Below are 72,089 nucleotides of genomic sequence, written 5' to 3'. Positions count from 1 at the left end.
ATGTAAAAAATTCCATACTAGGGCCATCACACTCTTGCGCTCCAAACATTTCATTCTAAAAGTCCATTGCAAGTGTCCGCATCTCTTTTGGATCAGACATCAAAGTTCCATTAGTTCGTTTCAGATGTAGCATCTGTTTTCTCTCTCATTCTTTTCTTTCTAGATTAAAAAAGAAAGAACTAGGAGCATCCATGTCCTGCAACGAGGAAAAACGGTCTCTGATTAAAGCTCCTTTTGCATGTTCATGAAGAAGAGAACCTAAAGCATTCTTTTTTTTCTTTAACATTACCACTTTTGCTAAATTATTGTTACTTGCACTCATTTCAAGTTGTTCAATGTCTCTTTCAAGTTCTCTAATAGTTTTTTTTAAACAAACTATTATTGTGAGCAGTATAATTTTGACAGAACATTCTTATTTGGGTTTTCCCCACCTCCCACCATTGAACAATATCATCATATTCACTTTTCTGTTCTCTCCATTCATGCCACAATAAAACAAACTTTTCACAAAAAACTACATGCAATAATTGAACATTAAAATGCCAATAAAAACTAGAGCGTTAAAACTTATTTCAAATAAACACAAATGATGATCTGAAAAACCATTTGGAGAAATAATAGATTTTAAAACACTGTTATTTTTTTTCTACTAATATAAAACCTATCTAACCTAGCTGAACTAATATGTGCATTAGACGCCTTAACCGAGGTGTATTGTCTTGCCTTTGGATGCTGTTCTATCCATACGTCAAATAAATCATAATCTCTAATAATATTACTTAAAACATTTACTGAGGGAGGGCAGGGTTCCTCTCCATTTCAATCTAAAGTAAAAATCTAGGGTACAATTCCAGTCACCACCTAAAATTAAAAAAGCATTCTTATCAAATTGCCTTAAACCATCATGTACTTTATTAAAAAACCTAGTTCTCTCTGCTCCATTATTTGGAGCATATATATTAACAAATACAAACAATTGGCCCATTATATCAACTTGAACAGTTAAACATCGTCTTCATTCTATTTCACAAGAAGAAACAACAGTCATCTTTACATTTTTCCCAAATGAAAGAGCAACACCCCCGCTTACATTAGTGTCATGACTAAAAAAGATATTTCCTTCCCACAACATTTTCCAGTCTATTTCATTTGTCATGTCACTATGAGTTTCTTGTAAAAAATGTATATTGATGTTCTTAGTCTGAATATATTCTGATAAGACTGCCCTTTCATTTCGATGCCTCCTAATTTTAAGCTCTCCATGAAAAGAGGGAAAAGAAAAAGTACAAGAAAGGAGAAGGAAAACAATCTAAGACAAGACAGAAGATTCACCCCTTGTGACATTAACATGGTTTGGTTAGTCTTTTGGTTGAGGTTTTCCCTCTCTGTAAGTTTGTGACAATTTTCTTCAATCTAAACCTTTTCCTTCTACTAAGCTCCTCAAAACCCACAAACTTCTGTATTTTTCCCACTGAAATCAAAAATGTATTGATGTCTGGGAAAAACTTTCGCACTTCAACTGTTCTGCCAAATGTTTCATCTAAGAAATCATTAATTTATTTTACAGTGTACAGCTCTTCATCTCCACACTGAGAACGGATTTCTGACATTTCAGAAATATTGTCATCATCCCCTATCTCCTCCATACCATCACTAGTTCCTGCCTCCATCTGTGAAAGAGAAGACTGTTCTGCACTTGTATTACCCCACTAACAGTTTCCAGAGTACAAATAACTTCAAATTCAACACAAGCAGCCTCTATCAAGTCAAGTCAAGTCAAGTGTTTTTTTATTGTCGTTTCAACCATATTCAGTTAGTACAGTACACAGAAAAATGAGACAACGTTCTTCCAGGACCATGGTGCTACATAAAACAACATAGGACAAACACAGAACCACGTGAGACTACACAGCTAAATAAAATACTTATATAAAATACCTATATATACCTATATAAAGTGCTCATGCAAACATGTGCAAAAAGTACGTGACAGTACAAGAAATTTCTAACAATGAACAGGACAATATGCACAGTGAGAGACAGTGCAGCGCTGACCAGTACACAGTAGTGCAAAAAGATGACAGTTTCTAAAAACGTAAACATAACATACTATGAGATAGTGTTCTATGCACATAGCAGTTATTGAGGTAGCAGACAGTTATAAAGTGACAGTAATTAAAGTGCAACTCAAGACACGTGTGTGTGTGTGTGTGTGTGCGTGCGTGCGTGCGTGTGTGTGTGTGTGCGTGTGTGTGTGTGTGCGTGTGATTTACGAGGACAATTTTGTAAGTTACAAATTAGTAATTACAAGGGTATTATGCTATAAATGTGATTTATGAGGACATTTCTAGTGTCCCCATAATTCAAATCGCTTAAAAATCATACTAAACAATGTTTTATTGAAAATGTAAAAATGCAGAAGGTTTTCTGTGAGGGTTAGGTTTAGGGGTTGTGTTAGGTTTAGAGGATAGAATCTATAGTTTGTACAGTATAAAAGTCATTATGTCTATGGAAAGTCCTCATAATGATAGGTAGACCAACGTGTGTGTGTGTGTGTGTGTGTGTGTGTCAAACCAGTCTCTGAGTATTGAGAAGTCTGATGGCTTGGGGGAAGAAGCTGTTACACAGTCTGGCCGTGAGGGCCCGAATGCTTCGGTACCTCTTGCCAGACGGCAGGATGGTAAAGAGTTTGTGTGAGGGGTGTGTGGGGTCGTCCACAATGCTGGTTACTTTGCGGATACAGTGTTTTTTGTAAATGTCTTTGATGGAGGGAAGAGGGACCCCGATGATCTTCTCAGCTGTCCTCACTATCCTCTGCAGGGCTTTGCGGTCCGAAACGGTGCAAGTCCCAAACCAGGCAGTGATGCAGCTGCTCAGGATGCTCTCAATAGTCCCTGTATAGAATATAGTGAGGATGGGAGGTGGGAGATATGCTTTCCTCAGCCTTCGAAGAAAGTTGAGACACTGCTGGGCTTTCTTGGTGATACAGCTGGTGTTGAGGGACCAGGTGAGGTTCTCCGCCACGTGAACACCAAGGAATTTAGTGCTCTTGACGATCTCCACAGAGGAGCCGTCAATGTTCAGTGGAGAGTGTTCACCTTGTGCTCTCCTAAAGTCAACAACCATCTCTTTTGTTTTGTCGACATTCAGGGACAGGTTGTTGGCTCTACACCAGTCCGTTAGCCGTTGCACCTCCTCTCTGTATGCTGACTCGTCGTTCTTGCTGATGAGACCCACCACGGTCGTTTCATCTGCAAACTTGACGATGTGGTTCGAGCTGTGCATTGCTGCACAGTCGTGAGTCAGCAGAGTGAACAGCAGTTGACTGAGCACACAGCCCTGGGGGGGCCCCAGTGCTCAGTGTGGTGGAGATGCTGTTCCCGATCTGGACTGACTGAGGTCTCCCAGTCAGGAAGTCCAGGATCCAGTTGCAGAGGGAGGTGTCCAGGCCCAGCAGGTTCAGCTTTCCAATCAGGTGCTGAGGAATTATTGTGTTAAATGCTGAGCTGAAATCTATGAACAGCATTCAAATGTATGAGTCCTTTTTGTCAAGGTGGATGAGGGCCAGATGGAGGGTTGTGGCGATGGCATCGTCCGTTGAACAGTTTGGACGATATGCAAACTGCAGTGGGTCTAGTTCAGCTGGTGTAGTCCACCACTACACCAGCTGAACATTCCACACTTTCCTGCACAACCACACCTTGTACATTCTCATTTTTGGTTACATTTTGATCTTCCCCTGCTTCAACCCTTTGTTCCTCTGCACTACAGTTACAGTCACATTTTTCTCAGTCTGGGTTTTGTGTGGACAAGCAAATTTCTTGTGTCCAATATCTCCACACTCAAAACATTTCAGACTGCCAATACTCGCATAAATCATGTAGGATTTCCCTTCATGCTGAACGCGGAAAGAGATATCTAGAGATTGAGATTCCATAAACATAAACACCTGGCATCTAAATGAAAACACATGCTTTAACGCTTGATTTTTACAACCGAGTGGAATCATTTTTATTCCACTAGCAAGTTTTCCAAATCTCAGCAATTCACATTCAATATTACTGTTAGATATGAACGGGGGACATTGGAAATGGTAACCCTTGTTGAGAGTGAGACCAGCGGTGAAATTGCACTTACCCACACTCCACTCTCAATCAGCCGACCAACCAAACTGTGCTCCTTCAAAAAGATCACGACGGCCTTGTTCATTCTTGAGGCCAAGATGATATTCTCAAAGCCAATCTGTTCACCCACAGCCACGAGCACATCTTCCACTGACATGCCGGCATCAGGCATACACCTGACTCCATGATGGAGTGAAAGAGAGGAATCCCACTCACTCGGTTGAGCTTCCATCTCTACATCCAGCCACGAGGTCAGAAAGCAAACAAATAAGCAACAAACAAACACACACACAACAATAAAACAAAACAAAAAAACACAATGCAGAAGAGAAAGAGCAACAACAAACAAACAAAAAAACAGTTGCTCTTCTCACCAGCAAAACGCTTACATGCTCACACACCCAACAATCCCAACATGCAAAGCAAGAGAGATAGAGAGAGAGAGATGGAGCTTGTGTGATCACCTGTCTCTGTTGCCACTCCCAATTAGAGATGCTATAGTGTGTTAGTCAGCTTTCTGAAGATAATGTCATTTTTGCCACATGCATCCTCTTTTCTCTGTGAAAAAATAGCTGTCCAAGCAGGGCATTCCTCCCTATTTCACAGTAGCCGATGCACAAGAGTCATTCACTATAGAAACCGCAATCTCCTCCGCCATTTTGCACAGTATTTCTTCTCCAATGTGGGAACTCCGGTAAGAGGTAAGCCGCTTGAGTTTAAGTAATTAATCACTGTTGTGTCGCTTAGCTGTGGTGAGCCTTAATGCTGAATTTGTTAGTTTAAAAATGTTTCAAGTTATTTCCTAGCTTTAGCAATGTAGTCGTAATCTGAGAAATCACAGAATACCGATTAATGAAATTACTGACTGACTGGTGAAACACGTTACCTCAGCTGACACATTTACACACAAAAATGGCTCATTGCTGCCACCTGCTGGCTAAAATCTGCAATGTCACAAAAATAAATGTAAAGACATGCATTTAGCTTTTTACACATTTGCACTGCTCTTACACTTCAGTTTAGAACGGCATGAACACAAGCGGAGTGATACAAACAGTGAAGCGTCCAAGAGCTGATGTTCTGAGACATCATTTCTCATGGTACATCTCTCGTCCAGTCAGATTCTAGGAGCAGAACTAACTGTTGTATATATATTTATGCTGTATGTATATACACTATTTCACAATCAACGTTATTTTTAAAAGATTGTTTGTGCTGCTCGAGACAAACATTAATGGAATAGTTCACCCAAAAATTTAAATTCTCTCAATATTATCTCACTCTCATGCCATTTCAGATGTGTATGACTTTATTTCTTCTGCAGAATACAAATAAAGATTTTAGAAGAATATTTCTGCTCTGTTGTTCCATACAATGTGAGTAAATGGGTGCCAAAATTCCTCCACTCCAGTGGATGTCAGATGCTGAGATATTCATTTATGAATCTTCATTTGTGTTCTGCAGAAGAAAGAAACTCATTTGCATCTTTGATGCAAGGAAGGTGAGTAAATAATAAAATAATTAACATTTTTGGTTGAACTAACCCTTTAACTGACTGCATCACAAACATTTTAATAAAAAAATAAAAAATAAAAGTTACATACACCTCCCAGCACACACACACAGATACACCATTGGTCTTGGTGACTGTCTTTCGCAATCACGTGTCTGCAACCTTTTCTAAATATCCTACAGTATTGGTCATTCTGCGCAAGGGATTTTAGCTTAATTATTCCATTCTAAATAAACCTTGACAAGGCCTTGAAGTCTAAACCTGGCAAGAGCTGACAAACCTGGCAGCCTGGTTTTCTCACTCTGTCTCATTTTCTTGTAAGTCACTGCCTTGTGGCGATCACTATCTTCCAAATGACACTATGCTTCTGTATCTAATGGCTAAAGTGTCATAATAAATGTGCATCACTGTTATAGAAAAAACTGAGAGGAAAAAGACTTGAGGTAATTTGTGAATGTCTGTAATAAGGTAACGTCTGAAGCAATTTTCTGTCTTCCAGTCAGGAACAAATTCCACTTTGCAGAGCCGATCCATACAACTGGTATACAATTAGATGAGAGATAATGAGTGTATAGATGGCCAGACTAATCAGAATTCATTTGAAAATTGGAGATGAAATTAATGATTAAGAAATACTTTGAAATCCCACTGATTTTGTTGACACTTTGAAGTGGTGTGTTCTTCAAATGCCGTGTTTCATCATGTTTCAAATAAGGAGTGTTTCAAAAGACAACCAGAACAACCCAGAAATCCATCTAGTAAGAGTACGGCACAAGAGAGAGCCATCTTCCTCTCACTCTTCCTCTTCAGATAATGTAACAGAATCAATACTTTTTCAAATAAACAAGTTTCATTTGAAGATATGGTCAAAGATGATAAGTCCTCTCATATGCAAGCTCTTCTTGCACGGATCCATTTCAATAAATAAAACTACTAGTTCTTATATACAAAGATTTTCTTTCCTCAAAATGTTGAATCAATACACTGATTCCAAGTATTGGTTTTTGCTGTTGTTGTTTTCATTAAAATACTTCTGAAATTTACTGCAGCACACATGAACAGATTTAAGATGCCTTTTCCACATTCAAAGGTTATGTTGATGTACTTTAGCTTTGAACATGCTATTTGCAAGTAACATGAGTCAGTGAATGTAATATGTAAATAATTAATGAAGCTGCTTGTGCATACAGCACACTTTGTTAGTTTTATAGCTATTGTAAATAATTATATTAACATGAACATTGTAATTAATATTATTCTGTAACATCATTGGAAAACCACAATTTCTTCCCTTACATAAAATCTAAACTAGCCGCAAACTTGCCGCTCATAATTTATTTGAGTTTGTGATTCACCGCAAAGGTTTGCCAGATGTTTGGAGCTCTTGAACCTCCGGCAAGCCTTTGGCAACAATGGACAATTTGCTGCAAGTTTGCCGCAAAGCTCATTTGCATGAGAAAATTATCAAAAGAGAAATTATGCAGCAATTTTGTGGCAAATTTGCCATGAACTCTCAATTTTTGTAAGGATTAATAGCAGTGAAACAACAAAGATTATTAAAAATCTTATAATGATATAGGCATATTTGAGTTGTGTTTATCTTTGGATAAATTGCTTGAATTATTCTCATTTGCAAGTTGCTTAGTGTTAGAGTTTAGTGTCTGCTAAATGAATACATGTAAATGCATATGGCACCAGCAGCCACAACACAAAACCAAACTTTGCAAATACAAAAGACATGTTGAAAACATGACAGAAATAACGCACAACACAACAACATTATGGCTGCTCTTTCCTGCTTCTTTCCACTTCGAGACTTAAGGACAAATAAGTTCTACGTTTTTATAATATAAATTATTTTTTTTAGATAATTTTGTGGTTTTGTTGCTTAATTTCATTGTTTATTTGGCTTCATTTTGTAGTGGCTTATTTCTGTTGTGTTGTGGCTTTTATTGTTGTATTGTTGAATATTCTAGGTTCAATACAAGTTAAGATAAATCAACAGCATTTGTGGCATAATGTAGATTACCACAAAAAATTATTTAGATGTGTTTCACACTCTGTGTGTGTGTCTCTCTCTCTCTCTCTCTCTCTCTCTCTCTCTCTCTCTCTCTCTCTCGCATCCCCGGCTCCTCTTATCTCTCTCCCACTGATTGTGCTACTGGATCTACCCTCACAGCCCGGACACATATTGCAAATCTGAACCGACTTGTATACATAAATGTATATGTAATTGATGTCGGCTGTTCAAACACACGCCAAAACACATTTTTACAGGCTTACACTCAAACAGATGAAATAAGTCATAGTGACAGTAAAAGAGTTTTAAAGTTGCCAGTTCAGAAAATGTTGCCTTTATGAAGTACTTTTGCAACAAGTTTAAATATTCTGTCCCATCATACATTACTGTTCTAACAAACTCTAGTCCGCTGTCAAACGCAACTCCTCACATGCCCACAAAATGACGATTCGTCACACTTGTCGCAAAAACTTTAGGTCAGGGAACCAATATCAAACAGGGTTATGTCAGAAATATCCATAGATAGTCGTTAACATTAGTTAATGAATTGAATACAACAGGCATACTGTTTTACTCGCAGACTAAAAACTGTTCATTTGTATGCTGCATAGAGTTACAAAGCATAGAGATGCATATTTCCTGATCTGGAGTGTGTCTGACATGTGTGCGGCTGAATGGAAGTCAGACAACTGCTCATGGGTCTTAGTGCCTGCCGAATATTCTTCGTCAGTGCGACTTATACAGAGGCGGGACTTATCTGTATTTTTTTTCCTCACTCAACAACGCCATTTTGGCCAGGTGCGACTTTTTCAGGTGTGACTTTATTTCTGTAAAATACGGTATTTCCATTGTGCTGTTGCTTTTACTGTTGCTTTTTGTTGTGGAGTAATTTCTATTGTGTTTTCTGCTTTAATTTACTTTGCTAATTTTGTTGTATTGTGCACCCCTGAGACACCGTGTTATGAAACGTCTGCATATTCACCTTTTGCAGCAAACAAAAAACAAAAACAGGGAAGCACGGTAGTCGTTACATTGAGTTTAGCTTGCGCCTTGGTCACATTTTAGCCTATATTCCTCAAAATATTTTAAGCACATGAGAGGCTGCATATAGCTCTAGCCTATAGCTAGAAAAAATATGCTTAAAAAAGAAAGAAAATTACACTATATATAAATAAAATACTTGGGGTTGTGACCCCCAAGGTTGACAGCCTCTGGATTAGTCTGTTATGTACACGTGGTGAACAACATAACACAAAACATGAAGTAGTTTAATTTGATTAAATCATTAAGGGAACAGTGTGAATAATTATAACAGCATCAATTGTATCTTTATATCCTACCAATGGGATGAACAAACCCCCAAATGAAAGCACTCGGGGCTAGGACTAAAGGCCCAGCATATGGTAGCAACATCTGGAAAGATCAATATTCCCAAGATTAGGGGAAATCTTCCACAAATTGTGGCTGCCGATTTATAAGAGAAGGATGCAGGGTTCAATCTCGATTAAAGCTTTAAGAATAGTGACAGACATGTTGAGTTTTCTTACATGGTTAAAGCCCATAGCAATCGCCCACTCACAGCGCTTGGTTAGAAACTGATTGCTATTCAGCGTGGAAAGATGACATTTTCTTTACCCCTGCTAAATTTCAATCATCAGATCCTGCTTGATAGCGTGGAATGAAATATTCCTGCATCAGAAGTTTACCTAAAGGCTCATCTCCATCAAGATAATGGTACTTTAAATACGTGGGCTCTTTAGATCTAAACCACACTGACCTTTGAAAGGGGATGACAGTGTAATGGAGAGTCCTTTGGTCTGAATTGATGAATGTCTGCATATTTAATAGACTTGATCCCATCAGTTCTCCACACATATAGCATCAGAGTCTCATTGTCATGGATATCTGAGAATAGCGATGACATTAAGCAGAAATATGGTGGCTTAAGCTGCAGAAGACATTTGTGGGTTTAAGGCATGGCCTTGGCATCGCATTTTATGATCTGGTCAATTGAGCTCATCATCACTTTGGATGCAAAGATCTCTGCAGGAGGAAATCATAGGATCTGTTGGGAGCTACTAGAGATGGTCCATAAGGAGGAGTACAAGATTTTGAGAAGAGATTTTTGGGTGTTGTTCTTGCATTAAATCAGCGAGACAAAGTGCAATGAGGTTTGAACAGAAAGCACTTCATATGCATATTGCTTATATAAAGACATGTGTAAAGTAACTGTGTAGAGTTGGGTGTAGCGAAATTGTAATTCACAGCAATACTTAAAGGGACACTGTTAAAAGGAATATCCTTTAGATGAGCACATATGTGGAGGTGTGTTTACACACACACAAAGTGGAGGTCTGCATTCCTGCGGGACCTGCGAGACCTGATCAGATTTCTTGCAGCGTGGGATTAGATTTCAGATTTGAAGACAGTAGTGGACGTTACATCCATGTGTGTTGTGCGGGAGCAGGCGGTCAGAAGAGCCTGAAAAATCTGATGTGGATATCTATTTTTATATTATTGATTTATGAATGCAATATATATATATATATATATATATATATATATATATATATATATATATATTGTCACAATTACATTTTTGCAATAACAGAAAAATATAACTTGTGTAATCATTTGTGTCCACTTGTTGTCTGTTTGTATGTATTTGGAAAACAATGCAGTATTGTAGGAACGAGAGTGGTCAGGAAGAAAATCACTGCGAGCAGAGAGCAGGTGAACATGGAGTAAAATTCAATGGAAGCACTCAGGTGCGAGATAGAAACTTGCATTAGCGGAATGGAGAAAAAAAAAGTTCAGTGAAGACCTCTCCAAGGGTTCATTTTATCTAGACCTCCAAAGTACAAATTAAAAATTTTTTCATGAAGTTATCGTGACTTAAATCTTTCCTTTCTTTGTCCTTCTTGCTGAGCTTTCAATTATTTCAAATTACACTCCTGGCTGAACATTTACAGCCACCGACATCCATTTCAACTATAATAAGTAATTAATCTTGGTGAAGAGACTTCTCATCAGTCACCAAAACACAGTATTTGACCTAAAGCACTATGTTTTCATTATAGCATACAACTTGAGATGGACACACTTGACCCAAGTGTGAACACGGGTGATGATCGGTCTATAAACAACAAAATGCAAATGTCAAACAAATATAAAAACAGCTGCTGCTGAATTTAAAGTTTAACCATTTTAGTTGACAGGTTTCAAAAGTTTCACTTTATACTCAAATCATTTTAAGATTTACACATTTCATAAAATTCCATTAAATTGAGTAATCTTTAACAAAATCAGTCAATAAAAGTTTTATGAATTTAATTTGGTTACAAATTTCATAATTAAATTGATGGGATTTAAAAAATATATATTTTTTAAAGGGTATAAAATAAGAGTCTCCTAGAGATAGCCACAACATTTAGAAAATCATGAGCAAACAGACTCCTTTACAGAGCTTGCACATCAAATGTACTTTAATAAGAAAATCTCTTCTGTTTCATGATTTCTTCAGACCATTACTCATGCTAAGAATAAAACTTTTTTAATTGAAATTTTTGTCATTTCTCCCCAATTTGGAAAGCCCAATTCCTAATGTGCTCTAAGTCCTCGTGGTGGTGTAGTGACTCGCCTCTATCTGGGTGGCGGAGGACGAATCTCAGTTGCCTCCGTGTCTGAGACCGTCAGCAGGCATCTTATCATGTGGCTTGTTGAGTGCCTTACTGCGGAGACATAGCGTGTTTGGAGGCTTCACACTTCGTGCATCCACACACAACTCACCATGTGCCCCACCAAGAGCGAACCACATTATAGCGACCATGAGGAGGGTAACCCATGTACTCTACCCTCCCTAGCAACTGCTTAGGAGACCTGGCTGGAGTCACTCAGCACGCCCTGGATTCGAACTTGCGACGAAAAGTTAACTTTTTACTTTTTAAATACTTTACCAAGTTTAAAGTGATAGTTCAATCCAAAATGAAAATTCTCTCATGATTTACTCACTCTCATTCACCCACATTTACTAAAGAATGTGAATCACCAAAAACATAAGGAGAAATTACTTATATATTTATCTGTTTCTCACGCACACCTATCATATATCTTCAGAAGACATGGATTTAACCACCAGAGTCGTCTGGAGTATTTTTGTGTTGGAGCATCAAAATATTTGCACCCATTCACTTGCATTGTATGGACAGTATTCCTCTAAAAATCTTCGTTTGTGTTTAGCAGATGAAAGAAAATCATACACATCTGGGATAGAGTAAATTATGAGATAATTTTCAGTTTTGGGTGAACTAACTTTTTAATACTTTACTTTCACTGAAGTACGTTTTGGGCTAAATTCTACACACACTTTAAGCATCATCACAAGTAGGCCTATAATTTATGGTGTCATCTTAAGTTAAAGGGTTAGTTCACTCCAAAATTTTAAATCAGTCATTATTTACTCACCCCATTTGACTATCTTTTTTTTTCTTAACACAAAGGGAGAAATAATGCTGAGCTCAGTGATGTCATACAATGACAGTTTATAGATAAATAAATATATCTTCAAATACATCTAAATATAAATGTTAAAATCTGACAAACACAAGCATTTTTACTTTTATTTCCTTATTTATGAATAATTGCATGTTTTTCCACATTCATTTCCACATTTATTTATTCTCTTATTTATTTCTCCATTTATTGTTTTTAAATGTATTTCTACATTTATTTATTTCCATATTTTACAATTTCCACTTTATATATTTACACATTCATTTATTTCAAAATGTCTGTGTCTCTATGGTAATGAGGGGGGTGTGTTTTATCCCTGAGGCATAGCAATCAAGCTAAGAGAAGTCTAGAGTGGAGCTTGGAGGCCACAGTGACATCTGTGGTTGACAAAAATGGAATACAATTGAAACATAGTCACAGATGTGTGTGGGCGTACATTAAGAGATTGTAAATTGTACCATGGCTGTGAGTTGAGCGAGTTTAATAGGAAATACATTTTCTGTATTGAAAGAATGACGTAGAGGCCTCATCTCAAAATCGTCTCGGTTACTGACGTAACCTCCAGGGAACGAGGCGTTGTGTTTATGAGTTGACACTAGGGGTTGCTCCTGCAGAGCCTAGGTGGAATGCAACACACGGTCTTTACCGGTTAGGAGCGGAAGCACATCGTGCAGAGCGGCGTCGTGGTAGATCCTACCCAAGGGGGGAGGAGTTACTACAAACACGGTGACCAAGGACAGAGGGCCCTCTGCCCAAGGAAGACCCGGTTTACCGGTAGGGAAACCATTTAGCAGAATACACATCACACGGGGATGCCTGGAGGGACAACCAGCACACGTGGAGCACTTACCTCAGTACGGGGGCCTGGTGACGCCGGTACTGGGGTGACAGCGAGCCTCTCCAAAGACTCGACGGCCGCTAGGCTAGGGAGGAAGAACGTCCAGGGTTCACACTTTTTGTGAATGCAACTGGGGAAAGAACGCAACTGGGGAAAGAGTGCCAGTGTCCCTTTAAGAACTCGCCCTGAGCCGAGCCGGCAGACACGTCGTGAACTCGCTGGGGCAAACGAGCGTGCTGGGGAATGGGAGATCCGTGGGGGATTTCCTGGCGGAGAAGCTCCCATTGAACACCCCAAATTGCACCCAGTGCTAACCGACCACGCCTCATACCCATGTGTTGGCAGCTTCAATCCTTTTATACCCTTTAGTCCGGGGGAGTGGCATGCAAATTTCACATGCCAATTTCCATTGGTCTTTTCTCAAGATCAGAGATGTCTGGGCTACGCAGGAGCGACCCCTAGTGTCAACTCATCGACACAACATCGAGTGAGTGACAGATAGGGAACTTATGTCACTACTGCTTAACAAAATGTATATCTCAGTACTGACTCTGCTGGAATTTCTAAAATGTCTGGGACTCTGCTGAAAATGTTGGCCGGCAATCTGAACAGAAACTCCAAAGGATCTGATAATAGACACTTTGACATTGTCGATAGAAGGGTGTGCACTTGAAAACATCCAGTATCATATTTAATGCAAACGTGTGGATGTTTATGATAGGACCTTTTTGAATAGATATAGCCAAACTAGGCAGCTCAGTTCAGTGAGGGTAGTAAAAGGGCAGGGGAGAGAGAGAGAGAGAGAGAGAGAGAGAGAGAGATGTCACACGGCTATTCATAAAGTAACCAAACTACTCTCCTTCATCTATCTGCCCTATCCCTCCTTTCTACAGTAGGCTATGTGTCCACTGGCTCGGAAGAGAAAATCAGCTCAATGCCCACAGCTGCTTTGAGGCATGTCTCTAACATGAACAGCAAGCATTACTGTCAACCAGATTGCTTTTTGGATTGTCAATACAGTCAATAAAATCATCACATATATGTACATCACCATGGGAAGTGGGGTGCTGGCAATGCAGCACGCCCTATGAAAAGCTGTTAAGACATATACAAATATATTACAAAAAATAAAGTACATTTACGAGAATTTATGTTATTTAAAAGAGTGATTAAACCAATACGCAAGTAGTATTTTTTAGGATTATATATTTCTTATCTAGTACTTCACTCCATGTGACTCATCCCAGCTAGTCCAACGTCACTGATTGGACAATCGTTGATGACGTATGTGTGTGTCTATCTGAAGGTTTACCACTCAGAACGGTAAAATGCAAAATGGCTCAGATATGTATTCGAAGCCACAACAAAATAAAAAGTGTTGCAGCAGCGAAGTGGCACAATCTTGACTTAGTCTGACTCCGAGCACCTCAGAGACAAGTATTGCACTGTCGTCAGAGTTTAATGAGGAGCGCTTGAACAGCAGGTTAGAATGTCAGGAAGATAACACCACAGGTGCAAATGCTGACTTCGCAATGTCTAGCCCAACCTTAACTTTAACAAAGAGAGCGCATCAACCAACCAGCTACAATTTTTCGGGATGGCTGTGTGGCAAAGAAACATTTAGTCATTCATTCAGTGTAAGCTGGTTAAAAAATGGTGGCTGCATTACATCGAGAGTAATGATCGTGTTATTTGTTTCAGCTGTGCAAAAGCAGCGCAAAACTGCCTAATTCATGAGGATAGCGTATGGCTAGACAACTGTTTTGTTAAGAGAGGCTTTAACAATTGGTGGAAGACAACAGAAAAATTAAATGAGCATGAAAGTTCGAAGTTTCCTAGTGATGCTATTTAGAAGATTTTAGCTCTCGGGAACACCCCTATTAATACTCTTCTGTCTGACGCTACCAGCCGAACTCAGATGACAGCATGGCATGTACTAGAATTGATGTTCAGAATTCTTTCTCGGGAAGAAAGGGGCAGCTTTTCAGGGTGATAGCAGCCGTGACAGCATTTTGTATGAACTTATGCTAGAGCGTTGTTACAACCTCCTAAAAGAAAAATAATGGATTCTTCAGAGAGATAACTGGTTCTCTCTAACTGGCACAATTCGGAATGATATCATTCAACAATAGGCCTTAGCCATTCAGAGTGAGATTGTATCTTGTGCTTTAAACAAGCACAATGGAACAATTTTCATTAATGCTGCAGTATATGGATGAGAATATGAATATGAAGAAATCATTCTGATTTCCTAACATCCTGACAGTAGTGGTGGACAGTTCAAAAGCATCAAAGATGTTCTGTTCAGACTAAACCTTCCTATTGAACTGCTTTAGGACCACTGTTTTGATTGCGCTAATAATATGTCCAGCCAGTTTTCTGGAGTTCAGGTGCAAATATACACTGAATCTCTATTTGTGAACTATGTCAACCATTCTTTGGACTTAGTTGTTCAAGAGGTTGCCCATGAGGTGGGCCTTGTTGCTGAGTCAATGATCATTGATCAGGGCATAGCTGTTGCGATACATGAGCCATCCAAATGCAAGGAGCACTACAAGTCAGTGTTTGCCTATTATGAAGTTGTTGCCATACTAGCCATGTGTCCAATGAGATGGTGCATTAGGACATTATCTATCAAACAAGTTTGTTGCAGAGAAATCCTTGGAACTTTGGAACAGCTAAAGGATGAAAAAAGTGTGAGGAGAGATGCCATAGCAAAGATCGGAGGCCTATTTAAACAAGCTCAGAAGTCAAGAAAACATTTTGGCCTTCTGTGTTGTGAAGCAATTTTTAAGCCCTGTGAGTCGGTAGCCAGGATTTTATAGAATACTAAAGCCAGTGCACTGGGTGCCTTGGAATGTACTGAATTGCTTAGAATGCACATTGAAGCACTTCATAATGATGCAGTGGTTGAGAACATACTGCACAGCGTCTCTACAGCAAGACTGAAAGTTCCAGATGATGGTGGGTTGCACCGGATGAGTAAAAACCCAGTTCATTACAGGCACTCAGCAGAACGTCATGGTTACTGTTGTTACCTCCATTCCCCGATGGAAGGAACGAGATGTTGTGTCGATTGTAGTGACACAAGGGGTCTCTTCTGAGAGCCTCGCGTACCTCTGAACTTGAGAAAAGGCCAATGTCAAGTTGGCAGACAGATTTTGCATGCTCCGCCCCCGGATATACGGGTATAAAGGGGAGTGAATGTCAGACAGGTTTTCACTGAGGAGCCGAGAATATGATTACGACAGACAATGGTAGGGATAATGATGTGGCAAGGGGAACACAATGTCTCGTTCCTTCCATTGGGGAAAAGAGGTTACAACAGTAACCATGACGTTCCCCTTCTGTTACTCACTTGACGTTGTGTCGATTGTAATGACACAGGGGGTCCCACTTCAAAACGCCATGCAGTACCCGTGTTACGTGACTGCCGAACCAGGTGCAAGCAGGCTGCTGCGTGCTAGAAGCAGCTGGGTTGGCTGCACTTAACCCTCCCCAAATCACGGCGTGCCCCAGCGCCATGCCCATCTCTGTACTTAAGTCTGAAGCCAGTGCTGAAGCGGTCTCATATGCATCAACCTGAGCGGCGTGACCACGGCCAAGGATGCCATATGCCCCAGGAGTCTCTGTAACTGTTTGAGAGGGACCGCTGTGCCTGGCTTGAAGTGAGCGTCGTACGCGAGCCGTAGGGAGGGTCGATGCAGAGGCAGAATGGAGACATGAAGTACGCGTCCTTCAGGTCTACTGCTGCGAACCAATCTAATGCAAACGCAGGTTATAATTTGTTTCTGTGTGAGCATTCTAAACGGGAGTTTGTGTAAAGTCCGGTTGAGAACTCGCAGATCCAAGATTGGCCGCAACCCACCGTGGGTACAATGAAGTAAGGGCTGTAGAGACCCTTCTCCATCTCGGTTGAAGGGACCGGCTCTATCGCATCTCTGTTGCGTCACCATCCACAGTTAGCCTGATAAAGTGCCGGGTGTGTAGAATCACGACCTGGCCCCACCCACCACCCTGTCACATTGTCTCACCTGTCCTGCTTGATAACCTATTTGATTTCCTTGCCTATTTTTGTCTAGAGTCATGTGTGCTGTCTAGTGCCAGATCGTGTTCTGGTGTCCATGTCAGGGTTGCGTTGTTCTCATTTCCAGTTGGTTCCAGTCGGTCAGTCCTGTGTTTTGCTCTGTTATCCAGGCCAGCTAATTTTTGTCATTACCAACCAGTACCTGGTTTTTCACCTTCAGGGTAGTTTTTGTTTTGCCTTTTTGTTTATTTTTGTATTAATACAATCTTTATTGTTTTTACTCTGTGTTTGGGTCCCGCTTCTGATTCTCTACTCAACCTGTGACAAGTTTATTAATTTATCTGTTTTCTGCTTGTGAATGTCCTATAACGTGTTCGCCATAATGAGTCAAACATACACAAGGTGAACAATGTTAAAACATTAATTCATTCCTCAAACAGTTTTTTATTTTAATTTCAGGGACAAACCTTGTGGTATTTTCTGCACTAATGTTCATAGAGGTCCAAATGAGCATGGCAAAGGTAGACGTCTTAAGTTTTCTTTATAAAATTGCAATTGTATGTCTCACAACAATATAACATACATTTAAATACTTTGTCATCTATAAATTGTGTTGGGAAGCAATTGACATCATGTGTTTTACCTAAAGGATTAAATATGATGATTTTATGTTGATGATTAGTAGTAGGACTGTTAATAATACTGCTTAATAATGCCACTTGTACATATTTTTCTATTTCAGAGAGACGTTCAGTGCCTCACCAATGTTTAATTTTCTTCAGAAGGTAATAGTTTTGTTTTAGTTTTTGCATTGTTACAACTTTTCAGCTGATTTTATTTATTTATTTGTTTGAGGGATTTTCTTTGCAGTAAATCCACCCCAAAGAGACTAAAATACAGAAGACAGTGGTTTTCTTTTTGAGTATTGTATTGCAAAGACAATATATGTTTGATATACTGTATTGTGGAGTTAAAATAAAATAACCTGTTATTTATTTATAATTCTAGAATTTACGTTCATAAGACTTGAGTTTATCATGGAATGACCCACTGTTGAAATGCAGTTTCACTGTGATTGATGCCTTTTCTTTTACCTTTACAGAGGAAATCCTCAACAGAGCCATACCACAGCACATCACTGAATGGTGTTTCTCATTATTTATCACAATTTTCCACCTTTGCAAGATTACATGGTGCAGACAAAAAAAAAAACATGTGTTATGAAGGCAGGTGAAGGCAGACGAGGGGTGAGGATCTAAATGCAGTTTATTGGCAAAATTACTAGACAAACAACACTGGAACAAATAAAACGTCCACAATGGGAAAATAAAACTAAAACACGAAAGACATCCAAGGGGTACAAAGGCGAGAGAAACATCCACGGAGGGCAAAGGTAACATGACACATGAACAAACACATCCAAACATCTACTTTCAACGATCGACCATGACTGGAGAACAAACAGGGTTTAAATACACAAGCACAATAATGACTAAATGACATGCAGGTGAGAACAATGAAGTGCATGGGCAGTGCTGAGGGCAGGGAATTATGGAAAGTGTAGTTTATGACAGTTGACAGGTGAAACACGGGGCAGACAACAGGGGATCGTGACAATATGTCAATGGAAATAAATGTTGCCCGTACACTTACAGATGCACATGAATTACTCCAGAAAAAAAGTGCTTATATTTTGTAAGCCTGTTGATCACTAACCCCTAAATTTTGTAACATTATAATTTTTTTTAAAACATTTAGTTTTTTTTTTCTTCAACATACGAGACGTTTTTCAACGTATTTTTATGCATCAAGTGTAAGTGAATTTCTGCGAAAAGATCAATATTTAAATCTAAACAATCGCTTTCGGTCAGCAGCCGTATACGCATTCGCGAACACTACGTAAACGTCTCTCATGTGACGAATTTGCATTGGCAAAATCCATGAAGCTTCTGAACAGCGTTCCTCCTACTCTGCTATAAACAGCACAGTTCTTCTGTGTGTATTACACATGCGTCAGATCTCACGTGAACATACCAATGTGATTACGTCACATGCACATACTGCTGCTGACTGAAAGCAATGATTTAGAGTTAAGAAGTATTTACATATTTATATTTTTTGCACCAAAAGCAATTTTGTCACTTTAGAAGACATTAATTTAACCACTAGACTGGATGATGTTTATGCTACCGGTCTGTGGTTTTTGGAGCTTCAAAAGATCACCATTCACTTGCATTATAAGGACCTACAGAGCTAAAATATTTGACTATATTTCTTCAAATGTGTTCTGCAGAAAGAAAGTCATACACATCTGGAATGGCATTTCATGGATTTCATTTTTGGGTGAACTAACCCTTTTATTATTGCTCCCTCGCAATAAATTAAGCATGGTTTTACTTTAGTAAACTTGTAAGTAAACATGACTTTAGTAACCATGGTAAATCTTGTAGTAATTTCATTAAAAAAAAACATGGTTAAACAATGGTTTCTGTAGCAAAACAAGGTTTCGTATTCATAATGGTTTAATGTGTTGTTTTTTTTTTTTTCAGCAGTAACAAGTTTTAATTATGTAGTAAAACCAGAGGAACCACAGAATTCAAATTTTATTACCATACTTTTCATTGTCCTGTGTTATTATAATGGCTTCACACAACTATCAAAGTTAAAATATAGTTACTAATAAAACCATGGTACGTTTTATGGTTATGGTTTTACTACAGATGCCACTGTTCAACTATGGTTACTGTACTAAAACCACTTTTCTTTTCTTTATTTTTTTCATGAGGAAATGCAAGATATTTCACAGGGGGGAAATCCTCCCTCTCTGTTCTCTTAAGGGGCTTTGTATGTTCCAAACCTGTATGTTATTCCTTTGTGAAACACAAAAGAAGATATTGCTCTATTGAATTTCACTCAACCACTCACTTTTATAGAATAGGAAGATGTAATGAAAGAAAATGGTGACTGAGAATATCAGTCCCTAATGTTCTGTCTTATCTCCTTTTGTGTTTCACAGAATAAAAATGTGTAATATTCAGAACAACAAGAGGGTGTGTATATGATGACCGCATTTATATTTTATGGATGAACCAACTTTCATTATCTGTAAAACACTACCTTTAAATTAGCCTGTAATTTGCTATCCATTTGTGAATGCAACATTATGAGGGCATTTTTTCGATATTTGAATGTTAAGTATTAAAGATGTATATACTTAAGAAAAAGTTAACTCCAAAGAATAATGTATTTGTAAATTAATATTTTGTATAAATAAAACAACCAGTAACTTCTAGGTTACGTATGTAACCTCCGTTCCCTTATGGAGGGAACGAGACATTATGTCGAAGAAGCGACACTAGGGGTCTCTCTCTCTCGAATATACCTCTGATCTATGAAAAAAGGCCAATGAGAAGTTGGCGGGCAGAATTTGCATGTCCCGCCCCCGGACATACGGGTATAAAGGCGGGGAAATGCGTCTGTTTCGTTCAGGATTTTCTGAGGAGCCGGAAATGGTCCGGCCACAACAGTGGCTCGGCTCAGCGACGTGGCCGGGAGGACACAACGTCTCGTTCCCTCCATCAGGGAATGGAGGTTACATATGTAACCTAGACGTTCCCCCGTCTGTCGCTCACTTCAATGTTGTGTCGAAGAAGCGACACTAGGGGTCCAATTTAAATCACGCCATGTGCTGAACCGTGTACTGCTGACACAGGTACTTGATGTGCCAAAACGACCAGCTGTATCAGACTGCATGTACCCTTCCCCAATGCCCCATAAATTTGTCGCAATCCTTATAGTTACCCTAGGCAGGGGAACAAGGCGACGCTTGCCAACCTGGGAATGGGCCGAGCCTAGCTGGGCCTCTTTTGTTTCTCGCATATAGCAAAACAGCTGGGGCACTTACACGCATCATGGGAAAGGGGGTCTTACCCAGTTTCCTATTCTTTCAGGGGGAAAAGATCCTGCGGAGACCACACCTGCCCAGAGAGGGGGAGGTAAAATTGGTGATATACACCACATGGTCTTTTAGGTCACATGTGTGAAGTGGCGTGGTGGTAGATCCCGCCTCTTTCGAGGGAGGAGTTGCTACAGACACGGCGACCGGGGGGCAGAGGGAACTGCCCAAGGGAGACACGGGTCAGCTTGTGAGGGAACCGTACCGTGGAAAATACACACGGGGGGAAGTCCACATAGGAGCCCTGACCTGTGGAGCACCTATTCCAGAACAGGGTAGATTAATCAAATCAAATCACTTTATTGTCACACTACCATGTACACAAGTGCAACAGTAGGTGAAATTCTTGTGTGCAGTTCCGAGCAACATAGCAGTCATGACAGTGACGAGACATATACCAATTACAGTAAACAACATAATTACACAACACAATTTACATATCAAATGTACACATACTTACACAACACAATAATTATATACAATGCACAGTAAACAATACACACAATATAGAATACACAATATACAATAAGTGGGAGTATATGAAATATATATATAAGTAGTTGAATTGAGGAGAATATGTTGACAGTCTAGTGTGAGATTATAGGTTAATAAAGTGCAGTACTAATTATTGATCCTGATAGATCAAGTGTTCAACAGTCTGACTGCTTGGGGGAAGAAGCTGTCATGTAGTCGGCTGGTGCGGGTCCTGATGCTGCGATACCGCCTGCCTGATGGTAGCAGTGAGAACAGACCATGACTCGGGTGGCTGGAGTCTCTGATGATCCTCCGAGCTTTTTTCACACACTGCCTTGTGTATATGTCCTGGAGGGAGGGAAGCTCACCTCCGATGATGTTCCTGGCAGTTCGCACCACCCTTTGCAGGTACCCGCAGTGGATTGGGTCGGCGAATTCCTCCGCTGAACCTTGCCTGGTAGAAAGGGCTCTGGCTTGGTCAATTATGTCTACGTCCAGGGGCCAGACGTGGAGGTTCCAGAGGTCTGGGTGCGGATGCCAGAGTGTTCCCCGTCTCTGAGAAAGAAGGTATCCCAGAATTTGCCAGGGAGGGGCTGTCGCGAGGAGTATGAGGTCCGAGAACCAAGCCCGGGTACACTACAGTCTTCAAAGACAAAGGACAACTGGCTCTAACAAGGACAGAAAGAGATGTGGAATGCCCAGATGTACAACTAGACAAGGTTATAAGTATATCAGAGTCTCTAGTTTGAGAAATAGAAGCCTCACATGTCCTCAGCTGACAGCTTCATTGAATTCTACCCGCTCAACACCAGTTTCATGTACAACAGTAAAGAGAAGATGAGTTGACAAAGTCTTGGAGGGCACCTTTTACTGCCCGAAACTGACTTCCTCGCTCGTCCGCTCTCATTACCCTTGACGGCTGGGTGGTCCACGGATACATGGAACTCCCCCAGATGGATAAGGCTGTTGCAGTGCACCTATGCCTGCAAAATGCCTTATGGGAAAAATTGTAAAGAAAAAGCCACTTTTGAAACAAAAAAAACAACAAAAAAAGAAAAAGAAAAGAAAAGGTTAGAGTGGGCAAAGAAACACAGACATTGGACAACAGATAATTGGAAAAGAGTGTTATGGATCTTAACCCCATTGAGCTTTTTGGGGATCAGCTAGACTGGTAAGGTGCATGAGAAGTGCCGCACAAGACAGCCACATCTATGGCAAGTGCTACAGGAAGTGTGAGTATCTGGACAAACTGACAGCTAGAATGCCAAGGATCTGCAAAGCTGTCATTGCTGCACGTGGATGATTTTTTGATGAGAACTCTTTGATGTAGTTTAAGAAGTTTGAGTTCAGATTTTTGTTTTTTTTTGTAATAGTAATTTTTCAGGTTATTAACTCTTTCCCCGCCAAACACGGAATTTTCCGTGTTTTATGAAAAAACGCTTCCCCGCCAAACACGGAATTTTCCGGGTTTCCGTGTTTTAGTTGTTATACGGTAAGGAAGACCCCTGCGCATGTTTTGAAAGAGTACGCAACACTTTGATCAAAGAAACAGACTGCGATCGTCTCAAACATGAAGAAGTGGAGTATTGAGAAGCTCAAAATATCAGACATAAACATGCCTTTTTCTCAGCTTTTTGTCTGAAATGTTGTTTTTTGACAAAACCTACCTCTGTTCAAGTCGCAATAAAAAAAAGAACAAATGAAGATAAAATAAAATCGTTTTTTTTGCCTAAAAGCAGAGGCTCAGAGGTTTATTGTGATATATAGCATCTTCATATATTCATGGAAGAAAATATTCTGCGGGCCATTAAAATTTAGCGAAAATCGTCAAAAACCCTGGCGGTGGCTGGCAACTTTTTTTTTAAAAACGCTGGCGGGGAAAGAGTTAATGTCCTGACTATACATTGTGATCAGTTCAATGCCACTTTGGCGAATAAAAGTACCTATTTCTTTCCATAAGAGCAAAATCGTCTAGGTTACTGTTATATCCGCCGTTCCCTGATGGAGGGAACGAGACGTTGTGTTGAAGAAGCGACACTAGGGGGTCTCTCTTTAGAGCCTCGCGCATCTCTGAACTTGAGAAAAGGCCAATGAGAAATTGCCAGACAGAATTTGCATGTTCCGCCCCCGGACATACGGTTATAAAGGGAGGGAAATGTGTCTGTTCATTCAGGATTTTTCCTGAGGAGCCGACAATGAGGTTCGGCCGTAACAGTGGCTTGGTTCAGTGACGTGGCCGGGAGGACACAACGTATCGTTCCCTCCATCAGGTAACGGAGGTTACAACAGTAACTTAGACGTTCCCCGTCTGTCGCTCACTTCGACGTTGTGTCGAAGAAGCGACACTAGGGGTCCAATTTTAATTACGCCATGCACTGAACCGTGTACGTGCGCTGCTGACACAGGTGCGGACAGGCATTTGCGTGCCAAAGCGACAGGCTGTGTCAGACTGTACGTACCCTTCCCCAACGCCCCATAAGATCATCATAACCTTCTGGTTCCCTACATCCTGATTTGGGGGGAACAAGGCGACGTGCCAAGTATGGGAGCAAGCCGTGCCAGCCACGCCTTTTCTCTCTCTGTGTTTCTCGCATAGAGCTAAAGCGGCTGGGGCCATTTTAACGCTCTCACATGCATCGGGGAAGGCGTTCTTTCCCAATTCCTATTCTTTCAGGGGGGAAAGACCCTGCTGAGACCACACCTGCCCAGGCTGGTGGAGGTAAAGTGTGGTGAAATACATCACATGGGATTTCAGGTCGCATGTGGAAAATGGCGCGGTGGTAGATCCTAACTTATTGGGAGGGAGGAGTTTCTACAAACACAACGACCGGGGGGCAGCAAGGACTGCCCAAGGGAGACCTGGGTCTGCTCGCAAGGGGACCGTACCGTGGAAAATACACACAAGTGGACAAGTCCACACAGGGGTAGTTTGAGTACTCGTAGTGGGTCTGGTCGGGGAATTCCTCAGCTGAATTTGTGGGCCAGAGGGCTAGGGTGGAGTCATCCAGGGAGCCGAGTTAGTGGGATCTCCTGGGATAAGAGCACACGATATTACCTCTGTGGAGAGAAAGGCCGCTAGGTGCAAGCGGTACACCTGGTCAGTTGTTACCTTGTTACCGAGCTCTACTGGCTCGGACCTGAGAAATCACGGAATAAAACCGACTCAACCATAAAATCTCGTAAAGGTATTGGGCCTTTGGCCAGTGCCCACGAGGATGCCACACTTCTCATCGAGTGTGCTCGAACCCACAAAGGGGCTGGGTGTGATAGGCCAATGCTATGGCGTCAACCACCCAGTGGGAAAGCCTCTGTTTGGAGACAGCGTTCCCTTTACGCTGTCCACCAAAGCAGACAAAGAGCTGCTCAAAACGTCTAAAGCTCTGTGTGCGGTCCAAATAGATACGCAAAGCACGAACCGGACACAGCAACAAAGGGACTGGGTCTGCCTCCTCCTCCGCCGTCTTCAGGGAGAGGGTGCAAACGTTGAGAGTTTGAGTTTGAGTACCTGCAAAACATCGGGGTCAGGACTACCCAAGTGCAGATCTTTAAGTGCCTTGGCCTGGTGGACTAGCAGGAGGGCCATTGCATGCAAGGTGGAAGCGGCCTGTCCGGCTGCGCTGTAGGTTTTGGAGGTCAGTGACAACATAATCCTACAGGTCCTGGAAGGGAGCACCGGGCGATCCCGCAAGGTGGTGGCATTCTCAGGACACAGTTGGATTGCAACTGCTCTGTCCACCTGGGGGACAGCCGAGTACCCGTGGACCGCTCCGCCATTGAGGGTAGTGAGAGCGGATGAGCGAGGGGGTCGATTACGGGCATGGCTGTGAGCGATGCCCAGACACGAGGAACCAATCATCCAGCCGCGAAGGCTCTGGGGAGGACGGGTTGAAGTCAACGAGCGTGTCGGGGGGGCGGGTGGTTTGTGGGGTTGTACCCGGCCATCCACAAACGCTGCCTTGGTGTGATCACAGCCAAGTGAGACCCCTAGTGTCGCTTTAAAGATGGGGAACTTTAGATTATTCCAATCTTTTTGCCGCCAGTGTATATAGGCTGATTTATTCATTTTTAAGTATTTGGGATATTAAAAACAAAAGTTGAAAACATATTGATTGTATAACTTTGTTTCACTTGGTTTTAAAAGTACTTAAATATCAAAAGTCAATTTATTTTTTATGTCAATGCATTGTTTTATTATTGTTGCATTTTTGTATGTAATACTTACAATACCTTATGCCTCTGAAGCAACCTACTGAATACACTGACTAGCTTGTAGTATCTGTGAAATAAAGAGCTTTTAGAATGTTACAAAACCTATAGAAATGAAACAACTCTATTGACAAAAGAGACATAATCATCTTCATTTGTTTATTTAACACTCCTACCCACCCCCCCAAAAACACGGTAGTGTTCTCACACAGCTCTAGAAATGTGCACACGTATATTTGTATACATTCATCCACATTTGAATCAAGCGGACCGAGATCGTGTGGGTGTTTTAATCGAGATCGCAATCTTTTTATGATTTAATCGTGCAGTTCTACACATAACTATAGTAATTATGCAAGGTAACAACAACAACAGCAACAAAAACTATAAATTAACTTATTTAACTCTTAAGGTCATTTGCATTTGAATTCATGCTTTTGCATGTTATCTAACGTCATTGTCGAACCTTACCTATGCATTAGCGGTGTATCCACAAGGCTATAGCAACTTGGTGGGCAAATCCATAAAAATGTATTTGACAGACCATACTTCATACTGAAACTTTAGCTCTAAAGCACAGATCATTTCAAGCTTTCACAAGAAATTAAAACTTTATATACCTCAATATGCTTCCGCAGGTTGGACAGCGAGTTTTTGAAGGCTGTGATATTATTTGTTTTAGACAAACAAAGCAAACATTTAAAACAAAACAAATCTTTAACATTTTCAGATAACTGGAACTTATTTTCTCAGTCTGGCCATAGGTGCGCGCACTGCGCCGAGAAACCATCGTCTTCCATTTTGCCAACTGATCAGTGTTCAAAAAATGCTGGGAAATCATTGAACTTCACGACACGAGACCCTACAAGAGTGATTATTGATAAGCTGCTACATAGTAACGACTTTCTACTAGAGGACATTGATAGAAATGTAGTGGAGTGAAAAGTAGGATATTTGTCTTTCAAATGTAGTGGTTAAAGTTACAAGTTTCCAGAAAAAAATAATACTCATGTAAAGTTCAAGTCTCCTCTGTCTATGTAAGAAAACAGGAAAATGCTGCCTTCAAAGTCTGTATACAGAGGTAGGATGAAATTAAGGTGCCCTTCAAACTGTCCTGAGACCAGTTCCCTTAAGACAGGGTTCCTCAATATGTGACCTGTGGACCACATCCGGCCCGCGAGAGTCAAATATTTGGCCCGTGCTAAAGGCTGGTTCACACCAAATTCGTGATGATTTTGCAAGACAAACTTCCGACAAAAGGTCAATACAGAGAGTAAAAAATTTAAATGAAAAACTGTTTCACCCCTGTACAGTAGGCAGCGCTGTTGCTGTTCTACGAATATTTATACCAATCTCTTGCCCTGCCCAGCAGTCAGTGCTAGAGATTAAATATTTATATGAAAAATAGGGCATTCTGAGGGCATGCTTTATCCCTAAGGCATAGCAGTCTATCTCAGAGAGCTCTAGAGTGGAGCTTGGAGGCCACAGTGACATCTTGTGGTTGACAAAAATGGAATACAATTGAAATTAAGAGATTGTAAAATGTTACTTGGCTGTAAATTGAGCAAGTTTAAAAGGAAATGAATTTTCTGTATTGAATGAATGACGTAGAGGTCTAATCTCAAAATCTTGTTTCACTACTGTTTATTACATCTCAGTACAGACTCTGCTGGGATTTCTAAACTACCTAAGACTGAAAATCTGAACAGAAACTGCAACTCCAACCGATCTGATAACAAACACTTTGACATTGTCAAAATCAGGATGTGCACATTAAATGATCCAGTATCATATTGAACGCAAACACGAGGATGTTGGCGATAAGAGCTTGCCGAATCGGTATAGCCGAACTAGGCAGCTCAGCCCAGTGAGGGTGGCAAAAGGGCAGGGGAGAGATAGAACGCGCATTGTATGGACCTACAAAGATGAAATATCCTTCTAAAAATCTTTGTTTGTGTTCAGCAGAAGAAAGAAAGTCATACACATCTGGACTGGCCTGAGTGTGAGTAAATTATGAGAGAATTTTCATTTTTGGATGAACTTTAATTGCTTTAAGAAGCTACAGTTCATCTAAATGTTCCATTGTTCCAAAATAAAATGTAATAAGTAGAAGTACAGTAGGCCTACATGATCGTACCAGTACATCAATAATAAATGTAATGCTTTTTCAATGTACAGTAAGCATTATAACATAGAATGTGTAATGAAAACATTAATATGGTAGTATATGCATGCTATTATTGGCCAGCATAAAATGCGACACTCAATTTAATAAAATATCTAACAGAGCCATCGCGTTTCATGTAGAAATGCTCCATCTCTCTATCCACCTAAGGGTCCTTGGCCTTATAAAGGTTTAAGACTTCTGGTTTAGTGCACGCTTGTAGAACAGTAATTATAAAAATTCTGCTAACAAAATGCATTCTGTGTGATGGTCCCCTTGTACAGCAAACACTAACTCTTCTTCATCAGTCTTGTGTGACGGGCCGACAGCTAAAGATGATTGTGGTGAGCAAGTTCAAAAACTATTATTGACTCAATTGTTTCCACTGTAATAAAATCCATTCCTCTTTCTTTATAGTGAATGAAAATCTAATATGAGCCCCTCCTTCCCACCAAATACACCTTGGCTGGCCTCACACCCCTTCCTTCCTGAGCCTTTTACACAGAGAACATATCAGACAGGCTCAGCTATTGGTTTTCAAAACCCAAGCAACAGCACAATTTAATTTATGTTCTCACTCTGTCTGATTTATTTTAGATTGGACGTCAGTCTGCATGATTACCCTCAATCAAGGCTGGGCTGAACCGATGCCACAGCTCGGTGTTTTCTCAACAGTACAGTAAACACTGGAAGGCTGCAGCAGAGCTGACTCCCCATAAAGGATCTTCAGTCAGGTCATATATCACCCTCTGCTTAGCAGAGTCACATTACTGTCATCAGCCATGCTCTGCTTAGCCGAATACACATTGCATGTTCTTCTCCATTTAAATGCATACCTTATTACAATAAATAATATCTCAAACCTTTATATTTCAATTAAGATTATTTTCTTCCATCAATACAGAATACACATTAATAATATACATCATATTCGGTGGTGAAGGATTCATTGGTGCAAGCATTTATCTTCATAATCTTTCATTGAAGTTAAATAACTATATGAATCTCCCTTTATGGGCTTTGACCCTACAACCTTTTGTTTAACAAACCAATTAGTTCTTTAATCCTGATACTACTCCACCCACCTAAATTACTGTAGGTTTTGTCTTATGTTATGATGTGCCATAATATAACAATGGCTCCTAAAACAGATGTTGTAGGTTAAATCCCAATTAATGCAGAATCAGGAATTTAAGAGCACTTGAGATTACCGTCATGCCCTGCAGGTTGCTCTAGGGGTACAATCTTTGCAATTAGTGAATTGTATTTCAGTTACAATTAAAATGAGTATTATGTCTGTTAAACGGCAACTTACTAGCTAAGCCTCAGGAAGAGAGCTTCCCCTCTCTCTTAGCTCACTAATTTTGAATTATAAATAGACAATGGCTGCTCTTTTGCATTTATGGTTTGTCCCAGACATTCTTTATCAGTTCTCAATGTTGCCAGAATACATAATAGGCTGAGAAAAGAGGCAAACTCAGTATGTACAACGTTTCTTGCTCTCCAAGAAACCCTGTTTAGAGGTCAAATTATGTGTAATCCATGACAATGAAACTGTGTGTGCAAAGCAATATGTTTTATTTATATATGTGCGTTTTAAACAACAATACCACAGTAATATTATGACCCCTCACACAAACTGTGAATATAATACTAATTAGATAACTAACAGACACATTTGGTCCATGCACACCTAGGGTGCTTGGCCCCTATTCAAGAAATCAAACCATGTAAATATAATCAACATTTAAATTATTAATTTCACCTTTGGAATTATTTCTCCATGGAAACAAAGCAACATATTATTTCAAACTTGGGAGGGTGAGGAATTGTCTGTCATAAGTGATAGATGAGAGTCTTAACACCTATCACTCAGAAATCCTAGCAAGGCAGGATTTTGTTTTCATATCTCATTTATATATATATATATATATATATATATATATATATATATATATATATATATATATATATATATATATGCATTATCTTTTTTACTCTTGTTCCAAACTTGTATGATTTTGTTTCTCCTGTGGAACACAAAGTGAATAGTGTATACACTAGTCACTCTTTTCCATGTAATGAAAGTAAACGTGACAGGCTTTCTAGCTCCACAATGGCAGATAAAGCAACATAAGTGTTATAAAAGCAGTCCATATGATTTACACACTATATTCCAAGTCTTCTGAAGTCATTAATTTGTTATTCACAAAAAATTGTGTCCTGTCCACAACCATTTGAATATAGCATCTTTTTATGCTACACAGCTTGTAAAGAAACATGCCCAGTTTTCTTTGACTTCAAATTTGATAAAAGGCATGCAGGTTTGGAACTACATGAGAGTGAGTAAATGATGACAGATTTGTAATTTATGGGTGAACTACCCATTTTAATGCAACAAAACGAGTGTTCCTACTTCCATGTGTGCTGTTCACTGGGGCAAGCTGTGGTATGAGAGATTTAATATCGGTTTTAAGATATAATAGTGAAAAATAATCGGCTGCTCTGGGTATTTGAAGATCAGCATAGACTCTCATATTACACTGTGGAGAGCAATGGCTGTTGTGATTACCTGTGTGTTTATGCATGAGAAGAATCCACTAACTGGATTACTGGAGATGGAGAGTCATAATGTTGTTTGGCTATGGGTTTATATATTAAGCAAAATGCATTATAAAGAAGCCTGCCAAACCCTAAAGGCTAAAAGATATGTCTTCAAAGGCCGCAACTGGGAGCTCGGTTGAATCAACTTGGCAGGCCTTTCGTTTCACGTCTGGTTCTGGCACACACAAGCTCAAAACAAGACTGCTGGCCTCCCCGTAAGCGGCAACATCCTCATAGCAGTTTGTAATATTCCTGCATATACTGTCTACTTCAACAAAAAATAACGGCTTTCTTTCCCCCCTTTCCTTCTAGAAGAAATCTAAATAATAAAATAAAGTAAATTAGCTTTTAATGCAATAAATAAATTCATGAAGTAACAATTTTTACATTTTCTAAAGAAATGTGAGTAGTAGGTTTGTGGGTGGTTGCCAAGGAGTTTCTGTTACTTTGAAGTTCTGAGTGGTTCTTAACAAGTTTTTATGCTGTTGCTAGGGTATTCTAGGTGGTTGCTAGGTGGTTTCTTACAAATCCAAGTCAAGTCACCCCAAGTGTCTATGATGTTCAGTGTCTGGTTGCAACAAAGCCCTTAAGTTAAGAAAACCCTGTTAAGGTTAAGGATACCCTTAGTGAAATATAGGTTGCAAGAAACCTAAGGGTCCACTTAAGGTACCTTAATGCTGTCATTAAGTATTTCCCCATAATTGCTTAAGTGTTCAATTAAGTTCTGTTATGCATTGCTACAAAGCCCTTAGTAACCATTTCACCCTAAAAAAAATGTAGGGTCCCTTAATTCATCTGCTGAACTCAAACGCAATGGCTGATTTCATGTTAATTGAAGAGGAGGAAGTACCGAGGCACATTTTTAGTGATCGAAATAACCCCTTGGAGACTATGAATGTGTAACAGGGTTCAATGGAAAGGAGGAAGCGGGAACTGGACGAAGCATCAAAGTACTGTTTTGATAATCTCATACACAAAAACACACGCATACATCAAAAACAATGAGTCAACTCATTAGCTCATTAGTAGAAACTCTATGACCCGAATTGGGTGTCAGACAAGGGATATACACAAAACGTGCAGTGCCGGGGGGCCTCCAGGAACAGGGCCGGGAACCACTGGTCTATGTATTCCATTTCAAGAGTGTAGTCTAAGTTAGAATTTGCAAACCACGCAGCTGGATGGCTGGGAGTGGGGCTTTTCGCTCCAGAAACATTCTCCCAGTTTGGGGTAGGTAGGCAGCTAAAAAGATTTTTTTTTTGTTAATATAGTGCCTTACCCGAACTCAATGTCTCTTTATATCAGAGCACAAAAGAGACAATCTTAGAAAACAGAAGACATTTTACAAAGTGCAAGCTAAAATAAAATGCTGAATTATTATTAGAGCTCACCTGTGTTATTTTACCTGTGTGACTCTCTTGTTCTACCCGCTCTGTACGGGACTCGAACCAGCGTCTCCGGCGTGTGATGCAGGTGCTCTAACAAGGATGCTAAAGGCAACAGCCTCTAGCGCACCTCTTGAATTCAGGAGAGTGAGGTTTACACACTGCACAGCTATCTACCAGCTCACCCCCCTAAACCTCACTCCCATCTGGGTCACGGCACCATTGTGATGCTGTTGTTCTACCCGCTCCGGCATGGGAGGTGGGTGCTCTAACAAGGTGCACCTCTTGAGGTCAGGACAGTGTGGTTTACGCACTGCACAGCTATCTACCAGCTGGCTCCCGTTACACCTGCTTCCCGAGCTGCTTTGAGGAACGCCTGCTATATCAACTAGAGTAGAGTAGTATCCTTCCCTATATATTGGACCAATTTCACTGTCTCGGACAGTGTCTTGTGGCAGTGGCCCTCCTCCTTACACAAAAGAATATTTGTAAAACTGTATCAAACCAAGTGTGTTTTTAATACAATATATCTAGTTGACTAAATCAATTTAGCTTGAATGTAACTTGCCGTTTTTTCCTGATTCCTTTTTATGGTTGTTTATTACTTGTCTTGAACACAACTACATTTTCATATTTTCTACTTTGCGCTTGACATTATTTCTGTTATCTCTTGCCAGGCTTTCGTTTGTGCGCATGAGAGACTGATTAGATATAGCGCTTTTGTATGGTGGTTTTTTCTTTTTCCTTATTCTTCTACAAGAATGGCTTTTTCGTCCTTGGTCCAGTTTGGTTTACATTTCTTGTTTTCAGTACTGTTAACTTAAAATATTGTAGTACAGCTGTATAGTTGTAGTAAATATACACAAAAATTCAGTGGCCCATGATGTACTGTTTATTGTGGGAGATACAGGGTGAGATATATATGTAACTTTAGCAACCACTTCCCCATTGTTTTGCCAGAAACTATTGTGAAATGCTTAAGTAAGGGTGACAGTGAAGACGTTTGTTGCAACGCTCTTAAAGAAATCCCTTGCCTGATTTTTTTTCAACCTCAGGGATATTCTGAAGTCAAACCTCTTAAGGGTTTTCATGCAGCCGGGCCCAAATCCCTAGATATGGCTAGATAAGGGTCCCTCCTTCAACATTAGTCTAGACATTTATTGGAATTATCCTCCAGGCAGAGACTGATTGCTTAAAATCTTTTTAACAATTTGATATATTATTCATGTATGTTTTACAAGCTATTCACTTTATTTACTTGACATTAAAAGTTTGTTCAAATCCTTAACCTAAGCATGAGCAATAATTAATAGTGATGTTTGTCTTAGTAAGCACCACTAATTATTGTGATTAAATCAACAAATGTCCCTTATATTTCATTTTAGCACTAATTTGCATCCATTATCATTTTAGCCATTTCATTGGGTTGATTTTTAATTTAAGCACTAAATTTGTTCCTTTTCATTTTAAATTGTAGGGTTACAACTATGGCACATTACTCAATGTCAGATTTAAAATCTGACTTCTTTAGACTTTGTAATAAATTAGTTTAATTGCGTTTTTCCACACTGCAACTATGACTGAACTTGGTTCAATAATGCTATGTTAACACAGGCAGAAAATATCAGATTTTTTGGATGCAGTTACTCAAATCCATTTTGGTTTTTGTAGTCTGAACAGGACATTAAAACAACATTCATTGGTGGTTTGGAATACTATTAAAATCAGATTTTCCTTAATGCATCGTAGTCTAAATGGTCAGATCAGATTTCATGTGGGGTTTTTTTTCATAATTTTCTGTGCGCGACGTGTCAGGTTTTGCAACGAGAAAACATACTGCGCTCCGAACAGCATAATTAATGGCTTCACAGCACACATGGAATTTAATACAATAATGATGGCCATTATTGATTGGACATTATCGAGTATGATTGTTACAAAGAGAATTTTCAATAAAAATGATTTCAAATGTTAGTTCAGCCTGTTTTACACATTTCCACATTTCAGCCCTACAAAACTCTCACAGTGGAAGGTTAACTGGTATAGAGATCATCAATTCTGAATGAAACACACATATGTCATTTATATGTTACAGGGCATGTAACATATAAATGACACTGTAACATATAAAAGGCACTACAAACCTCTTATAATGATACATTGGCTTAACTTTCCCAAAGAGATGCGCTAAGGTGCAGTAACCCATACCGGTTGCGAGAAACCACAATGCGATAAAATATAGAATGTCACGTGAATACGGCATGCTTGAGCATTTTGAGCATTTCATCACAGGATGCGGGTCCTTGTCTCACCGTCTTTTTATGCTTCAATACGAGACACAAAGCCTTCACTACCGGATGTTTCACTCACTGCTAAAATACTGGACCCCAAGATAAAAGGTGTCCCGTATGACAGTGTTTCCCAACCTTTTTTCTGCCACGGCACACTTTTTACGACTAAAAAATTATACGGCACACCACTATACCACATTGCTTAACCATCGTCAATATTTTTCCTTTTCAAGAACTTGTCCATGTTTTCTGTGTTTCTATGTTTAAAATTCGGCTATGCAAAAATGGCTAAAAACATTTGACCTTCTAATCATCCGTCATATTGATGGACAGTGTCGTAAAAATTCCGTCATAATGTATTACTACCCGTTTTCATATTTTAATGATAATAAGACATTTAATAGCTTTTATTTTCATTCACATTTTCATTTTTAATCATGAATTTACAGGATGAGCATAAAGCAGATTATGCATTTATTTATTTATGAAGAGAACAGATGAACAACAAAGACACCACACCATGCAGATTAATGTCAAAACACGACATATGAACAATGTAATATAAAAATATATATATACGATTAAAATATGAACAAAACACATAAAAAATGTAGCCTACTGAACAGAACTCAATCGACAACTCAAATCTTCCTCCTGTTCCGCATCGACTTAAACGTTGTGCTCTACTGTGCGTAATCAAATGTATCAAGGGAGACTGATGCTGAGGCAATCCTCATTAGATTTTGCATCTTTGCCTCGGACAATCGACTTCTCGTGGCAGTTTTAATTTAATTCTGGAGGCTGAACCCAGCGTCAAGCACAGCATCGCTTGATATTTCACAAGCGTCACATAAACATTGAAAACATGTATTTGGAAGAGAGAAAAAAGCATGCAGTTGCTTTGATAGCAGAAAGTAATAAAAGGACTTGTTTATGTTTAGGTCTAAGTGTTTTCTTGGTGAATATAAATTAGTTCAATAACTGGGGTCTCTGATATTCGTAAACGATAAGGTAATATTTAATTAAAATAAATTATGAGACATTCAATATCTCTTCACAAATTTGGGCAGTTTTTAAATATTTATTGTTGCTTAGTCCTCTCAAAGACATTAGTGGTGAAGCAAAAACGTTTGTGTGAAAAACACTTTGGTGTAAAGTCACTTCATAGACTTCAATGTATTCTGCAGCACTGATGCATGTCATGTGAAAGACCCTTAATGCGTATAAATATCACTCACATTTGCAGATTAATCATTGCTCTTCACTATCACAAAAGTGACCGATTATGTTTTCAAAACGGCAAATTTCTCCGAAAGGTGAGGAGTTTGGATACCTGAAATTATTATTATTTATTTTCATGCATTTATTTATTTTGTGGAATTTGATTATTTTCCATGGCACACCTGACAACCTTTCACGGTACACTAGTGTGCCATGGCACAGTGGTTGGGAAACGCTGCCATATGAGACATCGTAATTTTGGCCAATATACAGAACGTCTCTGCTTAAAAGGGCAGCAAAAACACTAGCAGCTACAAACATTGCATATACCATCTCTCCCATTTTTAAGCCGTTGTCTGTGAAGGATATTCATATTTGGATAATGCCCTCGTGTAAAGCATAATTAATGGTAAAACATCCATCGCTAAAATCTTATGCATTGTAAATATACAAAAGTTTGCTGCATTACCATGACAACTAATGTGGACGTGATAGCAAAAGCAACTGTAGTCTGAACTGAAAAATCTGATCTGGCCACATATAACTTCCTGTTTGAACCGTTTTGTTGTTTTTTTTACGGATTTGAGGAAATTATTATTTTTTTAATCTATGCAAATCCAAACATTGTCAATCGCTTAATTTAAACCCATTTAGAAATGTAACACAGTTAAAGGATGGGCAAGGAGGAGGCGAGAACAGGCTTATCAACATAAATCATAATTTAATGAGAACTTAAACCAAAAGCACAAACATAAACACACACATAACGGACATGCCCGTAATTCTCTCTCTCTCTCTCTCTCTCGAACCATCGTCACCGGCCGCCTTTATCCCTCGCGCGCCTCATCAGGCCGATTGGGGACCGGGCGCGCGATATTCCGACCGCCCCGCCCCCCTCCGCTCCACAAGAAAAAATTAAGTAAATGATTTGGGTGTGTTGACCATTCTTAATAGGACTGAGCAGTTTGTTTTTGACAGGAAAATTGATGACATCATGCTGATTCTGTGAAAGAAGGTCAATATGGAAGACGACCTAATTTGAAAGGTGACGCCACTGTTGATGAGTGACATGCTGATAACCGTAAACCTGAAAATGAAAATATATCTCTCGTCCTTAAATAAAAAATCAACTCAAAGATAATACTAAAATGAATGTTGATGCAAACTAATGCTCAAATGAAATACATTTTTTACATTTATTTATAGATTGTATTATTAATTAAATAGTTTCTTATGATTTTATAGTTATGTATTGATGTTTTTTTATTATTATTTAATTTTTAAAAATTTTGCCTTTCCATTTTTAAGATGATTTGTCAAGCTCCGTCAGCGCGACTTTCGAAAAGCTACTGAATGAACTACATCTCCTCACCCATACAAACAATGACTTTTCAACCTCTGCTGCATTGTGCTTCACAGAAGCCTGATTGTGATACATCTGCCGGACTTTCAGCTCAGAGCGCATTGCATCGTGGATTTAATGGGGAAAACGAGAGGCACTGGAACATGGCTTTACATCAATGAAAGTTGGTGTACAGATGTAACAACATTAAAGAAGATGTGCTGTCCTAATCTGGACAAGCTCTTTATTAACTGTAAGCCTTTCTACTCGACACAGGAATTTTCCTTTTTTATTCTGGTGAGTGTTTATATCCCACCAAATGCATGTGTGAGTGCTGTGCTGAAAAAGCTGGCTGATCAAATCACATACAAAGAACAACAATATCCAGTCTCAGTTATTATTATTCTTGGGGATTTTATCAAAGCAAACTTCACACATGAACTGCCCAAATACAAACAGCAGAAGACATGCCCAACCAGAGAAAGACATATGCTGGATCATTGTTACACAACAATAAAGGGTTCATATTGCTCTGTCCTAGAGCAGCTTTGGGACTCTCTGATCACTGTCTGGTTTATCTTCTTCCAACCTACTGACAGAAACTAAAATCTGCTAAGCCTGTAGTAAAGACTATAAAGAGTTGGACCAATGAAGCAGAGCTGGAATTACAAGCCTGCTTTGACTACACTGATTGTCGTGTTTTTGAAACTGCACACACCAATCTGGATGAGCTCACAGATACTGTGACATTATTTATCAGTTTCTGTGAGGATATATGCATTCCTAGTAGGATTTATTTAATGTTCAACAATAACAAACCATGGTTTACAGCAGAGCTCAGGCTGCTTTATCAGGCCAAAGAGGATGCTTACAGAGGTTGGGATAATATCTTGTACAATCAGGCCAGGAACACACTGAATAAGGAAATCAGAATGAATAAAGGAAGATACTCTGAGAAGTCGAGAAACAAGTTTTGTGCTAATGACCCTGCTTCAGTGTGGAATGGTTAAAACAACTTACTGACTACAGGACTCCTACTCCCAACCCTGTGGTGGGCCAACAACAGGCTGACAACTTAAATGTGTTTTACTGTAGATTTGAAAGGCCCAATCTCACACCCCACACCCGCTCTGGCCTTCACTTCACACAAACACCAACACCTTCTGCAACCCCCTCCTCCCCCCTCCTGCTACTCAACGTGCACTTAAGATCTGTGAAGAAGAGGTGTGCCTTGTCTTTCGAAAACAAAAGACAAGGAAAGCACGGGGCCCAGATGAAATTTCAACCATGTATCTTAGATCTTGTGCTAACCAGCTGGCCCCATCTTCACACAGATCTTCAATAGATCACTGGAGCAGAGTGATGTCCCATGCTACTTCAAATGCTCAGTCATCATTCCTGTCCCAAAGAAACCAAAAATCACAGGACTTAATGGCTACATACCCATTACCCTGAGGTTTGTGGTCATGAAATGTGTGTGTATGTGTGCATATATATATATATATTTATATTGTCTTATTGTGTATTCTATATATACTTATTTTTTATAAAATGTTTATTTTAGTCTATTTTTATTTATTTTTTAATATTTTTATATTATTGTCTCTGTCTTGTTGCTGTATTGTATTGTTGTGCGCTGGAAGCTCCTGTCACCAAGGCAAATTACTTGTATGTGTAAGCATACTTGGCAATAAAGCTGATTCTGATTCTGAATCCTCTTTTTAAAATTATGCCAAGAGTTTTCCTAAAATGCACAAAATGTGTGAAATTCACAGGCTTTCACAGAAAATGTACTTGAAACTACATAAGTGCCAGTTATGTACAGGAAGTCCATCCTCTTGGAAGACAGAAGCTCTAAGTTGTTAGTGTGAAGCACATTACAATCTCATTACTAGAGTTTGGGGTATCAAAAAAATGAACCATTAGGCAGAAGGAAATGGCATGTGATGCCTCTCCAGGTGGTAGGAACCCGATTGGATGAATCACACAGTCGTTGAGAGAGCACAGGAAAACAGTCGTATTTCAGCAAGGAAATGCTTAGACACTGCTGTGAAGGAAACAGACTGTGGTTACTGAGGCGTATGGTGATGGTAAAGCACATCTAAGATCTAATAAACCATTCTTAAAAGATCTACTTGTCATTTAATCACCCTGTTTCAAACCCTATGACCTGGAGATGTCACCATTAACTTACATTGTAGGGATGTGCAGTGAAGCCAGTATCAGTATCTATTCATATGAAAAAAATTATCTGTCTCTGTATTCGGATAGAACCGGGTGTGCTTCAAAACTAAATGAAACAGCAATTTTAAGTGTTACTCTTACATTTATAGCTTCTATTAATTAAATATGCCTTGTATCATAATAATAGTCTAATAATAATATCAAAAAAATGTATTATTAAAAATATATAATTTTATAATTTTTTTTTAACCAGATGAAGCTGAATTTGTAGGCTACATTAACTGTGGAACATGTTGTGGTTTCGCCTGGTATTTCAGATATTAATATCTGCATGAAACGTTGTATAACAACATTATGAGGTGTCAAGCAAAATGTGAAATGTTAAGCACACATTTTACAGTTAATAATAAATACAAATGCAAACATTAAAACAAATGAAAATAAAATCAATATAGCCTACAAACAGGTGAAAGTCTCATAAGTCTATTTTCAAGATAGGAACCATTATTTAGTTAAATAATAATAATAATAGTAATAATTTTATATTTATATAGCGCCTTACCAAATGTCCAGAACACTTAAAATTTTCAAAATTAGCACAGTTTAAAGAAGAAGAAGAAAAGATTGAGCATGTTTCAGTTTCTTCATTTTACATAAGGAGGAATGTTCCTAATAGATGAATACTCTTTGGAGCATTTAAACCTTAATGGAGCATTTGAACTTTTTTTTAAGAAAAAAGTCTTAACCAGTTAATTACCTTAATCGCTGATGTGAATATAAAAGGCGGCTTGTCCGGAGTCCCAGTAGGCTTTCGCTGTCAGCAACGACGTCATCCTACGGGCCTTGGAGGGGAGTGCAGCATGATCCCGATAAGTTGTTGCGCTTTGTGGACACAGGTGCACTGCAACCGCTTTGTCCACAGGGACCGCCGTATATCCATGGGCTGCCCCGCTGATGAGGGTAGTGAGAGCAGACGAGTAAGGAGGTCGGCTCCGGGCAGTAAAAGTTGCCCTCCACGACCTCGTTAGCTCATCATGCACCTCATATTGGACATCTGGGCCTCAAGCCCGAAGGCGGCCCCCCAGTCGAGTCCGATGCAGATGCGACGCCATCATCCTGCTCCATGGTCCCAACAGAGACATCAGACTGGCCGTGAGGCGAGCCAGTCTCACTTCGAGCCCGGACAGAAGCAATCGAGCGTGCTGGGGAGTGGGTGGTTTGTGGGGATTTGTACGGCAAAACCGTACCCGCTGAACTCCCCAAATCGTCTCCATCGCCAGCCGGGTCGTCCTCAACCCCGTGGGAAGAAGGAGCAACACGGGGGGCGGCTCGAGTGGCGTTTCGGAAAAGGAAAGCCGTGACCGCAACCATGCCATGGTCAGGTTCTCGCAATGTGAACAAGAACCATCCACAAACGCTGCCTCAGTGTGATCGTGACCCAGACAAAAAAGGCAGCGCCTATGGCCGTCAGAAGCGGAGAGATATCTGCCGCATCCAGGAACAACACAAAGGCAGAAGGGCATCTTGATAAAGACTTGAGAAAGACGTTCAACGCTAATGCATAACTCTTTTAGAGAAAAGATTGCTCTTTTAGAGAAGATTTAGCTCTTTTAAAAGTCTGTCGAAGTGCCCAGGGGCGTGGACTACACTGGCTTGCAGAGAAGGGAGAAAGCCGCTGGCAATGCACTGTAGATCCGACAGGAAAGCTCTCTTAGAGGTGAGTGGAACAGAAGCAAGGTTTTTCAGCTCGCTGAACACACACAACCACTCGGCTCCGAAGAAATAAGGCACATCCCGCCATTTATACCCGTATGTCTTGGGGGGCATGCAAATTTTGTTCGCCAATTTGGCATTGGCCTTTTTCATATTCAGAGGTTTTCTATGGCTCCCGAAAGAAGCCCCTTGTGTCACTACAATCGACACAATGTCGAGTGAGTGACAGAAGGGTAATGACAAATTCACTCTGTGTGGTGAATGTTCACTTAGTACACTGACTTTTGTGACAACTTGACTAGATAGCAGGGCATGTTGTCACACTATATGGCTTAAGATGCCACCATGGAACTGCTATTAAACCACTAGTGTAAGTTTCATATGAACACTGAAGACTTGTTTGTCACCTCACCACTACCACTAAAACAAAATGTACGCATACAGCTTATTACAGGCTCTCCAGCAAAAAAATAAATAATTCATTAATGAAAAAAAGTTCAAAAACACAAAAGATTTTTGGCAACAAATATTGTAATTGACCAATTAAAACACGTGACAACCTACCCCGAAAAAAATGCGACAACATGCCTTGAAGCATGACTTTCACGAAAAATGCCTTTGTCCTTCTAATTTTAACTAATTTTAACCTTACGGTCAAAAGAAATCTGCCTTCATAATATAGTTGACACTTTTGTTCTGCTGCAGTTCATTATGCACCGCTGTCTAATTGTCATTAAGTTGTTGCAGGAATAACATAATGGTTTAAAAAAGTAAAATTTTTACTGCGCACAATAATCTAAAACTGCTTGTCAATATCATATAAGATAGCCAATCAAATCGATGAAGGCGGGACTCAAGAGTAAGATGCTAAGTGGGAACCTACTGTGAGATGTAAGTAACTAACTAAACATGCAATATTTACCGAATGTTTTATGACTGAAATTTTGTACCGACCAACATTAATTTCCAGGGTACAGATATTAGCCATTTGGCGAAATTAACAGTTTTCAGTTGAAAATATGCATGAACAGTATGTGATTTGTATGTCATTCAAAACTGTGAATGTGAAAACATGAACGGATCAGTTTTCAGCAAATCAGTCTTAAGATAAAGAGAAAATGTGTATATTGTAAAGGAATTGAATGAATGTGATAATTTGGAAGCTTTAGAAGTAGATTTTAAGAAAATTCCCTTGACATCGTCTAAGAAAATTATGAATAAATCACAAAGTAGAGCATTATCACCCAGATCAGAACTAGAACATGGTAATACCTGTGACTTGTGACTTCTATTGTGCTTTTAGGTTTTGGCAATGGCAGTGTCATATATTCATAATGCAAATATTAATAGGTAATAATTTTAAATCAATTTAAGATGTTTTAAATAATTTCTTTATGTCTTTAATTAATTCTGAATTTTGTACAGCATCTCCTAGAGTCTTCTTTTATAAGAGTATGTCCTTGTCAGGTCTGTGCTCAAAAACATTAATCACCAGTTAAAGAAGAAATTCACCTAAAAATGGAAAATTTACTTTTAATTCACTCATTTTATCACCCTCATGTTGTATTTCAAGCAGCTCTGTTCCATATAATAACAGTTTATAGTGAGCAAGAGCTGTCAAGCTTCATGAAGGACAAATACTATAAATCGTTATTAAGGGTTCAGTGTAAAGACATCATAACAGTAGACCATATGACTTATATTATATTCCAAGTTCCCCGTCTGTCACTCTCTCGACGTTGTGTCGGAGAAGCGACACTAGGGGTCTCTCTTGAGCACCGAATATGCCTCTGATCTATGAAAAAAGGCCAATGAGAAGTTGGCAGACAGTATTTGCATAACCCACCCCCGGACATACGGGTATAAAGTTAATTCAGAAATTTTCTTCAGAGCCGATGGTTGTGCATGCTGTTTGCTACGAGTCACACCTGTTCCTGTATTCCTCTGACGCTCTGCATGCTGTTGGATTGATGCGCATTACAGCGGCTATTTCTTCTTCTTTGCACAGCAGTGCAATTTGCCCCTAGGCGCTTCGGCAGGGCAGAAAACAAACTCTAAAGAGGTATTAAAAAGAGTGATTTCTCTAAAAGAGTACATTTTCACTAAAAGAGCAATACACAGCGGCGTTGAATGTCCTTTTCAGGACGCGTCTTTTTAAAGATGCCTTTCCGCCCCTGTGTAGTTCCTGGATGCAGTAGAGTGCTCTCCGCTTCAGATGGCCACAGGCGTTGTCTCGTGTGTCTGGGCAGCGATCACATCGAGGCTGCGTTTGTGGATGGTTCATGCTCTCACTGCGAGGGCATGACCATGGCAACGTTGCGGTCGCGGCTTGCTTTCAATAGAAAATCCTTCTTCCCACGGGATTGAGGACGATGCGGCTGGCACTGGAGGCGATCTGGGGATGGCAGCGGGTGCAGCTCCGCCGGGTACGCCCCCTCGGACCAATCGCCCCCGGCACACTCGTTGACTCCTGTACGTGCTTGAGGCAACAGCGGCTTGCCTTACAGCCAGCCTGCCTATCCTCTGGAGCTCGAGGTGGATGAGCTCGCCGCTGCATCAGAGAGCGCAGTATCTGATGCGGATGACTCCCCTGGGCTGCCGCCCTTGGGCCAGCACGCCCAGGCTGAGGCTGACGCTCAGATGACCGACATGCTTTCCGGGCGCCGCCAGCTTGGGCTTGGACTGGAACCCACCGTCATTGTGGTTGGATGACTGGTTCCTGGGGTCTGGGTGCCGCTCACAGCCATGCCCCCACCCTCAGTCCCATTTTTTCCAGAGGTGCAGGATGAGCGGACGTCATCATGGAGAGGACCCCTCTCCACTCGTCTCAAAGCCACTCGCTCCGCTTTCGCTTCCCTGAACGGTGGTGCAGCCCATGGGTACACAGCGATTCCCCGGTGGATAGGGCTCTTGCGCTCCACCTGTGTCCCGAAAACCCTACCACCTGGCGGGGTCACCCTGTGCTCCCTTCCAAGGCCTGTAGGACAACATCCTCGTTGACCGCGAAGGCCTACAGTCCACCGGACATGCCGCTTCCGCCCTGCACGGCATGTCCCTCCTGCAAGTCCACCAGGCCAAGGTTCTCAAAGAGCTGCACGTTGGCTCCTCCTTTGGAGCCAGCAGCGACTCAGGTCGCTGCGTGCCACTCACATCCCCGGCAAACTCAATGTGGTAGCGGACGCACTGTCACAACATCGCTTGCCCAGCGGAGAGTGGAGGCTTCACCCCCAGTCGGTCCAGCTGATTTGGGACCGGTTCAGCAAGGCCCAGGCAGACCTGTTTTCCTCCCAAGAGACCTCCCACTGCCTGCTCTGGTATGCCCGAATGGAGGCTCCCCTCGGGGAAGACGCATTGGCACACAGCTGCCCTGTTGGGCTGCGCAAGTACGCATTTCCCCAGTGAGCCTTCTTGCACAGGTGCTGTGCTAGCCGCTAGAATCAGCCGGACTCAGGGCCCTCTCCCTGAAGACGGCCCTGCTGATCGCACTTGCCTCCATTAAGAGGGTCGGGGACCTGCAAGCATTCTCTGTCAGTGACACTTGCCTGGAGTTCGGTCCAACTAAGCTCTTAAAAGAGGTATCCCCTATAATATCAGAACCTCTTCTTAATATTATTAACTCCTCTCTATGCTTAGGACATGTCCCAAGAAACTTTAAAATGGCAGTTATCAAACCAATTATTTTAAGAAGCCACAACTTGATCCTGGAGAATTGGCTAATTATAGACCGATTTCAAATATGACATTTATGTCAAAAATACTAGAAAAAGTAGTATCCTCCCAAATATGTTCATTTCTACAGAGAAATAGTATACATGAAGAATTTCAGTCAGGATATAGGCCTCATCAAAGTACAGAGACTGCACTTATCAGAGTTACAAATGACTTGCTCTTATCAACTGATTGTGGCTGCATTTCTCTTCTAGTGCTTTTAGATCTTAATGCTGCATTCGACACGATAGATCACGACATTCTCTTGAATAGGCTAGAGAATTATGTTGGCATTTGTGGAGTTGCATTAGCATGGTTTAGGTCATAGTTAGCAGACCCCTACCACTTTGTCTATGTAAATGAGGAATTGTCAAACCAAACAAAAGTAAAATATGGAGTGCCACAGGGATCAGTTTTAGGGCCTCTGCTTTTCTCCATGTATATGCTTCCCCTGGGAGATATTATCAGGAATCATGTAATACGTTTCCACTGCTATGCCGACTATACACAACTTTATATTTCTTCAAAACCTGATGAGATTTCACAATTCTCTAAATTAGCAGCATGTATCAATGTAATAAAAGATTGGATGGCCAGAAATTTCCTTCTACTCAATTCTGACAAAATAGAGGTACTAATTATTGGACCAAAAAACTCAATAATAAGCCACTACAATATAATTTGACTCTCGATGGATGTACTGTTACATCATCTTCAGCAGCGAAGCGAATTACCAATGTATGTACAACAGCAACAGCAACAGAAATATTGCTAAATTACGGCACATGCTCTCTGTTGCTGATGTCGAAAAACTAATTCATTCATTCATGACCTCAAGACTAGATTATTGTAATGCATTACTGGGAGGATGTCCAGCAAAATCAATAAATAAACTTCAATTGGTTCAAAATGCAGCAGCCAGAGAGCTAACGAGAACCAAGTAATATGATAATATTAGCCCCATTTTATCATCGTTACATTGGCTACCTGTTAAATTCCGTATTAATTTTAAAATTCTGTTAACTACATACAAAGCTTTGAATGGTCTAGCTCTGCAGTACTTAAGTGACCTTCTACCACGCAATATTCCAACACGTTCATTACGATCACAAAATTCTGGCCTGTTAATAGTTCCTAGAATATCAAAATCCACAAAAGGAGGTAGATCCTTTTCATTTTTGGCTCCTAAACTATGGAATAGTCTCCCTAACACTGTTCTGGACTCAGATTACACACTCACTCAGTTAAAGTCTAGACTAAAGACTCATCTATTTAGCCAGGCATACACCTAATTTATCCTCAAACCCACAATTAGGCTGCTTTAGTTTAGTCTGCCGGAACCAGAAACCAGAAACATTGATCATGATTTATATCTCTGCAATAAATTGAATGGCATCTATGCTTATATTATTTAATTTGTTTCCCTGTCTCAACCTCGGGACTCCTATCCAGCACCATTCATGCTTCGTGTTGGACTCCACTGCTAAGTGTTGCTGAATGATGATGACTAAATGCAGCCGGTGCCAGCCAAACATCACTTCAGTCTATTATGATGTGCTTCAGAGGATTAACTGATGCCAACTCTAACCATAAGACATGGGATACTTCATATGCCATTGTCTGAACCTTGGATTTAGGATGGACCACACCGAACCTCACCGAAATTACCGGCCATGTTGAACTGCTTTTCACATCCCTGATCTCTGCCTGCATCACCTCGGTCTATTGATGGACTATGATCTTGAAATGAAATGCTTAGACTAACAATTGCCAACAAAAGTCTTCATCAGCCAATTAACAAGGACAATTGCACCTATGTGAACCTCTGCAGTTAATCCAGGATGGACTTCAAAGACATTGGTCATTAATCTTACAGTTCAAACAAAATCGATGTTTAAACACTGACCCTTAACACTTATTTAGTTTAACAATTTTAAACCATGACTTTAACTATACATAAGTAATATTTACGTTATATTCATGATGTTAGCCAGAGGGGAACTGGCCACCACAGTGAGTCTGGTTTCTCCCAAGGTTATTTTTCCTCCATTAATCAACATTTTATGGAGTTTTGTGTTCCTTGCCACAGTCGCTTTCAGCTTGCTCACTGGGGTTATTAATACAATTACTATTTAATTACTTATTTTTAAACATGATAAACAATCGTATTTTATCTAATTACACAACGATGACTGTTAATGCCTGATCTTTTGTAAAGCTGCTTTGAAACGATGTGTGTTGTAAAAGGTGCTATACAAATAAGCTGCCATATCACCCTGCAGCTATTGCCTGGTTGCCCACTAAAGCTAAACAGGGTTGAGCCTGGCCAGTACCTGGATGGGAGACCTCCTGGGGAAAACCAAGGTTTCTGCTGGAAGAGGTATTAGCCAGCAGGGGGTGCTCACCCTATGGTCTGTGTGGGTCCTAATGCCCCAGTATAGTGACGGAGACACTATACTGTAAAAAGCACCGTCTTTCGGATGGGACGTTAAACTGAGGTCCTGATCTCTGGGGTCATTAAAAATCCCTAAGGCACTTTCTCGTAAAGAGTAGGGGTTTAACCCTGGTGTCCTGGCCAAATTCCCCCATTGGCCCCTATCTATCATGGCCTCCTAATAATCTCCATCCCTGAATTGGCTACTGTAAAACAATACAAGGAAACCAGCGTCAACTCCCCGACTCAGGCCGGGGCGTCATCCGGCCTGCCTACCACTCCCCCCCCATTTCTGGAGAGGAAGTCAGCGGCAGCCATCTGCACCCCCGGTCTGTGGACCACCTTGAACTTAAAAGGCTGGAGGGCCAGATACCAACGGGTGATCCGGGCGTTCGTATCTTTCATGCGGTGGAGCCACTGCAGTGGGCGTGATCCGAGCAGAGGGTGAAGGCTCGCCCCAGCAGGTAGTATCGGAGGGTGAGGACCGCCCACTTGATGGCCAAACACTCCTTCTCTACGGTGCTGTACTTAGTCTCCCTCAAGGAGAGCTTCCGGCTAATGTACATCACCGGGCGTTCCTCTCCCTCCACCAACTCGCGAGAGCACGGCCCAACCCTCTGTCTGAAGCGTCCGTCTGCAAAACAAAAGGGAGAGAGAAGTCAGGTGCATGCAAAAGCGGCCCCCACAAAGTGCAGCTTTAATCTCTGTAAACGCCTGTTGGCACTGCTCTGACCACTGGACCGGATCTGGAGCCCCTTTTTAGTAAGGTCAGTCAGCGGGCTGGTGACATCCGAATAATTAGGTACAAACCGTCTGTAATAGCCAGCCAGCCCCAGGAACTGCCTCACCCCCTTTTTGGTCTTGGGTCTAGGGCAAGTCGCATGTCGCCGTGGTCTTGTCAATTTGGGGTCGCACCTGGCCATGACCCAAGTGGAACCCCAGATACCATACCTCCACATGCCCAACCACAGCACTTTTTGGGTTTGCCGTGAGCCCGCCCGCCGCAGCGATCTCAGGACGGCCCTCAGATGTTGCAAGTGCCGCTGCCAATCATTGCTATAAATGATGATATCATCTAGATAAGCAGCGGCGTAAGCAGTATGCGGTCTGAGGATCCTATCCATGAGGCGCTGAAACGTGGCTGGTGCCCCGAACAAACCGAAAGGAAGCGCCACGAATTGGTGTAATCCGAACGGCGTGGTGAAGGCCGTTTTTTCACGGGATATTGGTGTCAAGGGATCTGCCAATAACCCTTCGTTAGATCCAAGGTCGAATAAAACCGAGCAGAACCTAACCGATCGAGCAGTTCATCAACACGGGGCATTGGGTACGGCGTCAAATTTAGACACCGCATTGACTTTTCTATAATCCACACAGAAACGTACAGACCCGTCGCTCTTGGGAACAAGGGCGACCGGGCTGGACCAATCGCTGTGAGATTCTTCTATTACTCCCATGTCCAGCATCGCGTCCAATTCTTCCGAACTATTTTCTTTTTATGCTCGGGCAAGCGATAAGGGCGGCAACGTACCACTCACGCCCGGCTCGGTCTCGATGTAGTGTTGTATGATGTCTGTACGGCCCGGTAGAGGAGAGAACACGTCTGCAAACTCCTTTTGTAGTTCGGAAACCTCTGCGAGTTGGCGTGGTGAGAGGTGGTCTCCACAAGGAACCGGGGTGTTAGGATCGCAGGCTTTGTTTACCTCCGGTCCGAGCTCCGCCCTCTCGGAACTACCGTTGCCAACGTCACAGAGGCCGCCTCTTCCCTCCACAATTTCAGGAGGTTGAGGTGATATATTTGACGCGCCCCTCTATCGGTACGTTTAACTTCATAATCGAGGTCCCCTACTGGTCGTGTGACCTCAAAGGGTCCTTGCCACTTGGCGAGTAATTTTGAGCTTCGATGTTGGGAGTAATACAAGCACTTTATCTCCGGTGCAAATTCCGTAGCTGAGCACCCCTGTCATACAGCCGGCGTTGGCGTTCTTGAGCCTGGAGCAAATTCTCCTGTGTTAATTGCCCCAGTGTGTGGAGTTTTGCTCGAAGATCAAGAACGTATTGAATTTCATTTTTGGCACTAGAAGGTCCCTCCTCCCAAGTTTCACGGATGACGCCGAGGACCCAGCGTGAGGCGTCGTCCGTACAGCAGCTCAAATGGGGAAAATCCCGTGGAGGCTTGCGGGACCTCTCGTACTCGCGAATAACAGGGGTCCAGCCACTTATCCCAATTCCTAGCGTCTTAGTGCACGCAATTTACTGAATCATATTTTTGAGTGTTTTATTAAATCGTTCCACCAGCCCATCCGTCTGCGGATGGTACACGCTAGTGCTGAATCGTCTTAACGCCCAATAATTCGTAAAGTTCGCGAAGTGTTCGTGACATAAACGTAGTGCCTTGGTCGGTGAGGATTTCTTTCGGAACCCCCACCGGGAGATTATCTTGAAGAGTGCCCGGCAACACTGCCTGCTGAGATGTTGCTCAGAGGCACTGCTTCCGGATATCGCGTTGCGTAATCCACCAGGACTAACACAAAGCGATGTCCGCGTGACGTCCGTTCTAATGGCCCGACGAGGTCCATTCCAATTCTCTCGAAGGGAACCTCGATCAATGGAAGGGGGCACAAAGGCGCTTTTGGGGTGGCCGGTGGGTTTACCAGCTGACATTCGCGGCACGCCGCACACCACCTGCGGACGTCGCCGCCAATGCCCGGCCAATAGAAACAGGCTATTAGACGGAAAAGTGTTTTCCGTTCCCCTAGGTGACCGGCCATAGGATTATAGTGAGCCGCCTGGAAAACCATTTCCCGGCGGCTCCGTGGGATCAACAATTGTGTCACCTCCTCCTTTGTTTGAGCGTCCTGCGTCACTCTATATAACCGATCTTTAATAAGCGAAAAATCACGGATATGAAATGGCGACACCGGCCGGAGTTGTTGACCATCGATTACTCTCACTTGGTCAAAGGCGTGCTTAAGGGTTTCATCCCGCGACTGCTCCAAGGGAAGTCCCCTCAGGGAACTCCCTGAGAGGAGGGGTGACCCCTCGCCCCTTCCCTCGTCACTCGGAGCAGCCGAGGGCGGCCCGGCTCCGCCTCCCTGCCAAAGCATCGCACATCACACACCTCTTCACTTTCATGCAGGACCCATCCGCACAAACTCCTTCTAATACATTTCTAAAATTCGGCCAATCAGTACCCAAGATTAGCGGATGGGTGAGGCGGAACTAACCGCTGCCTCCACACTATGTTTTTCTCCCCGAATTTGATTGCTAAAGTCACCATGGGGTACTTGTGAATATCCCCATGCACACACCTCACCCTCACCCGTTTAGCTGTGCCCAAAGCCCGGGTTGAACCAAGCGTTGGTGGATGGTGGTCTGATTACAGCCGGTATCCATCAATGCTTGGTATGTACCCCCTGGATCCTTACCGGGACCCGATGCGCTCCAGCCCGACCGGGGCAGCCTGCGGGACATCGGAGACCCGCACCACCGTCCCCACCTCCATCAGCGGACACTGATCCCGGAAGTGGTCCGGGTCTCCGCACCTCCAACAGACCGGCCCAGGCGCCACGGCCGCACCCGTGCTGGCGGGCGCCACCACCTGAGGAGGAGAGCGGCTGAAGGACGGGGAAGGGTTAGGCGGGTTCTCCCACGGCCGGGAAGTTGGCCTGATGTATCCTCCACGCCTGCGGGGGCAGGAACGGGCCCTGGGGAGAGAGCAGAGCGAGAGGGAACAGGGGGAAACAGGGGAAGACACAGGGAAGGGGAGAGAGAGAGAGGGGAGGGCTCATCTGCCCTCGGCATCGCCGCCAGGTGGTCCTCCGCTGAGCTGAACAGCTGCCTCCAGCGATGCCGGGCGGTGGCACTGGACCCATTCCGCCGTTCTCCTGGGCAGTCTTTGCGTAAATTGCTCCAGTACCACCTGATCGATGACTCCCTCGGCGTCGCGGTCCCCAGCGAGCAGCCACCGCCGACAAGCGTCCCGAGCCGTTGAACAAACGCAAACGGGCGGTCGGACTTCTCCAGCTTCATGCTCCGGAAGAGCTGGCGATTCTCTTCGGGCTCCGACCAACCCGCTGCAGAATGGCCCTCTTCAGGTCAGAGTAAGCCAGGAGGTTCGTCGCTGGCAGTTGTTGTGCCGCGAGCTGTGCTTCCCGGACAGGAGAGGAATTAGACGGGCTGCCCACTGTTCGGGCGGCCAGCCCCAGATTTCAGCCGTCCTCTCAAACAGGTCGAGGAAGGCCTCAGGATCATCTGCCACCCCATCTTCTGTAACATGGGCGGGGCAGCGTGGCGTGGGTGTCCGGGGTCGCGGCTGGGGCTGGGGCTGACGCAGCCTCCTGGCTGAGGAGGCTCGGATAGCGAGTCGGTCCTCTGCCTGAGCCCGCATGATCTCGAAGAACCGCCGATCTTGATCCTGCCGGAGCTCAAGCAGGGATTGTTGGTGGCCTTGATGGAGATTAGCGAGGGACTGGAGGATTTCCGCCAGCTGGGAGGACTCTATGGGGCGACCTTGTTCCATCACAAAAAAAAAAAAATGGTCCCGGGTTTCTGCACCAATGTAAAACAATACAAGGAAACCAGCGTCAACTTAAAGGGTAAGTCTTTTTAATCTTTTCTTTAAAGGGTATCCAGAGACAGTCTTTGCTTCTTTTTTTTCCCGTGCTCCGTCGCTCCTGCCCTTTTTATGCCGCTCTCCTCATGTTACTGCAATCAGACACAGGTGTTAGTCATCATTTAGCTCAGGTGTGAGCGCCCTTACCGCTTTTCTCTCCCGGACGGGCACTTGACCACGCCCCCGCTGCCACAGCTACATCACTCTACCATCTCCTCCCCACCAATAGCTGGTGTGTGGTGGGCGTTCTGGCGCACTATGGCTGCCGTCGCATCATCCAGGTGGATGCTGCACACTGGTGGTGGTTGAGGAGATTCCCCCTATACTATGTAAAGCGCTTTGAGTTTGAGAAAAGCGCTATATAAATGTATGTTGTTGTTGTTGTAAAACTGAATTGAATAATTCACAAAAAAAAATTCTAATTGAAGAGATTTTTGAACCAGGTGTTTGAAACCAACATACAAATTCTCTGCTAGAGAAAACACATTTGTTCAGTTTGACTTTTGACTCCAGACATTATTGTTATAGCCCTTGTGTCAACTTCCCTGTGTGCTTTCACACCAAAATGAACAAAATTCTTGGACCAAATGAACTCCACACCAGAAGTCACAGGACAATATAAAATTAACAGTCTATCATTTCAAAAGGTAGCGTGTGTATGTGAATGTCTTTAATTCCAATTTTATGAACATACCAAACACTTTCATTAATAATGAAACCATTCATAAGCTTTATGATATCCCAATCTATTTTTTATAAAGCGAATCACCCGCGTTTCTGTGTGTCCTATAAATAAAAAAATATATTTAAATGAAATAAAAGTTTTTAATGAGACACTAAGCTTCTCAAACTAATCCCAAAACCTCAAAGAAAGTATTTGTTTTCTTTTAAGGCCATTTCTATAAATGTAATAAGAAGTATTTATAATGAGTTCTCAAATGGTTTAAACTCCTTTAAATCAAGTAGCCTGAAGTTTAAGCCTTCATGTAGAAACCCCATTAATCTTTTCTGTGGCGGAGGACAATGTCATTGACTTGTCAACACTATGAGACGGAAATAATGTACTGTAAATGTAATCTTTTTTAAAGTGCTGTCTGGAAAGTGCAGAGGATTTGGTTGCTTACACAGAATGCGAATCAGAAGTCGTCAGATAACAATAAGTTTATGACCTACAGTACTTGTAAATAACATGATGACACAAGTAATCGACATGCTGAATTCCTGACAAACGGCACCATGTAACGAATGTTTGTTGTTCTCGTTATGCCTTTGATGTCACATCCCTTTTAATGTCCTGCTAGTTAAATACTACATTTGCAAACAAATAAGGGAAATAATGTTGCTTTGGTCCAGTACAGTTATGGTTAGGTTTAAAGTTAGGTAAGGTTACTTTATTAATGTAATTACTGCACAGATGTTTGCGCAAATTACAGTGCCTTTCACGTCCTATTACTTTAAATGTTTCATTCATATGCTCATGTCGTGCACAGTGTGTCACATGAAAATATGCATGTGCTTGACTGTAGTTACAGTTTTGACAGTTTAGGTTCAGAATTTGGAAAGCATGAATCAAATTTAGCTAAAATTGGACCTCCTGTTGTCGATTTGGCCGTTAAATCGAGGATGCTGAATGAAAATATTTGTCTGAGCATTTCTGAACACCAAGACAATGTTATAACTTTATATATACTATTTATAAAGAGTATATAGAATATACAACTTCATATACAGTACATGAGTATTTATGTAACTGCTGATCTCCTGGGATTTTTTGAATTTATTCTGTATGGTACCAAAAACCCTCTTTGGCCAGGTTGGCACTCTTTTGGTGGCACAACAGGGACCTACACAATATCAGGTAGGTGGTTTTAAAGTTGTGGCTGATCGGTATACAGTAAGTACAGTATACATGAATTGTATGTGTATTGAAGCAATATCACATGAGCAAGAGTGCCCTACATCAGCACGGCTGTGATTCGACTGCAGGTAATCTCTGTGCAGATTTTGGGCCATACAGCATAATTGCAAGTGTGATACTCCTTTTAGAAAACAGTTCAACAAACAAGTAAATTAATACATAATTTGGAAAAAATAAGCACTGTCAAAAAAACTCACTTGTGCATGGAACTACTTTCTTACGTTATGGATTAGGATCTGCCATTGCTACTTCAAAAGCTGCGAACAAGCCTCCGTTTCTAAATAAACATTTTTACTTTAGGACTAAAAACGATGGCTTGGGTTGGTTCTAACAAGTTATTGGAGTAACAGAGAGAGAGAGAGAGAGAGAGAGGGTGTGCGATTACCTGCATCCAAAGCAGAGATGAGCAGTAAAGCTATAGCTCTTTAACTCTGTTCCTCAGCTGTAGTGTTAGTCAGCTTGCTGGAAAAATAGCAATAACATAACATGACAATAATACAGCTACCTAGTAGTACCTACTAGCTTAGCACACCCTTGAGAGATGCTGTGTGCACACAGGAACCTGGTGCTCTTGCACCTCAGCCGTCTAGGGGTTCGGGTCAACTGGGTGTGTTACACTGGGAGTTACACTGGGACCAAGCACATGTTGGTCTGGATGGACAACACAGCGACAGTAGCATGTATAAACTGCCAAGGCGGCTTAAATCTTTGTCGCATATCGCTACTCGCCCGCCATCTCCTCCTCTGTAGTTAGCAATGGCTGAGGTCACTGCGGGCCACTCATATCCCGGGCAGCCTCAACGCCAATGTGGCCGTGCTGTCACGGCAGGTGATGCTCAGGGGAGAGTGGAGAATCCACTCCCAGGTGGTCCAGCTGATTTGGAGTCGATACGGCAAAGCACTGACACGCTGGCCCACAGCTGGCTCTGGGGGCTGCGAAAATACACGTTCCCCCCATTGAGCACCACGACGCAGTGGAAGGAAAGTCTCTTGGGAAGCACGACTTGATCATCAGTTTCCTGAGAGGTGTGCTTCTTTCCCTCATGGGACCTCTCCATTGTCCTTCTGGACCTTCGGAGAGCCCCGTTTGAGCCCCTAGATTCAGTCGAGTTGAAGGCCGTCTCATTGAGGAACGACCACGCTCACTTCCATCAAGAGGGTCGGGTATCTGCATGCTTTTTCTGTCCACGTAACGTGCCTGAGACCCGGACCGGGCTATGTGCCAAGGTTCCCACAATCCCTTTTAGCGATGAGGTTGTGAGCCAGCAAGCGCTTCACTGGGAGAATCCAGACCCAGCCTTATCGTTGCTGTGTCCGGTGCGTGCTTTGCGCATTTACTTGGATCGCACTCATAGCTTAAGGCACTCTGAGCAGCTCTTTGTCTGATTTGGTGAAAAGGGATCTCTATCGCCAAACAGAAGCTTGTCCACTGGATCGTGGATGCCATCGCGTTGACATACCAGGCCATGCCTGCCCCTTTGGAAATACGAACACATTCTACAAGGAGTGTGTCATCCTCGTGGGCACTTGCCAATGGTACCTGACATCTGCAGAGGAGCGGGCTGTGCAACACCCAATAACTTCACGAGATTTTACAATCTCTGTGTTGAGCCGGTCTCGTCTCGTGTTTTGTCTGGTACAAACAGGTAAGTTTGGCAATTCAGGACAGCTTGCCGGGTGTACCACTTGCATATAGCACCTTTCCCCTCCATGAGGCTAAGATGTGCGCTCTATTTCCCATGCGAGTTCATGAACTGTGAGCCCTGGATGCCCTTCCTCCCTAGTCCTCTGGCTTGTGAATTTGGTGGAGGAATTCATAGTCAGACCCAGTCTGTGTGCTAATATGGCCTGTACTGGGGTAGGTGCTCCCCAGGTGACTGTTACCTCGATAATCCCATGTGAAGTTGCTCCCTATTGGTCGACCCGCGTCTAATTTGAGCAGAGCCCTCTCTGCCCTGGTCACTGTGTTTGTAGAGCTCCTCTCAAACGAGGCAGGACTTACTGCCGTGCCTCTTCCATGTGCAGCTGTGAGCCCATGTGATGTATTTGCCAGATGTTAGCTTCCCCTTCAGGGCAGAAGGATGGTCTCCGCAGGGTCTTTTCCCCCCTGAAAGAATAGGAAAGGAAAAGAACACCTTCCCCGGAGCATATAATGAGAGTTAAATGGCCCCAGCTGAATAACTAAACTCTCTGGAGAGAAAACATAGAGAGAAAAGGCCGTAGCTGGTGTGAGTGCATCTGCTTTCACACAAGCAGTAGCCTGCTTGCACCTGCATCGGCAGTTCACGTAACTCAGTTCAGCTGTTGTGGCGTTTTGTATAGGGACCCCTAGTGTCACTACATCGACACAACATCGAGTGAATGACCAAAGGGGAAAGTCTCGGTTACTGTCGTAAATGGAAGTGCAACGTAGTGCAGCGTAGTTCTAACGGGAAGACTAGCAGCTGTACATCATCACTTCATTAGCGGGGTAATTCCTAGCCAATCGCATGTAAGCCATTGCTTTATAAGTCTGCTCACAATCTATCACATTGCTGTTTCAGTCGCTAAAACACAGGCAACTAGATGTGCTTCAACTTCTCCAGGCCACATATAACCAGTGCACAGCACTTCTCCGGAAGCCCGCCTTCCCTTTCCAATGACGTCGTCACTTCATCTCAACTTCTGCCAACATCAAACCCATGGGGAGTAAACAACCAGCAAACATATCTCATTCACTCAGGAGATCTCTCTCATTCTCATTGCACGACCCGGCGCAGAAGGAGCGTGCACCCTGCGAATCCTGCAAAATCATCGGCTCAGGCAGCAGCCGGCTTCCATCAGACATAAGCTAAGTCATTTTCATATCCATCAAATGCATTCAGATCTAGTCACCTTCAGTTGCCATTCAACCTGTTCATCACAAAGTTGCAACGCTGCCTGTTCATCATAACGCATTCGCATCAATATCAAAAGCCAGTATTTCATGTCAACAGCGCATTCACTCTCATAGTATGGCAGGCAATCGTGTAATCTCATGAGGGCAACCCAGTCAAGGTTCATTCACTTGTCATTCACAGTCTGCATGCCCGAGCAATCCCCATCAGGGAATTAAGATATTATTCAGGCATCTCATCATGTACAGGCAACGCTTATCATACGGGCTCCCATTACTTCATTCAGTAAGATTCCCCCATTATGCGGGCGCCTTCGCCCAGATCACGTAACGGGTGCATTCCAATCCAATTCATCATCCCTATGCCCTACTCACTAGGAAGACCGAGCCCACGATGTGAGTATTCCGAGGGAGCATGACATCACAATTTCACCCGTTGATGTGCGCCCCCTTCCCGAGCACAAACCATGCAAATTACATACCCAACTTAAATGGCTTGATCTACTGGCTCCCCTGGAGTATGGACATAGTTGTAGTATCTTTTGAAAGACACTTTGGGCTTCACTTCTCAAGTTTCAGAATTAATATATGCTGTTATTTTAAAGCAAAAATCTACAATCTCAAAAAAAAAAAAAAAAGTTTTGATCTTTGAGATGGGCTCATTCTGTTTAGAAGACTTCATATATAAGATAATGTACAGTTTTACAACAGGAACGCTGCTCAGATTACATAGTCCGTCGAAGAACAACAAAGTGTAATTCTTCCAGGCGAGATCTCATGTAAACATGGAGAACATATCAAGATTTTTAATTGCGTACAAATGTTCTACTGGACATTATAGGATGAACTCTGTCACGAACAATTGACCCAAGCAGGCTGAACTGGATTCATCTGGTGATCGCTAATTCATTATAAGGTATGAAGTCCCGTTTTTGATATTGCATGTTGTCATCCGCACTTCCGGCACAAATAAACAAATTGCTGTTTCTGGAGGACTGCTATCATGCAACAGATCGGATATCAACGTCGAACACTTAGACCTTCGAAAAGACGTATAATCTGTTATCATTAATCGCATATATTAAACGTAAGCAGAGTGACTTCACTCCCGAGTGCAAACAAATATGTATCAACGGGTTAATATAGCCTACACCAAGCCTTGTGAAAGTATTTCGTTCAGTACAACGTTCGATGAGGTTCCCAGAGCGCCTCCAAGGGTGCATTTACGCGATCCATAAAACGCAGCATTTTCTTACTCCAGACGTACTTCCATGTTCTCATCACTAGCACCACTGTTGCGGCGCGCCTCTGACACCTAGTGGTAGGCTCCGCACCGCTTCCCCTATTCACCAGATTATCTACCACCAGCGTAAGGCATTTCGCTATGATCAGGACATACAGCGAGTAATTCCCATCTCATGGCATACTTCAATTTTATTATCATTCAGGCATCATCAAAGAGCAGTAATTCGTTGGCACGTCTTCACAAATCATTCAGTCATCGTGGTCAGACCACTACAGCAACAACTAATCAGAACCAATACTTCATCATACGGTCCAGCAAACAACCTTCCCCTCTACCCTCCAATGAAATGGTTCTTTACCCTATATGGGGTAAAATATATGTTCGAATTCAGAAATAGGAAATACAATCGCAGAACCACTGCAGCCTCGTTCCACGATGACACAGAAAGCTACATCTACAAAAGAAGTTTCAAATAGGCCTTTCTTATTCCACACCCATCATCACGGCCAGCGTCATATGGGTTCCCTCCAGAAACTCAAACACATCGTAGTCATGCGACAATTCCGCAGTCGTTACTACAATCAATAAAGTCTGGCCCTCCTCGAACCATCATGTCCCCTATGAGACGTCTGACATGGCAGAGCATTTCCCATAACTTCATCATCCCAGCCAGACACATTCCCGTGTTTTTCAACTTCCCTCCCTCGCTTCGCAGGAGTTCCACAGACCAGCTTGACGGGCACCCTTCGAGGTTACTGGAATCTACTATGATGATGCTCGGCCGCTGCTGTCCCCAATCATACCTGAAATAGTCAACTTGACCCAAATCATCAAACAAGCTCAACTCCCCATCAGCCATAAGTTCTCATGCATATCAGGTGGTGGTTGGTGGCTCTTCCTCAGCTCATCCTTGCCTACACAATGATTCAATTCAAGCAAGCTCACCGTTTGCAAGGACAGCACATAACTATGTCCTCCCCCTCGCCGGGCTCCCATAATCTCAAGCACAGTTCCGTCGCATAGGGATTGCTCAAACCAGCCGCCCTCGCCGGAAACTCACACCATAACGAGATGGCTTTCAACAAGGTATGGCACGACAACATCGGCATTATCGTATGGCATTATGTATGTGTTCACTCTGGTAAAGATAACCATCAAACAACTTTCCCTCGTTGGAGGGTTTTCATATAAAATGTTTTCTTTCAATGAAGGGACTGCACGCAACGTTGCCATTACCGTATGGCATTACGCATGTTTCTCACCTTTCGGCAAAGATACCTCAAACAACTTTCCCTCGTCGGAGGGTTTTCATATCAAATGTCTTTCAACGAAGGGACTGCACGCAACGTTACCATTATCGTATGGCTTTATACATGTTGCCCACCTTCAGCAAAGATACCTCAAACAACTTTCCCTCGCCGGAGGGTTTTCTTATCAAATGTCTTCAACGAAGGGACTGCACAGCAACGCCGGCCTAACGTAGGGCCGCATACCACGCTGCTTGCCTGAGGCAGATTCTGCACAACCAGGGGCCTCAACGGAGAGCCCAAAAACACACCAAAAAAAAAAAAACCTTCCCATTGCAAAGGCTTCACACAACCACACCAGAGATATCACAAATTTCATGTCAATTCTGATGCTCACATCTCTATTTTTCTTCTCCAGAATGAATGCCCAACACAAGACCCGGTTCGTACCAAACAGGATCATCTCTTTTGGGGGTAGTATACTACTTTCTCTCTTTTTGGGGGTAGGCTCCTTGCCCCTGCCTCCTATCTCCGGCAGGATATGACGGTTCTGGGCACAACTCCCTTGGACCGCCGGACGGGGCCTTCGCCAAAGAGAGAGACATTACTTTGTTTTACATTTATCAAATAAATGGCATCTTAAACTTCACTCAAGCCTGCGTGTCTTCCCGATAGAAATGGAAGTGCAACGTAGTGCAGCGTAGTTCTAGCGGGAAGACTAGCAGCTGTACATCATCACTTCATTGGCGGGGTAATTCCTAGCCAATCGCATGTAAGCCATTGCTTTATAAGTCTGCTCACAATCTATCACATTGCTGTTTCAGTGCGCTAAAACACAGGCAACCTCTGCCACCCCACCACCACCAGCTGAGCCCTGTCCCGCATGGAGGTAGGCTCCTCGCCCCTGCCTCCTATATCCGACAGGATATGATGGGTCAGGCACAACTCCCTCGGACCGCCGGACGGGGCCTACGCCAAAGAGAGAGACATTACTTTGTTTTACATTTATCAAATAAATGGCATCTTAAACTTTACTCAAGCCTGCGTGTCTTCCCGATAGAACCTCCGTTCCCTGATGGAGGGAACTAGACGTTGTTTCCCTCTTGCCACAACACTGTACTAACCGCTGAAATGTCCGGGACCTCGTCTCGGTTCCTCAGCACAAAACCTGAATGAGTGGATGCATTCCAGCTCCTATTATACCTGTATGTCCGGGGAAATGTCATGCAAATTCCACTCGCCAATTCTCATTGACCTTTTCTCAAAGATCTGAGGTGTTTGCGGCTCCAAAGTGCGACCCCCAGTCTCACTAGATTGACACAACGTTTCGTTCCCTCCATCAGGGAATGGAGGTTACGACAGTAACCAAGATGATTTTCAGCACCTTGTGCTGAAATGGTTACACTTCAGGTGCTCTCTTTGGATTCAATACAAGTATAGAGTTATAGATTTTTGTACATATGTCAATAAGAGTTTGTGCTGTTCAGTTTGTGCTTTGATAAAATCAGATGACTTCATTATCTATAACTTTGTGCAAAACACAATGCATTTCAATTACTAAATCGGTCAGCTGATGCATCACAATTTGTGAATGATTATGTTTGCCTGTAGAAATCCTTTGCCTGAAGACAGATGCTCTTTCTATATCACCCTCTAAATGTATAAGAAGGTTGCAGTCTGTCTTTGATGGTTTAATATCTGCAAGAGTGCTGACCCAAGTCCTAGTGGTTCACATTTATTATAAGAATCACTCCGACCCTCAGCTGCTGGCCTTATATCCTCTTTTTCCTCTGGCAGTCTGTTCCACCACTTTCATTGGAACTTAGAACATCCACCACTAAAGGAATAGTTCACCCATATCATCATGCTGTCATTACTCACCCTCAAGTCATTCCGAATCCTTACGACTGTCTTTCTTCCAAAAAGGAAGCTGACATGTTTAGCAGAATGTTAACACTACTTTTTGAAGAGTGTTGATGATTAGTTAAAACTAATCGTAGGTGTGGTTTGGATGTGACGCTTTTTATTTACAATCACGTGTGCCAGCTGAGTTGTTACCAAGGTTACTGTTGCTAAAACTGATAACTTTGAAGCTTGTCTCTCAGAGATTGTGTGGAAGTATACTTTTTTTTACATGATTTGCAACATAAGCTCTGCAAAGGCAGCCATGACAAATGAGTGGAGATAGATTTGAGTTTTTAAAATTGAAAGGGGCTGTGACTATTTTAAAAAAGCAAAGTAGCAGCACAGTGCTAAAAGTGGTGGTCCACGGAGGGAAAAACCTGCATTATTGGCTTTTCTTAAGGCTGGAACATTACATTAAAAACTGTAAACTCACTCATTTTAAAAGATGTTGCACAGCTTTTTTTTTTTGCCTATGGTGCTTTAGTTTGTCCAGGAGAAAATGTTTTTTTTTATGATGGTTTAACAAGTATTGTAGCTTAAATTTATTTTTCTACTCACTTTTTCATCAGGGAACTCATTTAAAATCAAAATACATCATTATGTTCTCATATACTTCTTTCATATAATACTTATAGAACATTTTGTAAATAAATATTATTTTTAGCTAGTCTGGGAACTTACCTTTATGTTCATGTCCGGTGGCAAACATAAGCCCTCAGCAAATGATTTCACTTTATTTTCCTTTTTGCGACATGGTCCGAGTCTTTGCTGTTTGTTTTGCAAAGTAAAATCAGGGCAGTCCTAAAACTGGAATATGCGATCATCCTCCATAGAGTGCTATACTCACTCCAATATTTACCTCTCACAATGAATCTGTTATTCTCCTGATTTCACCGCACCACAGTCCTCATCTCATGTGAGTGTTCATGGTTTTATCCGTGTTTCAAAATTACAATAATTTTTTTTAGGAGTAAAACTTTTTTATTGAGAAAAGACAACAATATTGTAATAAAAAGCAAATGTGATATGAAACTGCTGAATAAACCACATAATTTTGTGGTGTTTCCATGAAACCTTTGACTCCACTCATGTGCTCTTCAGGAATCGTATCCCTGTCCTATGAATTGCAACACAAGAGCACTGCTCTATCAGTTGAGCAACTGCACAATTCAATCACATTTGAACAAGCTTTTTTATATTGTGCAAACCTTAAAATGTACCACCTAACAAGACATTTGATATAGTAAAAAAAAATTAAGATAGCAATGTATTAGGAACAAGGGTGAAAGTGTTTATATTCTGCTTTTTTACTCATGATTTGTGTGAAAGTGAGTCAAATTAATTGTAGCACCTCTATTGTTTTTTATTTTTTTTTTTTTTTTTTCAGCAGGAAACTGACATTATATGTACAACTAAATGTAAAAATAATTTTGATTTTTTTTTTTTATTATTATTATATTTCGCTAAAACAATATGTATATAGTTCCATTCCTAGTGAGACTAGGCTACAGTTTGATCAGTGCATGGAGAGATTTTAAATTGCAAGTAATGGAAAGTAAATGATCCATTGATGTTGGTTAAAGTAATTCATATTGCATAGTTATGGCATACTTACTTTTAGAAGAGATTATGATTATGGCACACTTTTTATTATGACTGGCAAACATAACTGCTTCCATACCTAAACAGATTGGGCATTACTGAATGCTATGGACAATAAAGCTCAATTTGTTTACTTAACTTTATGGCTAATGTGGCTCACATGTATCATTGGCTAAATAAACCATGGCTCCTGTCTCAAAGGTGAGGGGTAGCAAACTCATATTAAAGCCCCTACTCTCTCTCTTTCCCCTCACACTTACTGTGCTATTTTTCACAGGCACAAACAAATACAATGTTCTAGAAAGGCCCCAGGGTCTTGGTGGCAGGCAGATAAGATGGATCAGGGCTGGGCACTTTCATACTGTACGTCATTCTGCCTGTACGTCAGTGTGTACCGAGGTGCATCCATGTGTTACAGATGGGGTGTCCACCAGATAAAGTGCTGCAGCGACAGCCGAACAATAAACAAGACCCCCCTGCACACACACACGCACACCCACATTCCTTCAGTTCTGCTCTCTCCCTCTTAGAAAAATAACCAACAGAGTGCTGAGACAGAAGTTAGGAACAGCTCAGATCATATCATGAATATATTTAAAATCCTTTCCTCTGCCTGCCATCTATTTTATTTACATAGTGGAAAAGATGTTAGGTCCCCCTGTGACACTTTAGTGATTTTGTATGTGTCTGTTTCAATGTCTAGCAGAGGAATTATGTACTTGCACTATTTTGAGGTAAATACAGATTGCTATAAACATCCCTCTGACTCCCTCTACCATCTTAGACTTCCCCGTCACCATAAATCATGTCAGAAATATGATAATCGCCATACTTTTTCTGTCTCCGGAAAATAGCTCCCTAAAAGTTTGGCCACCAAGCTAAATGTAATGTACCTAGGTGGGACAAATTCCTGGACGAACATCCTGTTAGTCCTGGAACAACACTCATATTAACCAATCAGATTTTAGTGATAGGGTTAGTGTATAGTTGGGTGTATGCTGTATTCCATTCAACTAAGACAGACAATGTCACATTTCTTACATGGAAAAATGAAGCAGATTTCCACTTGAAGTTTGACTTCAAACTTGTAAATCCACACTGATTTTGCTGAGATGTGGGTATATGACATCACACAAATATGGTAGCAACTAGGAAGATATGTATGAGAGTAAAGCTACTGAAGCGATGGCCAGACTAGAGAGTGTGGAAAAGAAAATCCTTCAGTTTTCGGACCAAGTACAAGCTCTTTAAGTCACTCTTTGTTTCCATCCTCCTTTACGGGTGCAAGATATGGACCCTACTGGACATCTATACCAGGCGGTTTGCGAAGAAATCTTGGAGGATCATCAGAGACTCCAGCCACCCGAGCCATGGGCTGTTCTCACTGCTACCATCAGGCAGGTGGTATCGCAGCATCAGGACCTGCACCAGCCGACTACATGACAGCTACTTCCCCCAAGCAATCAGACTTTTGAACACTTGATCCCTTACGATCAACATATAACAGCACTGCACTTTATTAATCTCAGACTGGACTGTCATAAATATTATATATTTCTCTTAACAACACACTGGCAACTGACTTTCAACTGACAGCCTGAATCTCAATACAACCTTACATGACACTGTCAAATTAGGTAAATGTTTCAAATGTGTTCAATAAATGTGATGGCTTTGAAAATTGATCAATAAAGGTGCAGTATGTAAAATGTTTCATGTAATTGTAAAGGGATCAATGGAAAGGAGAAGGCGAGAACCGGCTTGATAATATAAATGATAGTTTAATGGTAAACTTAAAACAAAGACACAAACACATATGACGGACATGTCCGATAACGATCTCTCTCTACCGCATGGCCCTCTGCAGTCAGCCTTTAAACCTCACGGAGGCATAATTAGCCTAATACAGGACCGGGTGTCTAGGATCACCGCCCTGCCACAGTAATATTTGCCTTTTTTTTTGCCAATGTGTGAACGGCTTGTAACTTAACTTAAAAAATTAGCCCTTCCTGGACTTCCTAGGTTGCCTATTAAAGACCGTAGACTGATTTTCATGTGAAGGGAACAGGTTGCTTTTACCAGGAAAATCCAAAGGATGTGACGTTTATGTGCACTCAAGAGCCTTACCTCAGACAGCAGCTTCTCTTTCGCTATTCAACAGTGAAAACATTTAGAGAGTGAATCCAGCAAACGTCCAGCTCCCAACACAACACAACACCGACTCCTACACAAACTCAGAGTAAGCAAAAAAAAAATGTAAAATGTATCTACTGAATCCCATCTGGTTCAGCGGGAACATGATCGTGGTAGAGCGAAAACTAGAGTGAACATCGGCAGAGCATATGATTCCTGGAGGCATTTTTTTGGGGATCAAAACAGACCCTGAATTGGCATTCTTCTTATTGGACAGGTAAACTTACATAACTGCAAAGCATGTGAAATATAGTGCAAAAAGGATTAATCTGTGTAATTTTAGCAAACTTGATCTTGCCTGCTAACACTGACGAATTGCAAGCTACCTTGCTTGAATTATTTCAACGATCTTCTCTTTCTACTAAAAGTCAGGTTATTGTCAATGTTTATCTGTAATTATTAATTCAGGTAAACTACAATAACACATGAAATGAATGCAAGACAATGTTTAAGATGATACAAAAAGCTCCATTCATTAGTGTAATGCACCTTGGTTATACAGAAAACATATACAATCTATTATTTTAAAACAATAGTGCACTGATTAATCAAAAATGACAGTTATGATGGAATCACATCAATACTGAATTGTGTCAAGATATTTATAATGTACAGTCTATTTTATAAATAATTACTCTCATCATCGATCAAATTTAGCTAACAGCTATTGATGAAGCCAACATAGACTATCCTATAAATGCAGTCAATGTATCATGCAAAGAAAAGTGATTATTTCCAACTACAGTCTCGCATAGTCAGACCAATATCCACACTTTGTTTTAGCCCTGTTCCAGCAATGGAGAGTCAAATATTGGTCCCTGGTTGTCTGCCCCGTTTTTCTCGGGTTGCCGTCACTGACTTTAAATCACCATTATTCCCGGCCCTCATCACCGTGCTATTGTGCTCACCTGATTTTCGTTTTGTCATCATCATGTCTGTGTACATAAACCCTGCTGTTCCTCCATTCCCTGGTCGTTCACTGTTTTGATGTTTTGCCCATGTTCTGATGTTTTGCCTGATGTTTGCTCTCGTGCCTGTCTTGCCGTGTTCATCCTGCCATGTACCTCCGATGTTTTCATGTTTTAGTTTCAGTTTTCTCCCCGTGGATATTTCATTTGTTCCTGTTTGTCTTTTTTTCACCTTTGATTAATAAAACCCGCGTGTAGATCCTCACTCCTCGTCTGCCTCACGTTACAAATATAATATGCAGTCTCAAGTTTGTAGTAAAACAATCATAACTGTGTAATTTTAATTATGCTGCATAATTTGTCAGCATGATGTCGGTGAATCACGTTCAGCCTCTTTGTACGTTACGTCACTGATTTGGTCGATGTTTGCTCGCATCCCTATGGAGAGTGTGAGTGAGCATGAACAACAAGTAGTTCACTTAACAGCCACTGATGTCATTAATAACAAGGGTTTCTGGATCTCACATACTGCACCTTTAATGCAACAAAATTAACTAATAAGATTTATTCCATTAATTTCATATTTATGGAATCGTTAATATCTGCAAACATATGTACATTATTTGTATGTATTTTTGAATGTATCAGTGTCTTTGCAAACATTAACTAATGTGAGCTTGAACCACACTTTATGTAAGAATACATTCTGTGTGATATCACGTTAGACAAAACCAGATTCTTATAAAACCACATCTCAGGAACATTTCCTACTTGATGGCATACTACTCCCCAGCAATGGTCTACACACTTTCTGGCTAGCTCTCTTTTTCTAGACAGCATCCATCGTCCAATAGAGCACTGGACAGAAATAAGAGCCCTTTCATACAAAGCAGTCACTTTTGCAGAGCAGAGTAGAAAGATGCATCAAGCCCACACATTATCAGAACACCGGGACCAGAGAAGAACCTGTCTGCAGCCACATTGAGAAAATCTATAAACCACCATGTGTCACCTCCCTTCCACTATGAGAGCTCTGGTTGATACATGTCCCCTCTGTCTCCTGGTGTCAAGGGTGGCATTCAAGGTGTTTGTATGACTAAATGGTTCTTCCTCTCTGAGTCAAGCCTCCAGAGATGTTTATGTGCACTGTTAACCTGATGGCTGTCAGTGCTAGAGCAAGTAAACACACTAACACTAGTGCGTGTCATTACCAGAATTGTAACTTCACCAAAGGGGTCAATGGTTCACAAAACCATTAACAGGATAATGTTATCCAGGTGTGATCAAGAGTGATAATTAAAAGGTGTCCACTAAAGGCTCAATGCCTATTATTAATAACTATACAAGATGTGCTGTCACAGAGTAGGCATTTTTCTCAATGGAGTTTGATTGTAAGTTTGGTTTGTCTTCCAGTATACCGTATGGTGCATTGAGGTTATTGTAATTATTCATATTTTACATCAAATGTAGCCTAGAGATGGTTAATTTAGCAAAGGCTTTTATTCAAAATTAATCCAAGTAGCCTTACATTTCTTACTAAACAAATAATAATGACCCATGAATTGTCTTTATTTGTTATCAAATTACACCCAGCACTGTTCAGGACTTTCTGCACTTCTGTTTAGATGCTAGTTGTATTTCATTGGCCATATAATTGTGCTCAGCACAAAGACCAAAAATAAAGAAAATAATAATAAAGAAAATCTAAACTATAAAAGTTTTTTTTGCAATTGACTTAGAGTTATTAGTATCTGGTCTAACCCCTACAATTATTAATTCAATCATATTAAATGTAGCCAGGTGGAGAAATTTCATGCAATTTAACTCTAGTCATAAATTGGATGGGGCCCCTTTTAGAACCAGAGATTTGCAACATTGCAGTTTTGCAACACCTGCCTTCTGGCACACTCATTTTAGAGATGTAAGTGCGTAAGTGGTGCAAGAGAACTCCCGATTTTGTTAATCGTTTGAGAATTACTTGGGATGCATATGGAGAGTTTGCACACATGTAGGAATGGCATCTACTGTATTTCATTGTACCTTATTTAATTTCCATTTTACATAGGTTTTTTTGTTTTTATGTACACTCACCTAAAGGATTATTAGGAACACCTGTTCAATTTCTCATTAATGCAATTATCTAATCAACCAATCACATGGCAGTTGCTTCAATGCATTTAGGGGTGTGGTCCTGGTCAAGACAATGGGAAAGAAAGGTGATTTAAGCAATTTTGAGCGTGGCATGGTTGTTGGTGCCAGATGGGCCGGTCTGAGTATTTCACAATCTGCTCAGTTACTGGGATTTTCACGCACAACCATTTCTAGGGTTTACAAAGAATGGTGTGAAAAGGGAAAAACATCCAGTATGCGGCAGTCCTGTGGGCGAAAATGCCTTGTTGATGCTAGAGGTCAGAGGAGAATGGGCCGACTGATTCAAGATGATAGAAGAGTAACTTTGCCTGAAATAACCACTCGTTACAACCGAGGTATGCAGCAAAGCATTTGTGAATCCACAACACGCACAACCTTGAGGCGGATGGGCTACAACAGCAGAAGACCCCACCGGGTACCACTCATCTCCACTACAAATAGGAAAGAGAGGCTACAATTTGCAAGAGCTCACCAAAATTGGACAGTTGAAGACTGGAAAAATGTTGCCTAGTCTGATGGGTCTCGATTTCTGTTGAGACATTCAGATGGTAGAGTCAGAATTTGGCGTAAACAGTATGAGAACATGGATCCATCATTCCTTGTTACCACTGTGCAGGCTGGTGGTTGTGGTGTAATGGTGTGGGGGATGTTTTCTTGGCACACTTTAGGCCCCTTAGTGCCAATTGGGCATCTTTTAAATACCACGGCCTACTTGATCATTGTTTCTGACCATGTCCATCCCTTTATGGCCACCATGTACCCATCAGAGGATGGCTACTTCCAGCAGCATAATGCACCATGTCACAAAGCTCGAATCATTTCAAATTGGTTTCTTGAACATGACAATGAGTTCACTGAACTAAAATGGCCCCCACAGTCACCAGATCTCAACCCAATAGAGCATCTTTGGGATGTGGTGGAACGGGAGCTTCATGCCCTGGATGTGCATCCCACAAATCTCCATCAACTGCAAGATGCTATCCTATCAATATGGGCCAACATTTCTAAAGAATGCTTTCAGCACCTTGTTGAATCAATGCCACGTAGAATTAAGGCAGTTCTGAAGGCGAAAGGGGGTCAAACACAGTATTAGTATGGTGTTCCTAATAATCCTTTAGGTGAGTGTAATATATATATATATCCCCATCAACTGCTTTTATTCTGATGACTTTCAACGGTCATGCAAGTTGAAAGCCAACAGACTTTAAACTTGTTGTAAACAGATACTCAAGCATGCTGTGTGAAATTTTCTTGTTGCTATTCTAAAGATTAGTGAAGCCTGCCACTCCTGAGGATGTAGAATATGATGACTGTATTGCCATCTGCAATATAATAAACAAAGGAACAGCCTTAGAGCCTGACTTTGTGATGGATGTTGAAAAGTGTTGTAGGGTTAGACAGATTCGTGCTATAGTGTGTGGAGTAGAGGAAGGCAGTAACCCTCAAGGAAGTACTCTGCCAGGTTATACAACAGCTGAACTGAAGGATTTTCAAATGAAAGATTCCACTCAGTTCTTTCAGAACATTTTGGGAATGTAAACAAAAGCCCACCACTTGTGAGAGATCTGGTCAACATCTGTACTGTCACTGATAAAGCAGTGGAAGTGTGTTAGAGCGCAGGATGACTTGCATTATCGCTTTGTGAATGACCAACATTGTGGTGAATGTCCACAGCTGCTTTTACCCTCATGTCTATAAGAACAGGTCCTTAAAAGTGTTCATAACAGTAAGAGACTTCAGAGCATTGAGCACATGCTAAATCTGTTGAGGCAACGATGCCTCTGAGTTGGCATGTATAATGATGTGGAGTAGTGGATCAAGTTTTTATTTATCCACTTTCCTCCCAAATTTGGAATGCCCAGTTCCCTCTACTTCGTTGGTCCTCGTAGTGGCGCGTTTACTCACCTCAATCCAGGTGGCAGAGAAAAAGTCTCAGTTGGCTCCAATTCTGAGACAGTCAATCCACAAATCTTATCACATAGCTCATTGTGCATGACACTTCGGAGACTCCCAACATGTGGAGGCTCATACTACTCTCCACGATCCATGCACAACTTAACATGCACCCCACTGAGAGCGAGATCCACTAATCGCAACCATGAGGAGGTTACCCCTTTTGACTCAACCCTCCTTAGAACCAGGCCAATTTGGTTGCTTAGGAGACCTGGCTGGAATTACTCAGCACACCCTGGATTCGAACTCACGACCAGGGGTGGTAGTTAGCATCAATAATCTCTGAGCTAACCAGGACAACAAATGTGCATCTTAACCAAGATGCCACAGCCAAGGATACATCCTCCTATGAAGCCTTGTCTGGCTTCAAGGCCCCTTGAAGTAGTGGCATTAGATTTTACTGTGCTTGAACCTGCCTCGGATGGCTGCGAGAATGTGTTAATTTTGACTGATGTTTTCACAGAGTTCAGACAGGCATTTCCAACCATGGATCAGAGGGCTGATACCACTGCCAAGATCTTTCTGAAAGAGTCAATCATAAAATATGGTGTGCCTGAATGTTTGCATTCTGATCAGGACAGACATTTTGAAAGCTACGTGAATGCTTAGCTGTCTAAAATGTATGTTGTAAAGAAAACCCACACCACACCCTATCGGCCTCATGGTAATGCTCAGTGCAAGCACTTAAACAGAACACTCCATGATCTATTACATACACTTCTCTATGAAAAGAAGAAGTGTTGGCCAGAACACCTTCCTGAGTTGGTTTATGCTTTTGAAATAATACCACATGCAACCACTGGAAACTCACCACATTCCTTGCTGTTTGGAGTCAACCTGCATTTTCAATTAGATGCACTGCTAGATCAAGAGCAAACTGTGGACAGAAAACATGATTGGTAAGTGATTCACCAAGACAAGCATGTTATAAGCTCATGAAAAAGCCAGGGAATATACTGAACACTAGACTGCTGAGAGAATTGCCCCTTTTAATGACAAGGCCTATTGCTCTGTGATTGATGTGGGTCAGCAGGTATACTTGCGTTACAGACCTTTGGGTAGGAACAAAATCTAGGATTCATGGGGTTCAGCTGTATACATGGTCATAGATGTGCAGGGTACCACCTTGAGGGTGGTCCTATAAAGAGAGTCCATAGAGTTGACTTGTGCCCTTGTGTTAACTTCCTGAGCCAGAGATGACTGAAACCCGCTCTCACAGAACAGCACAATTGAGGGGAGAATCTGTTTCTGAGCAGGTTAAAGTTGTGCATTCTGATCCTGATTTTTTTGTGTTAGAAGAGATCACATATCCTAGTCTGCAAGAGACAGAGAATGTAAAGCCTGAAAATCCTGTGTCAGCTGTTGAAATCCTTATAGGCAAACCTGTACTGATTTCAGGGAATATTGAACAAGGTTCAGTACCAGAGAGAGTTGAGTCTAGCAAAGACACAGCTCCTAAAATATCTGGTCCAGAGAGGGTTAAGCCTGACACTGGCACGGCTCCTAGAGTGTCTGAAACAGAGATGAAAAAGCCTTTACCAGCACCAAGAAGAACTAAAACAGCCAGTGCTGGTCAAACCCATTTTATGAGCCACAATCAGCATGCAATACTGTTTCACTCAATCCAGAAGTCTTCTCACAGGTGTTAAAAAAACCTGGGTAGTGTGTTAGAAAAATGGTTAAAGTGAAAATATGTATTAATCATTGAGGACAATGACATTTAGAAGGGGATAATGTAGCCAAGTCGAGAAATATAATTTAATTTAACTCTGGTTATTAAAGTGGCCATGTATAATTTATGACTAGAGTTTTGCGACACCAGCTTTCTGGCACTCTTTTGTTTTAGAAACGTAAGAGCATACGTGATGCAAGAGAGCACCCGGTTTTATTTATCATTTGGAAATTACTTGGGATGCATATGGATTGCATGTGTGGAGTTTGACCACGTTTTTGCACACATGTACTGTAGGACTGGCCTCTACCATTTTTCATTGTACCTTATTTCATTTTTGTATTTCATTTCCATTTTTGTACATATATATGGCCCCATCGACCACTGATATTTCTCTTTTTTCAACAGCATCAGATGTTTTTTTTACAGTGAAATCTAATCTTTGTAAGATATTAATATCATATCATTAAGTGTCTTCGCTTTGGCAGTAAGACCCACATAAATTAACCTTCCACTGTCCACTCCAGAACAAATTGGTTTTACCATCCTCTATAACAATTTTAATGAGCACTAGTTTGAATTTAGCTCTTCTTTGAATCAATTTCTTCTTCTCAGTGCTCCTACATTCCTCTAGAGACCACTTTACACCACGTCTCAGCACCTTCTGTCAAGCAGGTGCTTTAGTCTGCTGGTTATTGACAGGGAAAAAGGGCAAAAGCACTCATAAACCTTTTAATACCCATCTGCAAAGGTCAGTTGTCTGACACTATTGAGCTGACCGAAGGGGAGGAAAACATGAAATAAGAGGAAAAATAAATTATTTTCACTCTTTGAAGTCTGGAAAGTGTGAGGCTTAGGGATTCATTTCGTTTCATGGAATCAAGAGATGTTAGAACGTCTGGTCACAGTTCTGGTTGCTATAGGTGCTAAGTATGTAGTTTGAAGTTGAAAATATGTCAAAAGTATTTATTCCAAATCAAAAATGTTTTTGAGAGATTCAAGTGCATGAATTTTAAATGCTAAATCTGCCATGAAATATGATGCTATCTATCAAACCCAGGGTTGCTGCAGAATTTGTAAAAGACCTGA

Source organism: Xyrauchen texanus, chromosome 10 (assembly GCF_025860055.1).
Source record: "Xyrauchen texanus isolate HMW12.3.18 chromosome 10, RBS_HiC_50CHRs, whole genome shotgun sequence".
Lineage (NCBI taxonomy): Eukaryota > Metazoa > Chordata > Actinopteri > Cypriniformes > Catostomidae > Xyrauchen > Xyrauchen texanus.
This window is presented reverse-complemented; position numbering follows the sequence as displayed.